The 72,089-nt window shown below is 33.6% G+C and overlaps 5 protein-coding genes across 5 annotated transcripts in view; 1 reads left to right on the top strand and 4 right to left on the bottom strand.

Annotated features, from left to right (window-relative positions):
• Nucleotides 1-4,322, top strand: part of LOC123655080 (tenascin-X-like) — an 11,979-nt gene extending 7,657 nt beyond the window's left edge. The window contains exons 6-9 of the mRNA XM_045590917.1: nucleotides 1,062-1,368; nucleotides 1,676-1,856; nucleotides 2,237-3,070; nucleotides 4,051-4,322. Of these exons, the coding sequence (XP_045446873.1) occupies nucleotides 1,062-1,368; nucleotides 1,676-1,856; nucleotides 2,237-3,070; nucleotides 4,051-4,249 (1,521 nt within the window). The 3' untranslated portion in view covers nucleotides 4,250-4,322. The remainder of the gene's footprint in view (nucleotides 1-1,061; nucleotides 1,369-1,675; nucleotides 1,857-2,236; nucleotides 3,071-4,050) is intronic.
• Nucleotides 4,323-4,762: 440 nt separating this feature from the next.
• LOC123655193 (cell death abnormality protein 1-like) lies at nucleotides 4,763-10,436 on the bottom strand. The gene is made up of 6 exons (XM_045591030.1): nucleotides 10,286-10,436; nucleotides 8,990-9,110; nucleotides 8,139-8,203; nucleotides 6,918-8,051; nucleotides 6,428-6,552; nucleotides 4,763-5,304 (listed from the first exon to the last, which is right to left on the bottom strand). Exons 1-6 carry the CDS (start codon nucleotides 10,375-10,377, stop codon nucleotides 5,225-5,227), a joined length of 1,617 nt encoding a protein of 538 aa, XP_045446986.1. The 5' UTR covers nucleotides 10,378-10,436; the 3' UTR covers nucleotides 4,763-5,224.
• Nucleotides 10,437-27,341: 16,905 nt separating this feature from the next.
• LOC123655194 (YLP motif-containing protein 1-like) lies at nucleotides 27,342-33,105 on the bottom strand. The gene is made up of 4 exons (XM_045591031.1): nucleotides 33,023-33,105; nucleotides 31,224-32,467; nucleotides 28,536-28,669; nucleotides 27,342-28,174 (listed from the first exon to the last, which is right to left on the bottom strand). Exons 1-4 carry the CDS (start codon nucleotides 33,062-33,064, stop codon nucleotides 28,134-28,136), a joined length of 1,461 nt encoding a protein of 486 aa, XP_045446987.1. The 5' UTR covers nucleotides 33,065-33,105; the 3' UTR covers nucleotides 27,342-28,133.
• Nucleotides 33,106-39,468: 6,363 nt separating this feature from the next.
• On the bottom strand, nucleotides 39,469-42,367 carry LOC123655195 (splicing factor 3A subunit 2-like). The gene is made up of 4 exons (XM_045591032.1): nucleotides 42,286-42,367; nucleotides 41,203-42,011; nucleotides 40,548-40,681; nucleotides 39,469-39,795 (listed from the first exon to the last, which is right to left on the bottom strand). Exons 1-4 carry the CDS (start codon nucleotides 42,325-42,327, stop codon nucleotides 39,755-39,757), a joined length of 1,026 nt encoding a protein of 341 aa, XP_045446988.1. The 5' UTR covers nucleotides 42,328-42,367; the 3' UTR covers nucleotides 39,469-39,754.
• Nucleotides 42,368-59,243: 16,876 nt separating this feature from the next.
• On the bottom strand, nucleotides 59,244-68,730 carry LOC123655078 (platelet endothelial aggregation receptor 1-like). The gene is made up of 6 exons (XM_045590916.1): nucleotides 68,485-68,730; nucleotides 63,895-63,907; nucleotides 62,120-63,675; nucleotides 61,735-61,845; nucleotides 60,028-60,158; nucleotides 59,244-59,609 (listed from the first exon to the last, which is right to left on the bottom strand). The coding sequence occupies exons 1-6, from the start codon at nucleotides 68,574-68,576 to the stop codon at nucleotides 59,419-59,421; spliced, it is 2,094 nt and encodes a 697-aa protein (XP_045446872.1). The 5' UTR covers nucleotides 68,577-68,730; the 3' UTR covers nucleotides 59,244-59,418.
• Nucleotides 68,731-72,089: the final 3,359 nt, after the last annotated feature.

Here is a 72,089-nt window from a genome sequence, read left to right as displayed (position 1 = left end):
TCTTATCATTCCTCATTGCATATCCGTAACATGTTCCTACTTGTTTCTATAGAATTATTTATGTATATAAAATAACAATACTGTACCATTATATTCTTTTATACCATTCCCTGTTATAGCAGTGTTAAGGACACACAAAGAAACTAGCGCCATCTAGCGGCAACCATTGAAACCACGCAAAGACAGAGACCTAGTGCTTTGTGTTGGAACTAGTACTAGTGAATAAAGTCTTGAAAAGAGTCAGCAGGTCTTTCTCTCCAAATCCTTCGAACCCTAACACGTAACAGCAGTAAAGCTGACATTTGCTCCGATCATCTTTCCTATTCTTCCTATAATTTCTTTTTCTTAATGTAGAAACAAGTGTTATATTGTCAAACTTTCTCTACACAAAATACATTTTATAATAAATATCTACACAATACACACAGAGGTCTGTTCCTAAAGTAAGCAACTTAATGCTTGTGTTATAGGTAACAGCCAACTGGTATAGCTACATATTTTTTTTATAAACATACATATAAATAATACACATATCAATAAATATATAAATTACACCCAGACTCGGGGTGGGAATCGAACCCACAACCCTCGGAGCAGAAAGCAGGATCACTACAAACTGCGCCATCGGGCTAGTCACATTTTATTTGTTTGTTATATAACTTGCAAAGCGCTTAAGCTATTTTCATAAATTTTTCAAGGGGCAGCATCCTCAAAATCCGGCCTAAACTACTAAAAATACGTCATATAAATAAGTTAGGTCTAAATTAATACATCTGTCATGTAAACAGTAGGCGATACGGTAGAAAGTTAAATTTCAAGCGATATTTTGATAATAAATTTGGCTAGATTACACAGGAGATCGCAGCTAAATAATACTGTTCTCAATTGGTGATCATGCGGTGAGTAAGGTGACCAGAACTCCTGGGGTATTGGGGTTAGGTTCGGCGACGCACTTATTTCTGATGTTGTAGGCTTTTATAGCTACGGTAACCACTTAACATCAGGTGAGCCGTGCGGTTGTTAGCCAACCAAGTTGTATAATAAAAAAATCTCCTTTTCAGTCGAGACCTGATCTCAGTCGCATCAGAACATGCTGTAAAGGATACATAAGGAACATATACAATTTCAAAATCTGTGATCCAGTTTGCACTAAAGAGTGCGTGAACGCCCTCTGCTCCGCCCCAGATACTTGTACTTGTTTCCCTGATCACGTCAAAAATTTGGCCGGTTATTGTGTACCAACCTGCCCTATTGGATGTCAGAATGGACATTGTAGTGGTGGCGAATGTCTGTGTAAAGAGGGCTTTAAACTAGATTCGGAGAGCAAGTTCTGCATACCTATCTGCAAGGAGAATTGTGGTGGATTAGGTATATAATTTTATATCGATGTCTTGTCTAATCTCGCCTTTAATTACTTATCGGCTTAGTTGCAATTTGTAGAATGGCCTTTTAACTAAGTTCCATAAAGTATGTTTAAAATAAAAGAAAATTGAAGATTAGTTTGTTATTTTGATTCCGATAACTTTTTTTTTAACATTAGCTTTAAAAATATTGTTGTCAACCAACTATTTAATGTCTCAAACTAATCAGTAATCCCATACTAACTGTAATATGAGGGGGATATTTTTTACAGTCTGTAACCATGTTACAACGTTCTTTTTTACTTTTTTTTCAGGAAATTGTACAGATTCTAATATTTGTACGTGTAAGGAAGGATATCAATCGACTGCTGATGGAAATTGTAAGCCAGTGTGTAATCAGTGCATCAACGGAGACTGTATCGCACCTAATGTCTGTAACTGTCGACCAGGATATAGCAAAAATCAGCAAGGCCAATGCATACCTCAATGCCCTAGGTATGAATGATTTCCATTTTTGATTTTTTTATGTGCTACTGATAATATTATGCGAAAAGGCTATTAATTTATTATCACAATATTTATTATATATACAATAATTGTATACTAAATATACCCTATTACATTGTTGAGACATTCATTTAAAAATATATTTAAGCGATTTTAAGTAAAGTATAAAACATTGTTACGAGTAAAATAAGCCTCAGCATAACTAAGTCAACGACCTCAAGCAGAATTACTTCAAGCCAGAAACACACATAATACAAATGCATAGGATCGGACAATAAGCGAATACCACAGGGTTAATGCCATAACAGCTGCCGCAACAGCCATAACATGTGGGCGTCAACTTTATTAAATATAAAATATTTTTTCAGGGGATGCGAACCAAATGGAAGATGCGTCTCTCCAAATATTTGTGAATATCCAAGCACAATAAGACCAACAACTCAACGTCACACTTACCCTGCTAGTCCACCTAATCGGGCTATATACTCTGGTGGTGTAACACCTAGAGGAGATATTAGTCAAGAAGAAAAGCAACCTGGTAACCTTAATATAACTAATGGTACCTTTACTCAAGATGTGCCCAGAAAACCAATTTATCCTGGAAACCAAATATATCCAGGATATCAAGGCTATCCAGGTAATCCAGTGTATCCAGGAAATCAGGTGAATCCTGGTAACACTCAACGTTACCCTGGGAACCAAATATACCCTGATCTTCAATCACTGCCTGGACAACAAATATACCCTGGACAACAACTATATCCTGGCCAACAAACAAATCCTGGACATCAAGTGTACCCTGGTCAGCAAGGGTATCCTGGAAACCAAGTTTATCCTGGAAACCAAGTTAAGCCTGGGGACCAAATTAATCCCGGAAATCAAGGATATCCTGGAAACCAGGTATACCCAGGAAATCAAATGTACCCTGGATACCCGGGATATCAAGTGAATCCTGGCTATCAAATTTACCTCGGCAGCCATGGTTATGGCAATAGAGGCCAATATGGCTATCACAGTCAATTTGACGAACAAAATGGACATGAAATATCAGAAGCCCAAGGGCAAACTGGTAGCTTCGACGTTCAATTTGCTCAACAACAGTCGACGCAGTGCTCGCAACAATGTCTTAACGGTGCTTGCATTGGAGCTGATACTTGCCAATGTAACCCTGGATATGTGGCTGATGCTACCAATCCATTCAGGTACTTTTATATTTTCTCAAATACATTTAAAATTACGAACATTTTCAAAAATCCATTTTTATTAAAAAAAATTGAAAATACGAGAGCAAATTAATCTAACTGGATTGAGTTGAAATTAAATGTTGATAGTTATTATTATTACCGTTTTCCTTTCGATTTTTTGTATTTCATTAAAATATTTATCAAGTGACAGTAAGTTATGAAATTAAACGCTAGACCACTTGATTTTTTCTTTAATTAAAATTATGTGGTGTCATGGGACACCAGATAAAAAAGAAGTTCCTTCGGATAGAAGCAACACAATTTGAAAAAAAAATGAATTTTATATATATTTTCTAGTTCTTGATTTTTTTTTTAAATTATGTTGATTGGTTTTTAATTAAGTACATAAAAGTATTTAGGAAATTTAGTATTTTAGAAAATAGCAAATACCGTAAAATAAAATAAATCAAACAAAATAATAATAATTCAAACTAATTAAGTGAAATAAAAAAACATATGTCTTTATTTATTTTTGTCGACAGTATAAAATTACATAAGTAATTTTAAAAAAAAGTTTACTAGTAATATTTTAGTTTTACAAACGTCATATTATACAGTCATATGACTAATATTACGTCACTTCCGTTATATATTTTTCTTACGGTTTTAGTATCACATTTTTTTCAATTCGGTCGCCCAGCCAAATGTCAAGTCTGCCGTAAGGAACTTCGTTCATAAAATCTGGCTAATTTCAAAAAAGCGTTCAATTAAGTAAACTGACGTGAAATATTTAATACTTTTAATTGATACAATATTTCTACAATTTTCTGAGTCTAGTCAATTATAAAGTTGAAAAATATAATCAGATTAGCTCCAGTAATCAGCCAAAATTTTGTCCCGCACAAAGCAAAAGCCACTATTAATTAAAGTATATTCCAAGAAATCAGATTTAGAGAAGTTTATCCTAAATATAATATCATCGTCTTTTCAATTTCTAGGTGTTTACCTAATTGTCCTGGGGGCTGTCCTAACGGAGTTTGCTCTGCACCCAACTTCTGCATCTGCAACGTTGGTTATTACAAGGACACCAGCGTGAAAGGTCGACCAGCTTGTGTGAAACGTATTCGAAGATCTGTTGATAGCAAGGAAGAGCTGGATGTATCTAAACTTCTCATCATCGACATACCTGATTACTAAGCAAAGATTTCAGTCATAGATGATAGATATTTATGATGTTGTACACTTGAACCAATAAAATTATATATGATTATTCTTTTTTTTTTTAATTTAATATCGATTCCATGAAACATTTTGAACAAAGTATATACCAATGTTCTAAATTAATTTAGATATAATCCGTTTATGTTACTTGTTCTAAGTAACACATAGATCAATGCTGTTAGTAAATCTATTAAAAAAATTTACATTAAGGAGTTGTGTGGAGTTCCTAATGTTCTAATCCAAATATATAATAATAATAATAATTTATCAATAGTAACGTAATATTTCTCTAAAATTAATTAATCTACTAAAACTGCATTCATTGAGCTTTTTATATAGTGCTGAAGTTATAGTAGAGTGACAAAATGGTTATATAAAAAGTAATCTTTCTAAGTAATGAATCCTTTTTGATGAAACACCTGTAATATATTCAAATAAATTAATAAGTAGTTAAAAGCACACAACAGTTGAATAAAAAATTACACATAATTACAGGAATAACTATTTATACAGTATGTAGAGTAAAATAGTAAAACTGTAAAAGTAAATTTTTTTAATAAAAAACTTCATTAATATAAATATAAAGTAATTTAATATCACTAATAACACAAAATCATAAAAATAACTAAATAAAATCCATTAGAGATATTTTATAAATACTTCTCACTTTACATTGTATGTTCACAATTACTTGTTTTTTAGATTTCAGTGACAAAAAATCCATGTGAAAAATTGATTATTTTGTGTTTACATTTATGTAACGGATTTACATCAAATACACATTTTATTGTAACGTGTGATATGCAGAAAATACGAATAACAGTCGTAAAAAATATAATAATATAAAAATTAATTTATTAACTTAATAACTTCTAATAACGATTATAATATGTGTATAACTTATAATTACGATTATAATGAGAATCAGAATAATGGTGAGATCTTTCCTATTTAATTACGATCCTTTTGCAACATTTTCGAATAGCTCATGTCAGTTTGTACGGACTGGCAGTCGTCGAATGCTTTTTCATCTGAAAAAAAAAATTAAATACTTTATTTTTATCAACTTTTTTTATACTTATAATGTACGGATCTTATTGACAATGAAATAAAACGATGTGTTGCTCTGTAAAAAAAGAAACGACATTTAACGTTTATTATTCACAGTGTCAATTTCTTTATTAATCTTTTTTTAAATAATCTAAACAAATTAAATAAGGTTTAGTCTTAACCGCCATATCATCTTTTTTCCAATCCTTTTATAATATCTTAATTTGCATTGACATCACTGCTTTACGGCCAGTACGTAACATTCAAACCAAAGAAAAGTTTTATCTGTTTCTTTACATACTTAAGAAACATTTTCACAAACTTAATACATTTTACCTAGTTTATGGTTAGGTATATAACCTGTTAAGGTTAAGTTTTAAGGTTAACCATTTATCAAAAATCACCAAGTCAAACAATATTTTATGATTATTATTGTTTTTTAATAGAAGAAACTGACAGTCAAGTAAATTTCAAATTCATGACGATAAATCATTATCAATAAAAATTAAAATGTACCTTTTGTTTCGTCTGTAGACATAAAAATATTAATATCAGAAACACTGCATATAGAACAAAAGAAAACTGTCAACTATTACGTAAGATATCAATGAAAAAACGATAAGATGATTTTTACTTTTCAGTTTTGTCATAGTCGGCTTAAATTTGTCAACTTAAATTTTTTACATAACTACTATATTTCTAGGTTTTGCTACACCCTCTCCTGTTAGTTGAGTAGTAGCTACTTTTCAAAAATTGACTCTGACATTATGGCTACTGTCATTGCAATAGGGCACAGCAGGAAATATCCTACTCAAAATCTAGAGGAGCCCTCCCAATCTAAAGTACCTCAATCTTACAGATTATTACCGTTAAATAATATTTCTCGGAAATAGTGATGTGGTCCAGTGGCGAGTAAAGTGATCAGAGCTCCTGGGGAAAATTTGAGTTAGAATTGGTAACGCGCATGCGATACTTTTGCTATTGCAGGCGTCCAGAATTTACGGAAACCGCTTACTATCTGGAGAGTCGTGCAATCGTTGTACACACTAGTCGTATAAAGGAAGAAATAAGTTTTTACTTTGTAATCTTCGAAAATGAATATACCTTCAACAATGTAACTACCTCCACCAAAAACACGTGCGACTGCTTTTCTTTTCACTATAAGAAAACTGAGTAATATCAGTGTGAGTGCTATGATTGTTAGAGAGACATAAATCCAGTAGGAAGACCTGAAAAAAAATTACAAATTATTACTAAAAGCTTGTATTTAATATAATAAGTGTTATATTTTCATTGTAGGTCTTTTAGAATGGGTATTCACTCAGATTCCTGTACCATAAATTACAAACATCAGCCATTCTAAGTTTAAAATGTCTATTAGATATTGATTCCCACGTAAGTTCCACTCAGGATACGGAAAATTATACATAATAAATTGTGTAATAACACGTCACTAATTTAATAAAAGTATTATAAGAGTTGAAGACCTGATTCGCTTGACTATTTCATTCCTATGTTACATTTTATCATCAATATAATTTTTTTTACTAAATTGTATTGTTTTGTTCATTAATATTCGAGAGCAGTAACTTACCAAATATTTTGTACAGATAATTTGTCACTATTAACTTTGTCGTCATAATTTAAATCAGTGGTTTCACTGGTGACTTTTGTGTAGAAGTTTTTTGTCTCCGTTTCAGCTATATTGCTATCTGTAAGCATGTCTACAGTTGTTGATTGGGCTTCAAATAAATAAATGCATTTTCCCGGAGCTAAACAGGTTCCGTTACAGTCTTCACATTCAGGTATGCATATTGGACTATAGACATTGTCCCAATTCATGTTATATCCAGCGGCACAATGACAAACATCGGGCTCTATGCATGTACCATTACCACAACCGCTGCTACAATAGGGTTCACAAAGACCTGAAGTAGTTTTATTAAAACCTTCATCACACTGACATACATCAGGACTTATGCATGTACCATTTGGACAGCCACTAGAACAATGAGGAATACATGTTCCGTTTTCGTTCTTTTCATAACCGGAAAGACATTCACAAACATTAGGTTCAATGCATCTGCCTCCTTCACCACAATCAATGTCACAAATCGGGACACATTCGCCAGTTTTATTTTTATGCCATCTGTCATTGCACGTACAATTTTCGGGAGCTACACAAGTTCCATGAAGACATCCATTAGAGCATATAGGTACGCAGGTGCCATTGCTATTTTTTTCATATCCGGTTGTACATTCGCATACATTAGGTGACACGCAAGATCCTCCGCCGCAGTCCTTATCACATTGTGCAACACATTTATCAAGACCATCCTTGTACCAACCATCATTACAAGTGCAATTTTCTGGACTGGTACAAGTACCATACGGACATCCATTCGAGCAATATGGCAGGCAAAGATTACTTTCAGTTTTTCGGTATCCAGCAAAACACTCGCACGTATCTGGACCTACGCAAGTTCCATTTACACAGGGTTCTGTGCATATTGGTTGACAGGTATGGTTATCAAATCTGTAACCAAAATTGCACTCACACACGTTAGGTGCTACGCAATTGCCATGTCCGCAAGTGTTATTACAAATAGGCAAACATTTGTGCGCATTAGTTTTGTCAAGTTCATATCCAACGTTGCAACCACATTCACCTGGTCTCTTGCAATAGCCACTGATACAATCAGGACTGCAAATTGGTAAACATTGTAAGCTGAAAATAAAAATAAAACCATCATTACTTTTCTAAACTTATCTGAAATTTTTTAATTTTATTTAACATCGAAATGCAAATACTTACTTTGGTGATGTTTCATCCTTCATGTAACCAGAACAACAGAATTGTTTGATTTCTACGATGTTTTTCTGTAATCAAATAATAAATTATGTCATATGTTGCCGACCACGAGAAGCCAGGCGATTTTTATAAATTGTGTTTATTTATGGTGTATATCTAATACTATTAAAAGAGCAATTCTTGTATGTATGTATGTATGTATATATATAATCTGAATCTCGGAAACGGCTCCAAGAGTTTTCATGAAATTTAGTATGCAGAGGATTTCGGGGCTCGGGGGATTTATCAATGTTTTTAGGCAATGAAAAAATTGCTACAATATCGTTAGAATACGAGGACAAATTTCGCGATTATCAATAAAGTTTTAAGCTCGGGTGGAAAATCGGGCGGTCGATATCGAATGAAAAGGCCATGGTTCAAATCCCCATGTCTCCAGATCTATCATTTTTATTCTTTTTTTGCTAATTGCTCTCATTTTGTTTAAATAACCAGTTATATTTTTTAATATTATGTCGGTAACATCAGAAAATATTATTCATATTTTATCAATATTTAATTCGTATTTAAATATATTTCCAAAAAACACGACTTACTAAAAATACCGAGCTTTGCTCGGTCACTCAGGTACTTTATATAATGTGCATAAATCTATATAACTTTCAAAGCTCCAAAAAATTGTAAGTACTAGTCTAGTCTACGTCACTAGAGCAATGCTTTAGAAAAATAAAATAATATATCTTCTTTCCCATCTCCGGTACCGGTACATAGGCACCGCTTGTATGCACCGCACCACTATACAAGACCAATCGTCATTAAGTTAGTCATAGATTATTCCAGCAAGAATATCAACATACCTGTACGAGCCTATAGTCCATATATGTGCGATATCTAGTCTTGATACATTTATACCAGCAGTTGCCTCTGTATGTCTCTCTGTACGAGCGAATATAAGTTTCAGGAACCCAACGCAGGTAACTGTAATATAATGTGTTGATACATTACGCATCGATTCTTCTCTGCATTAATCTACATTCTGAATCGGTAGTAGCTTCATTGTTATAATTTAATTTGTAAAATGACGATTCGAATGTACTTATGAAGCCACCTCTTTTGATTTTGATTTTTGATTTTGTTAACTAAAATAATCACTATTTTTTTTATATTTAAAATTGTTCTAATTTCAAAATAATAAAAATATTTTTTATTTTGAAAATAAAGTCAAGAAGGAACGCATTTTGAAAATGTATTTCGTAAGCAGATAAATTAAATTATGAGAAACTAAGAATTTTATATTTTACTAATAAATAATAATAATAATAAATAACTGACTACTGATAACAAAAATTTGAAAATCTGAATATATAGGTATTCAGATTTTCAAATCACACATATATATAATGAAGCTCAGTATTGAAGAATCTAATGTACATTTTTAAATATCTTCAACGAGGCACATCAAATTAAAAGCCGCATGTATCTATTCTCTTACTAGTTTTTTAATGAACTTAAAGCTTGACCAAACTAAACATTAGATTAGTTAAACCAATCATTAGTTGTTACAATAACGGACTTTTTAGATTGATTATGTACTACAGTACATGTATTTATAAATAATCTTTTATGAGGTCACTTATGACTAATTTCTTTGTTTGATTTTTAATTGTATGTACAATACAACATGAATGTTTTTACTGTTGCAAATCCGATATAATATTTTTGCTTATGCGTTTTATATTCTACTATCTAATTAACTGCTTTTTTATAACTCACTAAGAAGGCAGTTTTAATAGTATTTTTTTCTTATAGAAGTAATTGGATGAAATCTTTCTCGCACGTTCTATTAACGTACTAATTGAACTAAAACATGGAAACCCATTTTTTATAGTTTTATATAATCAGATTGTCTTATCAACGAATTTTCAACCGACTTCAAAAAACGAAAGATTCGGCTGTTTTTTTTTCGGTGGAGGTTCTTATTCGACTATTTTTTTTTGTGTGTGTTAGAACTCACAACTTACTATTGCGTTTGCCGATTATAATTATCCTTTTTTTATTTGAAAGCTGATACTTGTATTGTGGTATCATTTACACCGTTATATGATTTACAGTACACATAACAAAAATTAAAAAATATATAATTATGTACTCACGTTTGTTTGTCGGTGCAAATTTGTGTGTCAACACAAAACACAAATGCAAATAATAACAATACACCAAAACACATTTTATCTGGCTGAAACATTTTTCTCCGAGAAATGTTGTTTTTGTACGAATACGTTTAGCGGAATGATTATATTTAAAGGGAATTATTCATCGTTCTGTAATCAGAACACAATGCCTACTGCCCATCATTGATAGGGCGTCCATGAAATAATTGTGCAAGAATCCAACGGACAACAAGTTAGAATTTGTCTATTTTACCTATTTAGGTAAAATGTATATTCAAATATTTTAATGTTTTTTTTTACCCGTTTGCACAGTTTGTGGTGGCCCCGCTTTCTGTTCCGCGGGTTCGGGTTCGATTCCCGCCTAGATCTGGCTGTAATATTTGTATATATAAACATATTTTGTATTTTATAAATATATTTTGTATTTATTAGTAACTAAGGTGGCCAGACCTCCTGGGTAAGGTCATGCCTAGCTATCATATAAGCTTACTATCAGGTATACCGAGCTTTTTTTTCGAAAGACCTGTTTGTATTTATAGAGGATATTGATTGGTCGTTAAGTAATCAGAACATTAGCTCTTTGTAAAGACATATAAGCAACTTCCTAGATTTGATAAGTAAAACTTTCAATTACTTATATCAATTATTTTGTTATAACTAAAATTCTTGACTTGACTCTCTTACCATAACTGGATTCCATAAGTATGCGATTCCTCACAAAGTTAATATAAAATTATTTCAGGTATCGTAATTGCATAGTTAATATAACTATAAAAAAAATTGCAATCATTTTTTAAATGAAAACTTTCAATATGTAAGTTAAAATTTAGTGAACGCACTTATAAGAGCAGATATAAATAAATGTCTGTATTAATCAAAGGCATTTGGCAAGTTTGACTAACCCGTTGGCGAAGTTTGTAGTGGCCCTGCTTTCTGTTCCGCGAGATGCGTGTTCGACTGCCACCTGAGATATATGTATTATTTCTATGTATATATATTTAAAAATAGTAATAACAGTCGGCTGTGACCTGTAACACAAGCATTAAGTAGCTTACCATAGGAACAGACGACCGATAAGACATTTATTATTTATTTATTTATTTGATTGCATGGACCTAGAAATTCTATTAAGTAAAATGATGTATTACGGTATTAATAAAACAGCTCTTAATCGCTTTTTATAATATTTCATCATTACAGCCTATACAGTCCACTGCTGGACATAGGCCTCCACAAGTTTACGCCAAAATAAAACGTGAACTCATGTGTTTTGCCCATAGTCACCACGCTGGGCAGGCGGGTTGGTGACCGCAGTACTGGCTTTGTCGCACCGAAGACGCTGCTGCCCGTCTTCGGCCTGAGTATTTCAAAGCCAACAGTTGGATGGTTATCCCGCCATCGGTCGGCTTCTTGAGTTCCAAGGTGGTTGTGGAACCTTGTTATCCCTTAGTCGCCTCTTACGACACCCACGGGAAGAGAGGGGGTGGCTAAATTCTTTAGTGCCGTAGCCACACAGCACTTTATAATATTTAACCATAGTTATTACATGCAACATGTAACAGTAAACTAAATAAACCCTTCTGGATCTGTGCTGAAAATTGACATTCCACAGAGATCAATTCTAGGTCCTTTTCTTTTCCTAACATAGGTACATAAAAAATTTGTTAATTATGCTATATTGCGTAATATTCTAATGATACTTGTTTTTTTTAGGCTTGATCAAAAAAATTATGACGACGTGATTTTTGCTTTATAGTGAAAACAAGATTGGTTTAAGACGAATAGGTAACTCAGTTTTGAGCCAAGAAAACGTTCCGAAGAAAAATCCGTTGATTTTGATTTTGATCACAGATGCTTGATAGCGATCATTGCTTATGGTAGAGCAATTTTCAGTCAAACTTTATTTTATATAAACAGTAATAGTCAAACTATAAAGTGTTGTAAGGAGGTAATAAAAACTTTATTAATTTAAGAAATAATCGATTTGATATTACAATAAACACATAAATCTAAAAATGCTAACATATATTAAAAATAAATTATTTATTTATACTTTATTGTACACCACAACTACATTTTAAACAATAAACACATTAAAAAAAACATTTACAGACTGTGAAGTACAATGGGCGGACTTATGGCTATTTAGCCATTTCTTCCAGACAACCCAAATTATAAATATTTCTACGAAATTAAAATTTTCTTATATCACTACTTTACTAGTTTTGTGTTTACATCCAATTGTTTCATCTATCTATGGAACCAATGAGTAATATAAATAAGGAAAAGCTATTTCCAACTAATTATAGTGCCGCCCAATTCAAGTTCAAAGTTTTATTATAAATAAACAAATAAGCAAGCAATATAATGCTTATATATAAGCAATATAATGCTGTATTTTGATTTATATAATATATATAATATATATGTGTATTTTGTTTGGTAAATATGGCATAATGGCATGTCATAACTTGTCAACGTTCCTGAAAAAGATAATTTTTAAGCATCATACTTTATTAATAGCTATTAACAATTTATTAAAAAATTACATTTATTATTAATTATTAAAATCATTATTGGTCTGCTTTAATACTAAATCTATTCCTCTTTAATTTTTTCTACGATAGTATGTCTGTCTGTATCGATTGACTGTCGACGAATGCTTGATCTTCTGTAACAAAATAAATGAATAAAATTACGTAATTTAAATAGAGTAAAAAATTTACGACCAAATACAATAGTTTATGAAAATATTATATAATTTTGATTCCTTTATCTGCACGGTTAACTAAAATAAGTTCGTAAACCCTATCAAAAATCACCTAGTCTGATTCTGAATCAACTTCAAGTACTTCTGGGATTCTATTAAGACATTTATTGTAATCTGTTTTAATATCGATACATCGCCAATATTTATTGTTTTATAATGGAAAAAACTGAAGTTAATGTTGATTTCAATGTCATTACAATAAATCTTTATCAGTAAAATGTAACTGTTGTTTAAAAACCACCAACTGATGACAGCGTAGCTCATGTAAGTTATTAGTTTACAGTTCTCAAAAATAAATATACCTTCAATGACATAACTACGTCTAGTAAAAACGCCCGCCACTGCTTTTCTTTTCATTATAAGAAAACTGACAGATACCAATGTGAGGGCTATAATCACTAGAGTGACGTAAATCCAGTAAGAAGACCTGAAACAAAATAACAATTAGTTTTTAACTATTTATTTCTTGTATATTAAGTAATTGCTATTATTTATAGCTTTTATTTTAGTTACTATAATATCTCATATATCTAAATCTATACAAATAAATAAAATTGGAGTGTCTGTCTGTAATATTAAAATAACCGCATATGGATGTCATATGGATGTATACGCAGTACATACACCGTAATGACATTTTTTACCATTTTTTCTGTCTGTCTGTCTGTCTATTTGTTCCAGCTAATCTCTGAAATGGCTGGACCGATTTTGATTGGACTTTCACTGGCAGATAGATGATGTACTAAGGAGTAACTTAGTTTTATTTTAGAAATACTTATTTATGTTTTGTACATTACAGCTGAATACATTTTGTGAAGTCGCGGGCAAAGCTAGTGTTTCAATAAATTTATTCATATTCCTGTTCCGCATATACTCATACGTCAGCACCTAAAAGGTCTAGGGCAAACTGGTAGGCAATGTATTTAACATAACTCCCGCGTCTTGCAAAGTACAATCATTTAGTGTGTAACAAAAAAAAACATTTTTATTTTCTTGTTTTAAAAAAATCATTTAAATACCTTGTATAAATAAGTCTACCATACACGGAGAGAGTAACTTACCAATTATTTTGTATATAAATTTTATCACTATTTACTTTGTCGTCATTATTTAAATTGGTGGCTTCACTGGTGACTTTAATAGTAGTAGTAATGTACTTTTTTGTATCAGTTTTAGATGTTGTGCTTTTTACTTTGATAGCACATGAAACGTAATCACAATCTGTATGCATATCTACAGTTGTTGATTGGGGTTCTAAGAAATTAATACATTTTCCCGGAGCGAAACAGGTTCCGTTACAGTTTTTACATTCAGGAATGCATATTGGACTATACACATTATCCACATTCATTTTATATCCGGTGGCACACTGACATATATCGGGCCTTATGCATGTACCGTTACCGCAACCGCTGCTACAGAAGGGTTCACAAGGACCTGATTTACTTTTATTAAAACCTTCATCACACTGACATACATCAGGACTTATACATGTACCATTTGGACAGCCGCTAGAACAATGAGGAATACATGTTCCGTTTTCGTTCTTTTCATAACCGGAAAGACATTCACAAACATTAGGTTCAACGCATCTGCCTCCTTCACCACAATCAATGTCACAAATCGGGGCACATTCGCCAGTTTTATTTTTATGCCATCTGTCATTGCACGTGCAATTTTCGGGAGCCACACAAGTTCCATGCAGACATCCATTAGAACATAGGTACACACGTCCCATTGCTGGATATTTTATACCCAGTTTTACATTCGTTAATATTAGATGGTACACTGGAGCTTCCACCGCAGTCCGTATTGGTGCAAATTGGTTGACAGGTATGGTTATCAAATGTGTAACCAGTATCGCACTCACAAACGTTAGGTGCTACGCAAGTGCCATGTCCGCAAGTGTTGTTACAAATAGGTGAACATTTGTACGCATCAGTTTTGTCAAATTCATAACCAGCGTTGCAAGTACATTCATCTGGTCTCTTGCAATAGCCATTGACACAATCTGGACTGCAAATTGGTAAACATTGTAAGCTGAAAATAAAAACAGTGAGTATCAGTCGTTGTGAAATAATTTTTTTATTGTTCTTCATTCAATTTCCATTAAAATTTATTTAATATCCTGAATTTTTTTTAACAGCTTCGATTTTTTATTTTATATTTTGAAATTTAAATATTAAAAAACTAAACCTCAATTATTTCTTTAATAAAACCTTCAAATTAGAATTTTTTTAAGATATGTTTCAACGTAGCTTCTTTGCGTCTTTTCAGTCAGTTTATAAACTATGCATTTGGTATGAAAAAGACACAATATATGGGCAGAGGATCACGAATTTAAGTATAAGCGAGAACTATTGAGTTTACAAATGCAATCAAATGCATCAGAAATCAAAAATCTTAATAGTTTAAGAGATTAGAGAGATAGATTTGTTTGCCCGCAGTGAAGCAGTATAATGACCAATTTCCCTCCTTTTCCTCCAAACCTTTGTCCTGATAAGATGAAGCACTACAAATTTGCACCACTGTTAGTCAACTTAAAATATGTAGTTACTATAAGCATCCAGGGTAAATACTCACTATGATAATGTCTCATCCCTCTTGTAACCATAACAGCAAACCCTTTTGTTTTCCACGGTATATTTCTGTAACCAAACAAGTGAAATATATAGCCGATTGACGGAGCTAGTGCCAAAGGCGACTCTTGCACGACAAATAATGTGCAAAAATTCTAATCAAAGCTTTAAAATTTTATGAACAAACATTCCTTTTCATTTTTTCATTCATCTAAATTTTTTCAATTATTCTGTTAATCTACACATAACATATCACAATCATTTTAATAGTTTATATCAACTAAAACTTACAGGCACTATTCTCGTGTCCGGATGCTGAACTATACGATATCTAGTCTTGGTACATCTGTAAAAACAGTTGCCAATATATGTCTCCCTGTACGCGCGAAGGTAAGTTTCGGGAACCCAAGTTCGGGAACTGTAATAAAATGTGTATATATTCATAAATACATTTTAATATACAAGGGAAATACTAAACTGATCTTCATGCACTTTAATAAAAATTATTGTTATTGAATATTATGAAATTATTAAACAGCATATTCTGTTATTTGCTAGCTTGAAAAAATTAAAATAATTATTTTTTCAAAACATCAAAGTAAGCTTTTGGGACGCTTACGAAATTTACCTTAAACTAGTGAAATACTAATAAAAAACTAAGACCATATTTCGGCAATAATAACTCTTAAGTTTAATTGTCTAGGGTAAAACCGGGATAGATGCCGCACTTTTTAAAATAGCCACCTAATTTTAAAAGTATGATTTTTATACGAATAATTTTTATTAATGTAGCTAGCTCAATCCTTTATGTTGAATTATGACTATTTTTTTTCAACCTAGCCAATGCAGATTAAGCAGAAATTAGCTTTTCGTGAACCCTTTTTTTGAGGATAGATGCCTACCTATATAGATAGTTGCCCCACCATGAAAATAGTGAGTAGGATAGATGCCCTTTAAACCGTGTAAACGAAAAACCCAAACCAAATGTTAGGTTAGGTTAGTTCTACTCCTAAAACATCGATTGTCTCCAAGAAACATGGGCCATAGCAATGAAAAAATTTTTGTGTTTTTTTATATCTTTTAATGGTTATAATTAGAATATAATTTTTATATCACACAGATTACTATACCTAATTAAATTTTTAGAGCTTTTGTTTAACTAAAATATAAATTCTTAAGTTTCAACATGATATATATATATATATATAATATACCTATCTATAATATATATAAAAGCGAAAGGTCATCACGAAATTTCCAAAACTATAACACTTACAAACTTGAAATTTGGCAGGTAGGCTCCTTATGGGACTTAGACATCCGCTAAGAACGGATTTTATAAAACTCGACCCCTAAGGGGGTTAAACGGGGGTTGCAAGTTTGTATGAAAGTCCTATGTTTTAAAGTAAGAGACTTGAAATTTAAAATGTATGCTCTAGAGATGATGATGAGAAGGTGTCCAAATAATGTATATTTAGAAATGAACTCCCTTTTGGGGTTAAAACGGAGTTAGGTAGGTTGAATCATTCATCACGAAAACTTCGAAACTATAACAGCTATAAACTTGAAATTTGGCAGGTAGGCGTCTAATAAGACGTAAACATCCGCTAAGAACGGATTTTATGAAACTCGACCCCTAAAGGGATAAAATGGGGGTTAGAAGTTTGTATGAAAGAACTATGTTTTTGAAGTAAGAGACTTGAAATTTAAAATGTTTGCTCTATTAAACATCTTAATAGTAATGCATATCTTCATAACCACGCGGACGTAGTCGCGGGCAAAAGTTAGTGTATTAAAAAACAAAGTCCCAAAAGCGTATGTAATCGATTCCCTCAAAATCTACTGAACGGATTTTCATGCGGTTTCACCAATGGAAAGAGGGCTTCAAGAGGAAGGTTTACGGAACGGCTAAGCCGATTTAGATGAGAGTTTCACTGGAAGTTTGCCGGGAAAACTTTATGACAAACTGATATCAACGCGGGCGAAGCCGCGGGCACAGCTAGTATATATATAAATATAATTAAATTTTACAAGCATTTATTCAACAAAAGTATAAATTCTTAATTGTTGGTCTAAAATATTCATATCAAGTGTCAACATGCACATTGCACAATCATACTTTCTCATCGAAAGCTGACTGTAGGTTTCCTATAGTCCAAGAACATACTCGAGCTCGCATTTCTTCCTTTCTTTTATATTTTCGTGGCATAGTTCTGCTAGAATCAGTAAAACATCCAAACATAAATATACGTAAATACATAAAAAATATAACAGACACAAAAAAAAATTATACATATAAACTTACTCTGTATATGGTGAATGAAGGGATAGATGCCCCTAAGATGCACCTATACCTCAAAAAATCAGGGCAACTATGCTTTGCAAATTATAAACAAAATAGCATCTATTTACAACTATATGCAGACTCAATGACCCAGTATATAGACGTGATAAAAATATAACGAAATTTATTACTATTTATAAAATTATACAACCTTAAATACTTACCTTTAAAACTTTGACGTCTTTGTAAATTTCGCCACGGAGAAAATTACACACACGATCCAAACGCGTCCTTGCCACACTAATATCTGTGGTTATCTGAGGTACGGGGTGACTTCGACTCCTACTTATGCGATTAATTTTTATTTGTGAGTTCGGGATGTTAGGTTTTTAGAACATGAGGCATCTATCCCACTGCGGTATCTCTCCCGGTTTTACCATATCCTTGCTTTGCTATTAATCAACAAATATCTCGATACTTGTGGTAAATGTAAAAATACACTGGAAAATTACGTGACGATCCTAATAAATGAGAAGTAATCTTTACCTTTATAGATTATATTCAGAGATTTCACAGAGTTTCGACGTAGTAACCAATTCAAAAATGAATTACAATCTTCTATGGCTTAGAATCATTAATTAATTATTGGGCTTAATGACTTTCGGCTGTAACAAGGAGACACTGTCGATTTCACTTATGTCACGTGGGAAGAAAAGAACGGACAGGAAGGAGAATGATCGATGTGGTTGAGGTTGTAAGCTACATTTCAGTACAGACAAAAAAATAATAATCTGGCTTTCGTTGTAAAACCAAAACCTGAATCAACAAACAATAACATGAAAAGAAAATCTAATAGCTTAATTATTATTACAAGCTTTTATTTAACTTGCAATGTATGTCTGTTTTTAATATTAAATATACCGCTTATATATATTATATATATATTAAAATAACCGCTTTTTACAAAATGCATATGGATATATACAGGATACATTTACCAAAATAACTGCTAAAAGTCGAGAATGGATGGACCGATTTCGCTTATTTTGATCTTAAAATATTTGTGAAAGCTCAGGGATGGTTAAACGGTGATAAACATAAGAAATAAGTAAATAAAAAAACTAAAAAAGACATTTTAATTTTCCAGTACAAAGTGCTCCTAGCCGTGAAACATTTGATGTCTTTTGTATTTTTAGAAATAAAAAATTGTAACTTAATTGTCAGATATTTAGAGGGGCGTTCAAAATATCTTTTCACAAATATATAATATAAGTAAATATATAGTATAAGCGGTGCGAAGTTCATCGGGTCATCCCGTTTCATATAATTTTACAGACTTACGTTATTCTCTCGACGCATATTTGAGTGTCCGTACAAAACACAAATCCAAGTATTAATATTACACCAAAACACACTTTCCTTGACTGAAACATTTTTCTAAAAAAAAATGTTGTATTTGTTCCAAAATGTACAGCGGAATGATTATTTTTATAGGAAGTCATTAATCGTTCTGTAATCAGACACAATGCCTGCTGCCTATCACTGACTGGGCATCCACGAAATTATTGTGCAAGCATACAAACGTACAATAACTTCTATACTTTATACATACATGCATACATGTATACATATGTTAGTTGTGAACTTCTGACTTAAAACAATATACAGACACACACACACACACACACACACACACACACACACACATACAATTCTCGTGTCGCAGTGTTTGTAGTTAAACTTCTCCGAAACGGCTTGACCAATTTTCATGAAATTTTGTGTTCCAATATCGAACAACATCTATTTTTGATCCCCATAAATGTTAAGGGTAGTAGTAGTAGTAGAAGGTCAGTAATTTGTTTTTTATATATTTTGATCATTTATTTTATTTTTATTTTATTATGATTTAGCATCAAAAAATAGATACAATCCTAAATTTTCATAATATATATGGCAAAACAACGTTTCTTGGGTCAGCTAGTATATATATATATATAAATCGAAATATAACATTTTTGAATGATTCAAAGTAAATTGTACAAAGCGCATTCGACACATTTATTATAAATTATTTATTATTATAATAGTAATATTATATGATAAGTATACTTATCGTTCCTCGAAGCATTGTTAATGTTAGAATTGATTATATTTACAACTAGCTTTGTCTCGTACATTCACAAGCGTGAATTTGAATAAAAAAAGCCTTCCTTCTTGGCAACTTATAAGATACAGAAATTATAAGAAAGTAACCTGAAAAGTTTACGACGCGTTGGCGTAGCGGTCACAGCACTGGCTGTTACGCTTGCGGTTGCGGGTTCGATCCCCACACTTAATAATAATTAATTAATTATAATCTTAATTTATAATCGTTTTTCTCTTTCGTATTTAATATGTATTGACTCAGTCTTGTACGTCCTAAGGTTTGCTGGTAGAAAATATTGTAGGCCTTTTTTTCCTTTTTTTTAACGTCGGGAAAATCCATCATGGATACCCTCCGGCGGGGGGCGCCAGGTATGTCAGACTCCTACTGACTAAAAAACCACCACGTGTGAGCAATCCGCCTGGGTGAGGCGAGATGGGGTCGCGCTAGCATTCGCCACCTCGCCCTCGGCGGTAGGCCCGAACGAAACCTCCGGGCCCCGGCACAATGTTGGGGATGGCCTCGCTCACAACAAGGCCACCCCTCAGAGATGTGGGGTCATGTCATCAGAAAATATTGTAGGCCTTAAGTCAGCCTCTTGCACAGTTTAATAATGTATTGTGCAACAAATAACACTTAATCATAAATAAATTAATGATAATCCAATGACCGGAAATCACAAATTACGAAAACGGAAATTTGGTTTTTAGATATAAAAAGTTGTTGATTTTATGGTAAATTATTTATAAACGGGATAACACATGATATACCATGCTTTTAACCGATTAAAAAAAAGGAGGAGGTTACTCAATTCGACCGTGTATATATGAATTGTTTTTTTTTATGTATGTTCGGGGATAACTTCGTCGTTTCTGGACCGATTTTGATAATTCTTTTTTTGTTGGAAAGAAGATATCTCAGGTGTGGTACCGTGATAAAGAAACCAGGATCTAATGATGGGATCCCAGAAAAATTGATTGAAACCCTTGAAAATCCACATAACTTTTTACTGGGTGTACTGATTTTGATGATTTTTAATTTACTCGAAATTATCGACTCGATGTTTATCACGTGGTCACATTTAAATTTCATCGAGATCTGATTACAACTTGTGGAGTCATCTTTGATAAAACGTATTTACTTGACTATTTTTTTATCTACCTACGTTGTATCACTTGTCGATGTAATTGAAGTCGGTTTTTTTTGTTTGCGAGCAAACACAATTATTTATTTTCATTTTGCGGAGCTCGTTATTTCGACATAATCTGCGGATGTCTTGAATGACTGAACTGTAGTCTCGTGACCTCAGCTACGAAAAATAAAAATTAAAAACATGGTATATATCCCGTTTTAAAATAATTATTAGTAAAAATATTAATACTAATTAATACTAAAAATAACCGTGTTAATTAAAAAAAAATCATAACATAGTTTTTGACACTGCTTACTACTACACACAGCTTTATCATCATCAATCAATACATATAATATAAATGTAACGGATCGCTGTCTGTACATGGAAGATATATGAGAAAAAATATTATTGGGACCTTTATCAACGCAAATAGTACCCAAAACAATGATTGATAGAATTTTTGTCTGTTTGTCTGTCTGTATGTTTGTGCACTCTAATCTCAGAAATTGCTTATCTGATTTAGATGTAGTTTTCACTCATGTATTCTGGTAAGCTTCACTTAACATTTAGTGTTTGTTTCATGTCAATCGATTCATAAATAAAAATAAACTGTGTGGTGTCGTGGGACTAGATAGGAACGAAGTCCCTTATTATAAAATATTAATTTCAAGGTCTATTCGAAATATAAAGAAAATAATTATTCGGGTATATATTTTTTATTATGGTTTTTTTATCGGTAAAAAAAACTACTTTAAAATTATCTTAACACCTTTATTTTATTTACAATGATTTATAAAAATATATAATAATTATCGAGTGATATAATAATAATAGCAAACTTCAATAGTAATACGAGTCATCAGGAAGAGTATACATTAGACACTATATAGCAATACATACAGTATACATAAAAATCTTACGCTTTTACCAGCATTTGATTTTAGAATTTGATGCGATTTCATACGTTTAGTGAAACGTTTTAAATTTTAAACATCACGGGAATTGTTCTTAAGGACACACACGCACAAACACAAACACACACACACAAAACACACACATACACACGAACACACGTTACTATATAATAACTTTTCAAATATAAATAACTAATTATAAAAATTCAAATCAGTAATCTTCTTTGTTGCGATGTATATTTTAAGATGAAATGTTTTGTGGGCTTAAAACAATTTTCGTAGATATGAAAAATCATGAAAAAAAAACACTCGAACCCATTTTTCGTCTTTATAATTTCCAAATATATATACACGCCACGAATAATTCGTACTTTATTTCTATACAGATATTAAAACATAACTATATTCTACATTAAATAATAATTACATTATAAAAAACTAAAATTAACATCATACAATTAAATATATGAATAATCGAAAATGATACAAATATTGATTTATTTCAAACTTTTATACAATATTATCTAAAAAATATAAATATAAATATTTATTTACGGCCAAAAGATAGTAGTGCGAAAAACAAAAACAATTTTTTTTAAAAAGTAGGTATTATTGACTCAGTTTTATTTAAAGATTAATATTCTATGAAATATTAATCCCTCTCCTACATGGAGAAAGAGGCCCTATGCCCAACAATGTTACTGGCTGATTTGAAAAATCGAAATATTAATCCATCGAACAGATAAGTTAAAAAATAATTCTAATCTTTATTTTTAAAATAATTGGTAAAAAGTGTTTAAATTTATTTTAATTGGTTAGTCAAAAACGCACAATTATCACCTGTATCGGCCGTACACGCATAAAAATCTGTAAATATTAAGATCTACTTTCGAAATAAACTCTTTTCTGTCTTTTTATACAAACGAAGAAAAAATACGAGCAGCACATTCGAATAGCTTACAAACTTATACAAGTCTTATTAAATTTCAATAATTATACTATAATGTTGTGTGTTGACAGCTTTAAAGAAATCTATATATAATATATATAAAAGCGAAAGGTCACTCATTCATCACGAAATCTCCGAAACTATAACACCTACAAACTTGAAATTTGGCAGGTAGACTCCTTATAGGAAGTAGACATCCGCTAAGAACGGATTTTACGAAACTTAACCCCTAAGGGGGTAAAATGGGGGTTGGAAGTTTGTATGAGAGTCCCATGTTTTTGACGTAAGAGACTTGAAATTTAAAATGTATGCTCTATAGATGGTAACAAGGTGTTCGAATAATGTATCTTTAGAAATCAACTCCCTTTTGGGGTTAAAACGGGGGATGTTACGTTGACTCACTAATCACGAAATCTCCGAAACTATAATGCTTACAAACTTGAAATTTAGCAGGTAAGCTCCTTATAAGGCGTAATCTATTGCTAAGAATGGATTTGACGAAACTCGACCCCTAAGGGGGTAAAACGTGGGTTGGAAGTTTGTATGAAAGTCCCATGTTTTTGAAGTAAGAGACTTGAAATTTAAAATGTATGCTCTATAGATGGTAACAAGGTGCCCAAATAATTTTTCTTAGAAATCAACTCCCTTTTGGGGTTAAAACGGGGGATGTTACGTTGACCCACTCATCATGAAATCTCCGAAACTATAACAGCTACAAATTTGACATTTGGCAGGTAGGTTCCATATAAAGCGTAGTCATATGCTAGGAACTGATTTAACGTAACTCGACCCTTAAAGGGGTAAAACGGGGGTTGGAACTTTGTATGAAAGTCTTATGTTTTTGAAGTAAGAGATTTGAAATTTAAAATGTATGTATAGATAGTAAAAAGGTATCCAAATAAAGTATCTTTAGAAATCAACTCCTTTTTGGGGTTAAAACGGGGGATCGTAGGTTGACTCACTGATCACGAAATCTCCGAAACTATAACACCTACAAACTTTAAATTTAGCAGGTAGGCTCCTTATAGGGCGTAAATTACTGTTAAGAATGAATTTACGAAACTCGACCCCTAAGAGGGTAAATTGGGGGTTGGAAGTTTGTATAAAAGTCCTATGTCTATGAAGTTATGAAGTAAGAGACTTGAAATTTAAAATGTATGCTCTATATATGGTGAGAAGGTGTCAAAATAACGCATCTTTAGAAATCAACTCCTTTTTGGGGTTAAAACGGGGGATGGTAGGTTGACTCACTCATCACGAAATCTCCGAAACTATAACAGCTACAAACTTGAAATTTGGTAAGTAGGTTCTGTATAGGGTGTAAACATCCGCTAAGAACGAATTTTACGAAATTCGACCCTTAAGGGAATAAAACGGGGGTTGGAAGTTTGTATAAAAGTCCTGTGTTTTTGAAGTAAGAGACTTGAAATTTAGATGTATGCTCTATAGATGGTGAGAAGGTGTCCAAATAATGAAACTTTAGAAATCAACTCCCTTTTGGGGTTAAAACGGGGGATGGTAGGTTGAGTCACTCATCATGAAATCTCCGAAACTATAACAGCTACAAATTTGACATTTGGCAGGTAGGTTCCATATAAAGCGTAGTCATATGCTAGGAACTGATTTAACGTAACTCGACCCTTAAAGGGGTAAAACGGGGGTTGGAACTTTGTATGAAAGTCTTATGTTTTTGAAGTAAGAGATTTGAAATTTAAAATGTATGTATAGATAGTAAAAAGGTATCCAAATAAAGTATCTTTAGAAATCAACTCCTTTTTGGGGTTAAAACGGGGGATCGTAGGTTGACTCACTGATCACGAAATCTCCGAAACTATAACACCTACAAACTTTAAATTTAGCAGGTAGGCTCCTTATAGGGCGTAAATTACTGTTAAGAATGAATTTACGAAACTCGACCCCTAAGAGGGTAAATTGGGGGTTGGAAGTTTGTATAAAAGTCCTATGTCTATGAAGTTATGAAGTAAGAGACTTGAAATTTAAAATGTATGCTCTATATATGGTGAGAAGGTGTCAAAATAACGCATCTTTAGAAATCAACTCCTTTTTGGGGTTAAAACGGGGGATGGTAGGTTGACTCACTCATCACGAAATCTCCGAAACTATAACAGCTACAAACTTGAAATTTGGTAAGTAGGTTCTGTATAGGGTGTAAACATCCGCTAAGAACGAATTTTACGAAATTCGACCCTTAAGGGAATAAAACGGGGGTTGGAAGTTTGTATAAAAGTCCTGTGTTTTTGAAGTAAGAGACTTGAAATTTAGATGTATGCTCTATAGATGGTGAGAAGGTGTCCAAATAATGAAACTTTAGAAATCAACTCCCTTTTGGGGTTAAAACGGGGGATGGTAGGTTGAGTCACTCATCATGAAATCTTCGAAACTATAACAGCTATTAACTTGAAATTTGGCAGGTAGGTTCCTTATAGGTCGTAGACATCCGCTAAGAACGAATTTTACGAAACTCGACCCCTAAGGGGTTGAACAGCGGTTGGAAGTTTGTATGAAAGTCCTATGTTTTTGAAGTAAGAGACTTGAAATTTAAAATGTGTGCTCTATAAATGGTGAGGAGGTGTCTAAATAATGCATTGTAATCTATATATATAAAAGAGAAAGGTCACTGACTCACTCATCACGAGAACTCAAAAACCGCTGGACGGTCCATCCATCCAGGATGTATAAAGATGAAATTTGGCAGGGAGGTAGATTATAGTTAGTCGACGTCCGCTAAGAACGGACTGCGATATTCCACCGCTAAGGTGGTTTAATTGGGATTGATAGTTTGTATGAAACATATACAGCAGCTATAAGTTCGCCTGATAGGCTATTTATACTGCAGCCTGAAAATAAAACTAAAAATGTGGTGTATAGAGAGGTATTATAAAATAACTATTAAATTATACTAAATTGTGTCTTTTAAAAAGTTACTCAGTCTGATAAGCATTTCAAGTGACAGAAATAAAAAAATAATTTTCGTTAAGCATCTTAATAGTATACATATCTTCATAACCACGCGGACGTAGTCGCGGGCAACAGTTAGTGTATTATAAAACAAAGTTCCCAAAAGCATTTGTGATCTTTCACCAATGGAGAGAGGGCTTCAAGAGAAAGGTTTACGGAACGGCTAAGCCGATTTTGATGAGAGTTTACTGGAAGTTTTCCGGGAAAACTTTGTGACACACTAAAATTCAACGCGGGCGAAGCCGCGGGCACAGCTATATATAAAAGCTAAATATATATAAAAGCGATGGTCACTCATCACGAAATCTCCAAAACTATAACACCTACAAACTTAAAATTTGGCAGGTAGGCTCCTTATAGGACGTAGACATCCGCTAAGAACGGATTTTACGAAACTCGACCCCTAAGGGGGTGAAACGGGGTTTGGAAGTTAGTATGAAAATCCTATGTTTTTGAAGTAAGAGACTTGAAATTTAAAATGTATGCTCTATAGATGGTGAAAAGGAGTCCAAATAATGCATCGTAATCTATATATATAAAAGAGAAAGGTCACCGACTAACTCATCACGAGAACTCAAAAACCGCTGGATGGTCCATCCATCCAGGATGGACAAAGATGAAATCTAGCAGGGAGGTAGATTATAGTTAGTAAACGTCCGCTAAGAACGGATTTTTTGATATTCCACTGCTAAGGGCGTTTGATTGGGGTTGATAGTTTGTATGAAACATATACAGCAGCTATAAGTTCGCCTGCAAGGTTATTAATATTGCAGCCTGAAAATAAAACTAAAAATGTGGTGTATAGAGAGGTTTTATAAAAATAACTAATAAATTATACTAAATTGAGCCTTTTAAAAAATTACTCAGCGTGATAAGCATTTCAAGTGACTGAAATAAAAAAATAATTTTGTTAAACATCTTGATAGTAATGCATATCTTCATAACCACGCGAACGTAGTCGCGGGCAACAGTTAGTGTATTATAACAATAAGTCCCCAAAAGTGTATGTGATCGATTTCTTCAAAATTTACTAAACGGCTTTTCATGCGGTTATACCAATGGAGAGAGGGCTTCAAGAGGAAGGTTTACGGAACGACTAAAATTTTGAGTTTCACTTGAAGTTTGCCGGGAAAACTTTGTAACTCACTGATTTAAACGCGGGCGAAGCCGCGGGCACAGCTAGTAATTTATAAAGTACAAAAATAAATGCAACACAATACAATACACTACAATCCAATAAACATCAGTTCAACATGATTCAACATGTCCAACAATATTTTATTAAAACACTATACAGTCATTTTTGTTGTGGATCTTTCTCCAAAATTAATAAAATCAATACTAATTTATAGCGCTGAATAGTGTTTGTTTGTTTGTTTAAACGCGTTAACCTCAAGAACTGCCGCTCCGGAATCAAAAATTATTTTTGTTTTGGATAGTCCATTTACCAAGAAAGGCTATATAACATAGAATGAGCTATATAACACCACGCTACGACCAATAAAAGCTGAGTATTCATAAGACATGTTAAAAAGCGGGAAAAATATACCCTTATTTTGAGAACTTCTTTTGCGTGCGCTGCGTAAACGATTAAACCTATCCAAAAACTTTGTATCACGGAATATTATACAATACGTTACCGGATATTATACATCACGTTATTCGTCACAAGTATTTCTTTTTGAACAAACATGACATGACATGACATAAACATGATTTCAATGTATATCTTAGAATTTTTCTAAGATTATCATAGTTTTAAAAATAACTTGGCAACGAATTAATGACCACAAAAAGTTATTTGATTGCATTATTACTAACCAATCATATGAATCCTAACGAATGAAAAATACTTCATTTACAAAACAATTATATGAAAAAAAAACTTTGTCTTTTACAAATTTTGATTTGGACGCTTACTTAATAAATGGAACTTAGGAAATATTACAAAAAATTATCTCCCGATTTGCACAATATTGATTTAAAGATATTTTAGCACGATTTTCTTCGAATTAACGCGGGTAAAAAGTTTTGACATTCGTAAGACTTAATTCAACAACCCATAATAATATACGTTTTACTTAGCGTCTCCAAGTTCGATGTTTTGCCCTCTGACATCTGTAATAAAAAGTATTTCATTAACACAAAATATTAATATTACACAATATAATAAGGATTAGATAAAACGGTTTTATTACTACGACAATCTTTTAAGCTCAAAAATAATCAATATTACACTAAAGGGCTTGTTTCAACGGATGCAATTAAAGCTGTTTGAATTCCTATTCGCTTCAGCCTGTAATATCCCACTGCTGGGAATTTGCCTCTTTCCCCATGTAGGAGAAGGATCGGAGCTTAATCCGCCATGCTGCTCCAATGCGGGTTAGCGAATATATTTCCTACAATGAGTAACAATCGCTATCAGGTGTACATGATTACAAACGGGACGGCTAGGCGTTAATTAATTAAATATAATTACCGTATGTTTTGGTCTTGTATCGCTGATAAATGATTTTGACGCCCCATATTAACGCCGCAGCGATGATTATTGTCGCAATTAATATGGCTACATTTCTTCCAGTCGATGATGTATTCGTGTCCATTGCTGCAGCACTATATGAAACAAAAAAAATATATATTTACTAGCTGACCCCGCAAACGTTGTTTTGCCATATATGTTATTAACCCCTTAATCTCCCCCCTCCCCCTTTATAACTTAGAGGTATGAAAATTAGATGTTATTCGATTCTCAGACCTACCCAATATGCACAAAAAATTTCATGAGAATCGGTCTAGCCGTTTCAGAGGAGTTTAACAACAAACACCGCGACACGAGAATTTTATATATTAGATTAGATATATAAATACTGTTTGCTTTTCTAAACAAATCACGCCTCAGTCTGAGTGTAATATAAATATGTATATTTAGGAGCAGATGACTGTGTATGTTTTAGATTTACAGGCTTTTTAGTTGAGTTCATATTGTATAAAATTTATTTTTGTGAAATCGTATGTACCTATGTGGATCTACTAGCACTCTTATCAAATAAAGCTACTTCATTTTACTGACTACTGACTATGAAATTAGTAAAAAAGGCATTCAAGTGGTCGATATGATAACGGCGTTCTAATTTACTACGATTTAATTGGTCAAGGGTTGTCGGTGATTACGTGTAGTTTTTCTGAAGTTTAATCTTTGCACCTTACAGTATAGACCGACTAAGGACAACTGTTAATTACTGAGCTTAATGCAAATTTAAAAAAATATGTAATATGAATTATAATATTTAAAAGTTAAATAATGATTTCTAGAAACGGACATAACTTTTGTAACGAGATACTGAATTCATTAATACTTAATAACTTAATAAGACCATATGATTATCTAGCGTATCGTATCGTAAAGCGATTTACAATGTCATAAATTTCAACAACAAAAAAAACTCATTTATATCGTTTTTTAAGTATAGTGTATAATTATAAACTCCAGCAAGAATATGAAGAGATATTTAAAGAAATAATTAATATTATTAATAGACAAACTTTTACAGATAAGTTTATTTATTTTACAGGAAAACTTAAAGCGAAATAACATGGATTTAAATATACAAATACATAAAGGCCAAAGATACATAAAGGCCAATTAAAAGTTTCCACATATAGGTACAAGTAAACTTAAATATAGGACAGACACGAGCACTAATGCGCTAACACAAGACTAGAGGACTATAGTTAACACAAAAAAAAATTGATTCCTTAAACCAACAACCTGCCTATGGTTAAAAAACTGACCGGCCATAAGAAGTTATAAATGGTGTATTGTAGTGTTAAATAGGTCTACATCTAATTTATCTGCGGTGTCATTGAAAAACCTTCTCGATCTCAACAAGTAACGATTCTGGCTATTAGTTTTAGGACTGGGTATAAAGATTGAACAGGGTCTCCTAAGTGATGAAGGAACATTCAGATTGATACGTTTTAACAGCTCAGGACAGTCGACCGAGCCATTTACAATGTTCAATAAATAAGCTAGATCGGAAATGCGTCTTCTATTCTGTAGCGGTAGAATATGAAATTTACGACAGCGTCTCAAATAACCAGTTATACATTTTTTGTTCTAAATTGTAGATACGATAAAAAAGCGTTTTTGTAGACATTCAAGTCGTGTGATATAAGTGAGATAGGGCTCCAGATCTGGGATGCATACTCTAAATGACTTTTCACGTATGAGCAGTATAATATTTTAATTGTTTTAATTGAGGTTAAATTAGAGAACATACGTAGTACAAAGCCAAGTGATTTAGATGCTTTGTTCAGTATAGTCAATATGAATATCAAAAGTTAAATTTGAGTCAAAAAAGACCCCCAAGTCGCGAACGGAAGTAACCCTAGAAACGTCGGAGTTTTTAAGGTTATAATTGAACACAAGGCAGTTGGGCTTACGAGCGTATGAACAAACGCAACACTAGGAAACGTTAAGATCTAATTTATTGTCTAAGCAATATAACTCGAATCTGTGAAGGCCATACACATGACATGTTTCGCAGAGTCAATGATTTTAATTGGACATTTGATTTTCATATCATCGGCTATTAAGAATATTTTGGAATTGATGAAACATGAAGAGATGTCGATAGTAAATATATTGAAAACAATGGACCCGACAAGGATCCCTGATGATTGCCCGAAGGGATATAAATGGCAGAAGAAATAAATCCTTTTATAGTCACGGTTTGTGACCCGTTGTGTATGTAGGAGGTCAACCATCTATATAGGTTACCTCTAATGCCTACTAATTGTAGCTTCCGTAAAAGTAACATGTGATCAATCCTATCGAAATATTTGCTATAATCGGTGTACACCACGTCTACCTGTGAAGGCTCTGACATATGCTGAGATAGAAGTTGAAGAAATAATCAAGTAAATTTGTATTATTGGAGATAACTCAAAAATGTACTTATCAGATTTCGATAAAATTAAAATTGTAGTAAGTGATAAACACCAACTTTCGAATAAAAAAGAAGTTATGAGGTAACAAGACATATTAACAAAATCAGTTGTCTAGATAACCTCCTCTTTTTTCGAACTCAGCAAAAAAATCGTGCTCTTAAAAATCAGTCAATGCACGATAAAAAATGTTTATAAAATGTAATAGCTTAAATCGTACCTTTTGTCATGTTTTTTGGCTGAAGTATCATTATTTTCTTCTTCAAGTGCACGTGCTTCACTTTTCCTTTTTTTGCTTTTTTTCACTTCACTTTTCCCTTCCGTGACCGCATCTGGTTGTTCATCCTCGCCAGCGGGTGTTACGCCATCATCATATGCTGGGGGAATACTTCCCATTCCTCCTGGTGGAACTTCTTCCTTACTTGCAGATGGTACACCGTCTTTGGCCGCGGGTGGTATGTCACTCACTGATGGAACACCGTCCTTATTTGCAGGCGGTACAGCGTCTTTGCCCGCGGATGATACGCCACTCACCAGTAGAACATCGCCCTTACTTGCAGGCAGTACACCGTCTTTGACCGTGGGTGGTACGCCGCTCACCGATGAAACATCGTCCTTACTTGCAGGCGGTCCACCGTCTTTGACCGTAGGTGGTACGCCGCTCACCGATGAAACATCGTCCTTACTTGCAGGCGGTGCACTGTCTTTGACCGCGGGTGGTACGGCGCTCACCGATGAAACATCGTCTTTACTTGCAGGCAATACACCGTCTTTGACAGCGGGTGGTACATCGCTCACCGACGAAACATCGTCCTTACTTGCAGGCGGTACACCACCTTTGACCGTGGGCGGTACGCTGCTCACCGGTGAAACATCGTCCTTACTTGCAGGCGGTACACCGTCTTTGACCGCGAGTGGTCCGCCGCTCACCGATGAAACATCGTCCTTACTTGCAGGCGGTACACCATCTTTGATCGTGGGTGGTACGCCGCTTACCGATGAAACATCGTCCTTACTTGTAGGCGGTACACCATCTTTGACCGCGAGTGGTCCGCCGCTCACCGATGAAACATCGTCCTTACTTGCAGGCGGTACACCATCTTTGACCGTGGGTGGTACGCCGCTTACCGATGAAACATCGTCCTTACTTGCAGGCGGTACACCATCTTTGACCGTGGGTGGTACGCCGCTTACCGATGAAACATCGTCCTTACTTGTAGGCGGTACACCGTCTTTGAACGTGGGTGGTACGCCGCTCACCGAGGAAACATCGTCCTTACTTGCAGGCGGTACACCGTCTTTGACCGCGGGTGGTACGCCGCTCACCGGTAGACCATCGTCCTTACTTGCAAGCGGTACACCGTCTTTACCCGCGGTTGCTACGCCATCCATGGTTACCGTTGGAACACCTCTTGAAGGCTCTAAAGGTGTTTCTGCTACTTGCGCTTTAATACTCCCATGAATCTAGATTAAAATAAAAAATATATATTTATTAAATTTTTTTTGAAAAATTGGATACTTATTTAATATTTAATTTATAAGTGTGATCGAAATGATTGCAACAATTTTATTCCGTTTAATATAAAGGTTTACTTTTTTATTTGTACTAAAGTAAAAAAACAACGGCGGTCACAGCCATGGATTGTGCCTGTTGCGCTGGCGGTTGCGGGTTCGATCCCCGCACATGACAAATACTTCTATTGGCCATACAGGTGTTTGTCGTGGTCTGGGTATTTGTGCAGTCCTTCTGGGTCTCTCCACCGTGTCTCGGAGACCATGTTAAGCCGTCGGTCCCGGTTGTTATCATGTACACCTGATAGCGATCATCACTCATAGTAGGGAATATATCCGCAAACCCGCATTGGAGCAGCGTGGTGGATTAAGCTCTGATCCTTCTCCTACATGGGGAAAGAGGCCTATGCCCAGTAGTGGGATATTACAGGCTGAAGCGTAAACTAAAAAAAAAAGTTTAATAAAATTTCTTAAAAAAATAAAGTTAGGAGACGTTAACAAACTTACCGTAATAAAAATTAAATAAATAAAACAGACGTCAATTTGCATTTTGATTTTGGCCGTTCACCCCAAAGGTTAGTATTGTAATGAGCACTCATTTGTAGGACTAAATAATATTAATTAGTTCATGCTTATTGTTACTCACATTTATATATCGTTGTAATTAAAATCGTGTTCGATTGTTGAGTGTGAAAAACAAAGCATAGCATGCAGCTTCACTTATATGTATGAACTAATAAATATAAATAGTTATACTTTTTTTCTCCTTATTTGTGTTTTTTTTTTTATAATAATAATAATCGGGAAATATTTGACACTTTTGCTGCAAGCTGCATTATAGCAAATTATTTTTATTAATCAATATTTGAGGAATCTCAGGAAAGGTTCGAACGGTGCAAAACATAAGTAATTTACAACAATTTAATTTTCCTATACAAAATGTTCCTAGCGATGAAACATGTGATGTCTTTTGTCTTTTTAGAAATAATAATTGTAACTTAATTAATAAATATTTATAGATGCGTTCAAAATGACTTTTCACAAATATGTATAGGTAATGCGAAGTTCACCGGGTCATCTCGTTTCATATAATTTTAGAGACTTACGTTATTCTCTCGACGTATATTTGAGTTTCCGTACAAAACACAAATGTAAGTATTTAATATTACACCAATTCATACTTTATTTGATTTAAACAATTTTTTACAAAAAATATTGTGTGTGTTCGAATACCTACAGCGGAATGATATTTTTAGGAAGTCGTAAAGTTTCCTGTAAGCAGACACAATGCCTGCTACCTATCACTGCTTGGGCATCCGCGAAATTATTGTGCAACACAATAATTTCGCGGATAATTCGCGGAAATACTAACGCACAATCACCTCTATATTTTATTTATGCGCATACATACCTACATAGGTTAATTGTCAACTTCTGACGAGTGCTTATAGTTATTACTCGACAACCGAACGAAATTATTTAAACAAATCACTACATTTTTGAATGTTTAAACTTCGTTGTATTGTAAAGCGCATTTGATAAATTTATAGGTACTAAGTGGTCGCCCAGTGGTCGAATTTCGACCATAATTATAATAATATTGCATGTCGCAAATTAATTTATTAAGGTTATGATTGACATCCAGTAAAGATAAACAATATTAATCTATAATCTATTTTAAATTTGACCACAGACTTTAATAACAAAACAAGAGATGCGACGTCGTATATATAGACGACGCATTGGAACAACGGTCACAGCACTGGTTTGTGGCTGTTGCGCTGGCGGTTGCGGGTTCGATCCCCGCACATGACAAACATGTGTATTGGCCATATAGATTTTTTGCCGTGGTCGGGTGCATGTACAGTTTTATGGGCCTCCCCACCGTGCCTCGGAGAGCACGTTAAGCCGTCGGTCCCGGTTGTTGTCATGGACAGCTGATAGCGATCATCACTCATAATAGGGAATATATCCGTCATCCCGCATTGGAGCAACGTGGTGGATAAAGCTCCGATCCTTCTCTTAGATGGTAAAAGCGGCCTATCCCAACAGTGGGATATAAAGCGTAAGCGTATAAGATTTTCAAGAGCTCTGGTTCTTGTTGTTTGTCGTAATCATGATTAAGAGCCTTGTATTTTATATACTGACTAATGTAATACTGAACATTTTCAATATCATATCAAAAATCGACCTTTCCAGCGGGCATCGAACCTGCATCTCCGACTGACCGTCTCGGTGCTATAGCCAATTAAGCTATGCAGCTGGATGTAACCGCTAGATCGAAATTTTTGATACGATGATGTTATATTCGGTTCTAAGCGCTGGAACGGTAGATTTTTGATATGATATTTAAAATGTTTAGAATTCCATAATGTGTGGGAAACACAAAAATAAATAATACGAATGTAATACTGGCTGCATAGTGGGTGTCGTAAGAGGACTAAGGGATAACACAGTTCCACTACCACCTTGGAACTTGAAAAGCCGACCGATGGCGGGATAACCGTCAAACTGCTGGTTTTGAAATACACAAGCCGAAGACGGGGAGCAGCATCTTCGGTGCGACAAAGCCAGCCCTGTGGTCACCAACCCGTCAGCGTGGTGACTATGGGCAAAACACATGAGTTTACGCCATTTTTGGCACGAACTTGTGGAGACCTATATCCAGTAGTGAACTGTGATAGGCTGAAATGATGATGACTGGCTGCATATTTTATTTCAAGACTATAACATTGACGCTAATGAGGAATTCCCACAATGACAAGTTTGAAACGCACTCCGTTATTAAAATTTCCCTAAACAAGGTGCACCGTCCTCTGATCGAGTGTTGCATCAATTCCTTTGATCCCAATGACTAATTTTAAGCATAAATTTCAAATGGTGGAATCTTTTATTATGTTATTGACAATTAATTTATAAAGAAAAAACTAATGATGAACTAATCTAACAGGGAAAATTTTCAAAAACAAAGGACAACCATTCCTTGATGTTGGTCACGTGGTTCAGCTTACTTTTCAGAATAATCAATATTGAAATTATTGTGAAACATACACCACCCACTAAAGTAAGACGTTCCATAAACTTGATGAGGACTAAGTAAATAACTAACTGAGGTAATACACATGAGGTAATATCCCGCTCAAAATCTGGAGCAACCCGACCGTGGAAGTACCTTGACCTTACATAAGATCACAGTTCGATAATACTTTTTTTTCAAGCAGTGTTGTGTATGACCAGATCTCTTGAGAAGGATTTAGGAGTAGGGTCAGAAACGTGGTTGCAATGTTTCTAGTGTTGCAGACGTCTATAGGCGACGGTAATCACCTACCATCAGGTGATCCGTAAGCTTTTTTGCCGATCTAGTTGTATAAAAAAAAGGAACTCATTCATTACATCTCCAACCATTTCATAGGTTTAATCATTGCGATACAACTTAAGCGGAACATGACGTGCCAAAATCAGTAATTAAGTCGCTGGCGCTCAGAGCTCTTTAAAAGTAGGAGATGTTGTTCTTGCCTATTAAGACGAATAATAGCTTCTTTGGTATCGAAAACTGTAAGATTTTATATTAGACTTAAACATATTATAAATGAAATGAAATTTATTAAACAGAAATGTAATTTATTAAACAGAAACAGAAAATATTTTTACAATTTCAGACATATATATGTTGTAGTTACGTTATAAAATACAGACAAAACAGTATATATAAGGAAGCTCTATTTCTAATCTATCCATACGTATTTCCTTAATCTTTAATCATATTAATTTCTTTTTAAGTGCTCACTTATGCTATAAAGAACCTTATTGGTGTCTTTTAAGACTCTTGGCTTATTTATTTTGTATATGTTTATTTTAATTATTTAATAATATATCTGAATAATAATATATAAATTAATGTATAAAGAAAAATTTTAAATGTAATAAATTCCAGTGTTGCTGCAAGAAATCTCCTCTAAAAACAAGCACGTCCTTTATACTTTTATTTTAAAGACTATGATGAGCCTTACGGCATTAAGTTGCTTACCTTAGGACGGCTGTGTATGTCATGTTATGAAAAAAAGGCAGCGTAGCGCTGAAGGCATAAAAATACGTAACTTCTGCGTATTTATACGGACTTGAAAATTTAAATTAAAGGAAAAAGTGATTAAAATCGCTACTTTTAAATAAAAACCAAACTAAGAAGGAAACTAAGCATATTTCAGAAAACATTGCATTCTGTTTTCGAATGTCATATTGCATTTTACATTATTCTATTTATATCGTTTTGTATATATTCGTAACATACGTCGCCAGATATCCCCTAACTAATTATATTTTATTTTCATATAATTTTGGATTTGAGTCAATTTTCAATACATTTCTTTGTGGAAATTAATCTTTATGAATGATACAATGTCTTCGGTGTGAAATGTATATTGTATATGGGGATTGAAGTTGTGTCGAACAACGTTGAGCAGTGACGCTAAAAAGGTGTTTTACAGCGCATATAGCTGTTTCTGTAAGATATATTTTTTGTAAGATTATATTATTACCTATCAAATAAAAAATACTAATTTAAAAAATTCAAATTAATAATCTTCTTCACTGCTAGTATATTTTAAGATAAAATGTTTTGTGCGCTTAAAAACTGTTTGTGTACGGATCGATCTTTAAAAAGAAAAACACCGGAAGTCACTTTTAGTCTTTATGATTTCCAATTAGGTATTACAAGTCACGTATCTTTCGAGATACATTTTTATATAATAAAACAGAACTATGTTCTACATTAAATAACAATTATATTTTAAAAAATAAAAACTTACAATTAATAACAAGCATATACACGTATAAAAAAATCTGTAAATATTAGATCTACTTCCGAGAGAAACTTTTTTGTGTCCTTTTATATGACCGGAGAAAAAAATACGAGTATATTATATCGACACCTGATATGAAGAACATTGTAACTAATGAAACAATGTTTTCTAACTATACCATCAAAATATTGAGGGGAAAGAGGTATCTTTCAATCCGGGAACCGTATTTATACGACAAATAGAACGATTTTTAGATGAAAAAAAAATTCATTGTAATTCAAGCTAATCCAGATTTCTGAATAAGAAAATTGTGATTTCGGTTACGAAAATAAAAGTATATAAAATATTGGTATTCTTTGAACATAGTAACATTGGAATAACAAATACCAGTTTTTTATTTAAATTTCAACATCACAGCAGCTTATGATATACATTAAGTTGATATACTACATTATTTGAACTGTTAATATAATGTTTTTAAACTAAAACAATCCTATCATTTTTATATTTGTAAAGAACAACATTCCTTTTATATTTCGTTACTCTTTTTTTAGTTTACCTTTAGATCGTACCTTTAGAAAGTAGAACCTTTTTGTTTATTTTATTGTAAGGACAGAAAAATAAAACTTTGTTGTGATGACAGAAATATTTTTACATTAAGATTGTAAGAAAATTAGTTTAAATAAAGGTTTTAAATGTTGTTTTATAATAGTATATATTCTTTTTGTTATACTATACATTAAGTTGATATACTACATTATTTGAACTATTATATATTATGACAAAAACTTGAACAAAAACAGCTCTCCGTTTGATGTATCACAGCGTGGTCAAGTTCATACTAGAGAACGCAAAAATTAATAGTAGAACTTCGTTACGGATGCGGCTTTATTTAATATCAATTGGTCTCTTTTAAAATGCAACAAAATTGTAACCTGAAAACTTAATAAATTCAGATATAATGTTCTTCATATCAAGTGTCGATATTCGAATAACTTACAACTCCTATCTACTCAATAATTATACTCTAATGACAAAAGATAGTTAACAGCTTTAAGGAAATAATTAATTAGGTGATACAATACAATACAATACAATACAATACAATACAATACAATACAATAAACATCAGGTCAATATGATACGCCAAATAAAAACTATGTTCAATATTATCTTGAGATTGTTTTCCGATTGTTTTTCCATTGTCCACAAATTAGTTCTAGACGTAAAGAGATGTTCTGCGTTCCTGCAACCAGAACTAATTTCGCACGAAATTTATTTATTAATAGAAGTTGTTATAAGTACAAGTTGTTTCTAGACTGTGATATATTTGATCTTTCATATTTAAAATATATTAGGTAATGGTAGTTGAAATTGAAAATATATAATTACTACTATCATTTTATGAACATTTTTAATTTAAATTTTAGTTAATAATCTAAAATTATTATTGATCGATATACTTGTTATTTTAATAGGTAAACTCCAGTCGTGCGTCGTATCTTACATATGTTTTTATATATAACAGCCATTTTGCCTAAACGACACTATAATTAAATAGTAACTACATTACAATTATTAAATTACTATACAGTCATTAATGTTGTTGATCTTCCTCTTCCTTTACTAATTAATACCGATGAAGAGTGTTTGTTTGTTTGTTTAAACGCGTTAATCTCAGACAGTGCTGGTTCAAATTAAATAATTATTATTGTTTTGGATAGTCCGTTTACCGAGTAAGATTGAAGGCTATATAATATCACGCTACGACCAATAAGAGCTGAGCATTCTTAAGAAATATTTTAAAAAAACAGAAAAAAATATACTGCGTAAACGATTAAATCTACTCACAAACTATGTATGATGGAATTAATCGCAATTAAAAGTTCTAAAAAAAAGTCCGCCACAGCATATATATGTCTATCTCTTAAGGCTAACTCATTATAACTTTTTTATGATAATCAAGTTTCTTCTAAAATAACGCACTGTTAGTGGAGGTTGTTTTATACACATGATATTATTCTTATAAATATTTTGTTCATTAGAAGTATTTTTTTAAACAAAATTGTTCTTAACCTCATTTGATTTCAATGAATATCTTAAAAGATGTCATAATTTTAAAATAACTCTGCAACGAGTTAATGATCACAAACAGTGAAAAGATGATTTAATTGCATTATTATTAACCAAGTACGTGAATCCTAACGAATGAAAAATACTTCATCTACAAAGCAATTATATGAAGAAAAACTTTTGTCTTTTATAGCTTTGTAATTTGGACGCATAAATTAGGAACGCGTCGCGCTGTGCGTTTAAGTCCCCGAATTGCACAGTAAATTAACGCATGTAAAACCACGAGGCACAGCTAGTTAATAATATTTGGCTCAAAGTTTTTACATTTGTAAGACTTATTTTAATTCAACCATCCATAATATACGTTTTATGTAGCGTTTCCAAGTTCGACGTTTTGCCTTCTGACATCTGAAACAAAAAATATTTCATAAGCACTAAATATTAATAACACAATATAATGAGGATCGGATGGAACGTTATTATTACTACGAAAACTCTTTACGCTCAGAAATAATCACAATTACACCAAGGGCTCTTGCCTGGTGCAATTTAAGCTGCGTGAATTCCTATATATTTACTAGCTGACCCCGCTAACGTTGTTTTGCCATATATTTTATTCTTCTCAATCCCCCCCCCCCCCTAACTTAGGGGAATGAAAAATAGATGTTGGCCGATTCTCAGACCTACCCGATATGCACACAAAATTTCATAATATTTTATTAACCCTCTTAACCCCCCCTCCTCTATAACTTAGGGGTATAAAAATAGATGTTATTCGATTCGCAGGCCTACCCGATATGCACACCCAATTTCATGAGAATCGGTCAAGCCGTTTCGGAGGAGTGAAACTAAAAACACTGCGACACGAGAATTTTATATATTAGATGGGAACGCCATTTTAATAATATACGTGGAAGATAAAGTAAAATAAATGTACGTGAAACGAATAAAGTTATATATTGAGGTTTATATATTTCACTGTCAGTGGGTATTCGAACTTTGTTACCAAAACTTTTCTTCTCATTAATTCACTAATCATTAGTGTTTTCCATTTCACGTATTAGTAATTTTCAAAATCAGTGTTGGTGTCATTTGAGAAATTGGCAGTGGGCCACTTGGCGTCGTTGAGCGTTAGGCGTTAATTAATTAAATATAATTACCGTATGTTTTGGCCTTGTATCGTTGATAAATGATTTTGATACCCCATATAAACGCCGCAGCGATGATTATTGTGGCAATTAATATGCCTACAATTCTTCCAGTCGATGATGTATTCGTGTCCGTTATTGCAGCGCTATATGAAACAAAAAAAAAATTATATATAAATACTGTTTGCTATTCTAAACAGCTATTAATACCGAGCTTAAAGCCAATTAAAAAAAATATCAATTATGATATTTAAAAGTTGAATAATGATTTTTAGAAACGGACATAACTTTCTTAGTGAGATACGTAATTAATAAATACGTTAAAAACTTATTAGAGAATATTCATAACGTTATAAATCTTGCAGTCATAAATTAAAAAATAAGTGCTTTTGCGTGCGTACAAAATACACATTACAGAAGTGAAACTTCTTTGGCAAACTAATTTTCAAGTCTCGTTAATATTTATACAAATGTAAAGCTTTAGATTTCCGTTCAAGCACCATCGACAAAAACGTTGCCCTAATAATACCCAAAAGAAGTTTCACTTCAAATACTCATTACTACTATAAAATAGTTTGTTAAGTAATTTTACTATCACTTTTAACTTTATAAACTCCATTATGAATTTGAAGAAATATTTGAAGAAAAAAAAAAGCTTAAGCCGTACCTTTTGTCATGTTTTATGGCTGAAGTTTCATTATTTTTTTCTCCACTGTCTTTGCCCGCGGGTGATACGCCACTCACCGGTGGAACATCGCCCTTACTTGCAGGCGGTACACCGTCTTTGACCGAGGGTGGTACGCTGCCTACCGGTGGAACATCGTCCTTACTTGCGGGTGTTACACCGTCTTTGACCGAGGGTGGTACGCTGCCTACCGGTGGAATATCGTCTTTACTTCCAGGTGTTACACCGTCTTTGCCCGCAGGTGATACGCCACTCACCGGTGGAACATCGCCCTTACTTGCAGGCGGTACACCGTCTTTGACCGAGGGTGGTACGCTGCCTACCGGTGGAACATCGTCTTTACTTGCAGGTGTTACAGCGTCTTTGCCCGCGGGTGATACGCCACTCACCGGTGGAACATCGCCCTTACTTGCAGGTGGTACAGCGTCTTTGCCCGCGGGTGATACTCCACTCACCGGTGGAACATCGCCCTTACTTGCAGGCGGTACACCGTCTTTGACTGAGGGTGGTATGCTGCCTACCGGTGGAACGTCGTCCTTACTTGCGGGTGTTACACCGTCTTTGCCCGCGGGTGGTACGCCACTCACCGGTGGAACATCGTCCTTTCTTGCAGGCGGTACACCGTCTTTGACCGAGGGTGGTACGCTGCGTACCGGTGGGACATCGTCCTTACTTGCAGGCGGTACACCGTCTTTGCCCACGGTTGGTACGCCATCCTTGTTCACCGTTGGAACACCTCCTGAAGGCTCTAAAGGTCGTTCTACTACTTGCGCTTTAGTACTGCCATGAAACTAGATAAAAAATAAAATATATTATATACATATATATGTATTAAATTTATTTAAAAATTTGATAAGATTTTAATATTTAATTTACAAGTGTGATTGAACTTTAATACTACTTTCTTTCAATTTCATGCAACATCACAGGAAATTAAAAATGGATTTTGATTGACAATTTTATTCCGTTTTATATAAAGATTTTCTTTTTTTTTTGTACGAAACTGTAAAAAGAGTTAATAAAATTTCTTAAAAAAATAAAACTAGGACTTGTTATAAAACTTACCGTAATAAAAACTAAACAAATAAAACAAACGTCTAATCGCATCTTGATTTTGGCCGTTCACCCCAAAGGTTAGTATTGTAATGAGCACTCCTTTGTAGGACTAAATAATATTTATTAACTCATCCTTATTATTACTCACATTTATATATCGTTGCAATTAAAATCGTGTTCGGTTATTAAGCGTGAAAAACTAAGCATAGCATGCAGCTTTACATATATGTATGAACTAATAAAAATAAATACATTTTGTCCACGGTATTTGTGTTTTTTACAAGCTTTTATTTAACTTTCAGCGTATGTATGTAAGTATGTAAGTTTGTTCAGGTAAAATCTTGCAACTCAATTTTGAAGCAGATATCTTCAACCAATTAAGCTGAAATTTTGTATACAAGTTCAATTTGGATGACAATGCATGGTTAACTTTATGACGTCAGTCTAAATCCAACATGGCAGCATATGCAAGATGGAGAAATAGGTATTTTTAATGCACTTCTACAATCAATATCAAATGAAAGGGCTTGGTAAGTATAATTCGAATAAGTGACGTCTGTCTAAATCCAATATGGCGGACTAGTTATTTTATGCCTAACTATTTTAGTTCAGCCAAAATAACAGTTTTTGTTTCAATAATTAAGTTCAAATACGGGTGAAATCAATATTGGTATCATGATATTAAAAAGTTTTAAAGTAAAAATTTATTTTTTTCACTAAAGCGCATACAAATAAAAGCTTTTTTTAAAAGGTTTTTTACTTTAAATTTATTTTATATAATAAATGAAAAAAATATTTACTGTAGGTAATGCTAATATTTCAACTTTTTTTGGTCAAACTTTAAAGTACATAAAAGCCATAAAAGTACATAAAGAATTCCTAAAATAATATATACAAAGACAAGCATTATTTAGAGATAAAGTTTGTTACTTTGTAGGTATAGAACTAACCTATAGAACTATGGAACCAATTTTGAAAATTCCTTTATTAATAGACAGCTAAATTATTTACAGTCTACAGCCAAGACGAGCCAAAAAAAAAATCTAATTTTCTACAGAACTATTAAGCCATAAACGTTACATAATAATAATTTTATCATGCACTTGAAAACAAATGTTCAAAATAAAGTCATTGCCTATAGTAAAGAAAATAATATTATAAAATTGGTATATATTAGAAAATAATGAATAATCATCACATGTCATGTCATCACAAAAGACAAATTCCGGTAAAAATTAAAGAAAAAATATATATTTTTATCGTCACAATCGTCTGATATGATAGGCTGGCGTCGTTTCTTTGGTTTTATTTCTACGGAAGAATCGGAAGTCTCTGAAACGAAGCGACGTACTCTATTTAGGGGTCTTTGGCTTGGTAAATTTAAGTTTTGAATTAAGTTATCAGGTGTTAATCTTTCAAAGTAACCGGGTGTTATTGACTCAGTAGTAGCTTCACTAGTTCCTGGGCTACCAGAATACTGAATAGAGTGAGCTCCAGCAGGACTATCGTGATGATTAGAAGGTCCTGCTTGAGAAGAAACAGGCGAAAAATTGGCCAAATGAGGCTCAGATAACACAGAATTAGTAAGGGAATTTGGGACTTTAAACTGTAATTGAATTTATCCTAGTTTGTAATGCGAACATTCTTCATGGGCTGTGCAGTTTAAACAGCTTAGTCATCTAGCACGGATAATATTTGAGTTCTGCTGCACAAAGCTTGATGTATTTCGAGCGTTCCTTTAAAAGGACGTGCAGCAATCTCATACAAAACCTAATCGATTTCAGGAAACTTCGACTCGTCGATCTTATAAGTTTCTATACTTCTACAATTTAAGCTTAAACATGCCATCAAATCATCTAAATTCAATACGTCATTTCTCTTTGCAACATGACTGTCACAAATGCGCTTTATACACCCACCAACACCATCAGATGCACCTTTTCCATGACCTCGCTTAGTAAAATGCCAATTAATAGTTGTAACGGAAAACTCTTTACTTAATAATGTAGCAAGTTAAAAAAAACATAGACTTGTTGTGGAGTTAAGGGACCATCGCTTAAAATGTGCAAAATTTATCTACAGGAAATATGTCTACAGGAAAGACAATTGTAAATATATTAAAGATGGCGTGTTACATATTGAAGTTAGAATAAAAACAATTTAGATTTTGTAATCAGTTACTTAATATGCATAGAAGCTTAGGTCTCATTTATTTTTAAAGAGTCTACTTATTAACATACACGCAGTGCAGGAAAGACTCACCAAACATGACCAAAATCCTGTGTAACTCCTTAAATAAATATTCTTCATCGACACCAAAACCGTTTATCAGAGTTACAAAGAAATGACTACTGGAGAAGACAGTAATGCCAATACGATAATAAAATAAATATCGGATGGTTTCCAAATTTTTCAAACATTGTCTATTTTACGTGTCTACAGAAGAAGACTATAAATATCAGAACAACATGTTTATATGTTTTTATTCGTAATTCTATTTTTCACGATAAATTGTTTTGGAGTCAGAAAAATTTATATTTGTAAAACGAGTTGGGATCTTTGGGGATTTCCCCACCGTGCCTCGGAGAGCACGTTAAGCTATCAGTCCTTGTTTTTATCATTATAACCTGATAGCGATCTTCACTCATAATAGGGATCGGAAAACACAAACATGTTAAACCAGATCTAAAACAAAAAATTGTATAAGTAAAAATCTCTATTTCCTGTGGGAATCTAACCACCAATCTCTAACTTATAGTGAAATATAATATCTATTTTTTAAGGAATATTATTGAGTTTGCTCGCAAACACAAAAAAGCGACTTCAAATACATAGATAAGTAATACAACGTTGGTAGACGAAAAAATAGTTAAGTAAATACGCGTTATTAGAGATTACTCCAAAATTACTCAAATTTACACAGACCACATTACAAGCACCAGCTTTCAATTAAATAAGAATAATCAAAATTGCTACACCCGGTCAAAAGTTATGATGTAACGCACGTAAATAATACAGTCGAATCGAGAACATACTCCTTTTTTGAAGTCTATTAAAAATAAAGTTTCAATTACAAATTACTACATTTATTTCTTAAAACGAATTTGTAACACACAAACATAAATTGTAGCGTTATTTTATGTAATTTGTTCGAAACAGGAAAATCCCAGCCAAATAACACAGGTCTCTAGTAGCTTACTGAGGTAGTAGTACAATAGGAAACATCCTGCTCAAAATCTGCAGCAGCCCGACTTGGGAAGTAACTCAACCTTACAGAAGATCACCGCTAAATAATACTGCTTTGAAGCTGTGTTGTGTTCTTGTGTTGAGTAAGGTGACCAGAACTCCTAGGGGTGTTCGCCGATCTAGTTGAGTGAAAAAGTTTTGTACTCCTGTATGTTAAAGATCGCGAGCTCGATAGCAGGTTTGTCATAATCGCGTCGTGAGTATTTCCAAACCTTCGAAAATTTAGAAAGGGGGCGTTCATAAAATACATGAGATGTTTAAGGGGGGGAGAATCTCATCTAATCTTACGTTGGAGAGAGGGCCTCGGCAAATATCACGCAATTTTTTTCTGATTGAAACAAAAAAAAATTATACTATTTTGGTCCATTTAATCCAGATTGTACATGCTTAAGATTTAATCTTACGCGTAATCGTAATACGATTAAGATCATTCACTAATGCGTTCGGAAGAAAATAATTTCAATAACAATCCAGCGCGTTTACGTAAGAAACCCACATTTTGAAAAATCTCACGTGAGATTGGGGGATGGGGGAGGGGTTGAATAAAATCTCACGACATCTCACCAGGGGGGAGCGACAGAAAATTTAAAAAAACACCTCACGTAATTTATGGACGCCCCCTAATAGGCAAATCAGTAATTTTGATAAACGATAGATAGTGAATATGAAAAATAATTCAGAAATATTCGACGCTGTCCTATAAGCACACAAACTATCTTAACCTTTCCAAAAAGCTAAACTGAGGTAGGGCACAGCAGGAATTTCCTGCTCAAAATATGGAGCAGCCCGACTGGGGTAGTACCTCGACCTTACAGAAGATCACAGCAAAATAATACTGTTTTCAAGCAGTATTGTGTTCCTGTTGGTGAGTAAGGTGACCAGAGCTCCTGGGGGGATTGGGGATTGGGTCGGTAACGCACTTGCGATGCTTCTGGTGTTGCAGGCGTCTATAAGCTACTTACATAATCGCTTACCATCAGGTGAGCCGTACGCTTGTTTGCCGACCTAGTGACATAAAAAAAAAAGTTATGGCCACCTTACTCGTCACAAAAAACAACACTACTTCAAAGCAATATTTATTATTTTGCTCTAATCTTCGATCTAATTTACATATTCCAAAATTTCTCCCAAGATATCCGGCCGCCCTCACGATTTTTTTCTTCTCAGACGATCGTGACATGAATCTTTGGGTACGTTTACATTCCTTCAATATCTCATTTGAATGAAATGTGTGCTTTTCATATAAGTTAATATCTTTGATGAATATTTATTTTCGAACATGATTATTACTTGTAAAATTATTATATAACCAAAGACAGACGATCGCTACATATAACAACCGGGATCGACAGCTTAACGTGCTTTCCGAGGCACGGTGGTGAGACCCACAAGGACTAACAACCAGACCGGAAATAAATATTTGTATAACCAAAAATATCTACTTCCAGGGGAAATCAAACACACGACCTTCGGTGTTTAGGCGCTGGCGACAAGGCACACGCATCATTACACCAGAGCAGTTTTCGTCGCTTCGGTTGCAAAACACAATTGTAGTTAATTATAAATATTAAATAATATCTACGTTGCAAAAATAGTAAAATGTATGCGCCGACCAAATGTTTTTTTGGAAGCTTAAGTGATTCAAGATATAATAGAATGACTCGCTTTCGAATCATTTGATACTTTCTTACTTTTAACACTTGTCAAAAATTGTCAATCATAATAAAAGTAGCGCTCCGGTTCGAGCTGCATAGCACGTACAATTTATGATTTATTTTCAACCGACTTCCAAAAAATGGAGGAGTTTCTCAATTCGATTGTATCTTTTTTTCAAGTAAACTTCAGAACTTTTAACTTTTGACCGATTTTGGTATTTTTTTTAATCGAAAGGTGGTGTGTGTGTCATTTGGTCTCATTAAAATTTATTTGAGATCTAACAACTACTTTTTGAGTTATATCTAATAATGCGCTTTTTTTTACTTGACTATTTTTTCATCAACCTACGTTGTATTATACCGCATAACTTTTTAATGGGTGTACCGATTTTGATGATTTTTAATGTAATCGAAAGCGATATTTATCATGTGGTCACATTTAAATTTCATCAAGATCCAATTACAACTTTTTGAGTAATCTTTGATAACGCGTATTTACTTGACTATTTTTTCGTCTACTTACGTTGTATTATTTGTCGATGTAATTGAAGTCTGTTTTTTTTTCGTTTGCCAGCAAACACAATTATAAAGAACTGAATTTCATGACCTGTTTTACAAGTTTTTTTTATAAAAGATAAATTTATTATGATTGCTTTGTTAATAAAAAATGGCTGTTGCTGCGGCAGCGGAATATATATACGAAATATAGCCACCCCTTCTTTTCCCGTAAGTGTCGTAAGAAGCGACTAAGGGATAACACGATCCCACTACCACCTTGGAACTTATGGGGCTGACTGATCCCGATAAATCAATATGTCATCGAATTCCTTTAAATATACATTAACTCATCAAAAATAACGCGTAGCATTTCGTTTAAATAAATGGACCAATATTTGCATGTCACTGTTGCGGGTATTATTACGAAATATCCATAAATATTATAATAATTGCTCGAATTATTTACCATCATCAATTCACAACAGTATCTAAACGTTAAAAAGGTTTTTTTTTTCAATTTATTGGCCAATACATAACAAATACATTATACTTTGTAATTTAAACACCACAAAAACCTCGCGGGTTTATCTGGGTACAGAGAGTCACGCAGTTAAATCCGTTTGTATTTAAAATTATTTATACTTTAGTATTTAAATTTATTTATACTTTTTTTTAAAAAGTATTTTTTAAAACGTGATTTGTTTTTCGTGGTACTCTTATACATTTCTTGCAGTTCTCCGGGCAGTTCGTTAACATATTCGGGTATTAAGTAGTCGTCAGTTCTCTTTCCATACTTATTGTTAGTTTGTGGTAAGTGATATTCAAGGTTTGAATCAAGTTGACGTAAGCCTATTATAGGTTTTAGTTTTTCATTTAATAAGGTTGTGTTATTAATTTGTTTTTTTTTTTTGGTTTTAATAAATAATTATATATATACTAATGTGAATAATTCTTAGACAGAAACTCAGTATTTTTTTATTTTGTTATTATTTATATTTCTATATATCAAAAAGAGATAAATAATTAATTAAAAATATCTTATAACATACACACACGGTCGTCTGTTCCTATGATAAGCAACTTAATGCTTGTGTTACAGGTAACATCCGACTGTTATAACTATTTTTTTTAAATATACATAGAAATAATACATATATAAATATATATATTACACCCAAACTTAGGCGGGAATCGAATCCACAACCCGCGGAACAGAAAGCACTATAAAACTGCGCCAACGGGCTAGTCCAAAAGAGATCACGTCTTAGTAATTTAATTATGTGTTTTTATCGACTGCGAAATCTTGAAATAAGTTAAATTTGAAAGGTCACATTACAAATACTGAACCAAATTAGAACATTCCGCATATTTTTATATGAGAGCAACAAATAATATTTAGCAATGTCTATAATCAACATTATTATCACATATATTTACACCGTCGACGCCGCGTTCGCGCAATGGTTTGTGGCTGTTGCGCTGGCGGTTGCGAGTTCGAGCGGGGCACATGACAAACATTTTTTGGCCGTAAAGATGTTTGTCGTGTTCTGGGTATTTGTGCAGTTCTTGTGGGTCTCACCACCGTGCCTCGGAGAGCACGTTAAGCCGTCGTCGGTCCCGGTTATTATCATGTACACCTGATAGCGATCGTTATTCATAATAGAGAATATATTCGACAATTCACATTGGATCAGCGTGGTGGATTAAGCTCTGATCTTTCTCCTACATGGGGAAAGAGGCCTATGCCCAGCAGTGGGATTTTATAGGCTGAAGCGTTACATCGTCAACTTTAATGTATAATATAGTTGCAAATTATACCGCTGGTTGAAGCTAAAATGACGAATTTGGAACATTAAATTTAAGTTATGTATCTGTGACGCAACATTTTTTTTTTATTGAAATGTCATGTTGAGTTGTCAACCGATGACGATCCCCAGTTTATGCGTGTTTACGTCTAGTCCGCCAAGGGTAGACATAAACAAACTTTGTGGCGCCATCCTTATTAGAACCTGGATAATATTCTGGTTACTAATGGTGCAGTATGAGATTCATATTTCTTATAAAAAAACATATGAATTTTATGCCCAAAAGTGTAAATAAGTTCCTTTATGAAATTAAAAATTTCTGTTGAATGAGAACTTCATTGAATTTATTTTTAATTTTACTAACGTTTAAAATAATTAAATTAACGAAAAACGAAAAAATTTAAATTTAACGTTTAAAATAAATAATCTTGTTTTAATATAGCACATTTCAAAGTTACTTTTTTTTAAATAATTAATTCTAAATAAGCCATGAATTTAATCACGAAGTTATTTTAGTAAGAGGTTAAAAGGTCAAAACGTCTAAAGCCCGTCTTAAATTGTATTATTTATAGTCATTAGCAACGAGTTTCCTGCTATTTGATAATGAAATTCTTCTTATTCGTATTTAAATAGAGGAAATAAGTTATCACATAAAAGTGCAACAAGGATTTACCCGTGATCAGTTTGTCTGCCCATGCGGTTTTTATTATTATCGTGAATTATAAATTTAAAAATTATTTCATTAAATTTTGTTACATTAATATGCATATTTTCCTTATTCATTATATACTTTTCTTACTTACGTATAAATTTTACATCAAAATGTAAAATGTATGAAAAGTTTATTTCGAAATTTCACAATGTTATACATGTTAACATTACATCACTTAAAAACAAAATATTTAGAGATGGTTGCGGTCACTCACTTCAGCCTATCGCAGTCCACTGCTGGACATAGGCCTCCCTAAATTCCTGCCATACATCCCGGTTTTCCGCAATCCTCATCCAGCCTACACCGGCAATCTTACGTAGATTATCGGTCCAGCCCACTGCCACTTCAACTTGCTAATTCTGTGGACTATATCGAATAAAATGTATTGTATGCTATAAATGTATTATTATCCAAAATTAAGTGGATTAACGTTATAGCCGAAATATATCTCGTCAATTGTCCAAAATTCAACAACCTATACCAGTTTTACCATATAATAATAAATACCATTTACCTCAAAGCTTAAAAATTCTGGTGTGACTTTGGATCTCTCAGCTGGACAAGTCAAGTTAGTAATTATCTCGTAAGTTCTATGCCTCTTTTCATTTTATAATGCGCTTTAACAAGTTCCTCCCAAAGAAAGCCACGATTAAGCTGACAAACTGTTTTCTTTTACCTATTATTGTTTACAGCGATTCTTGGTAACCAGACTTAAGCGAAGAGCAACTGATCAATTTGCAAATATTGCAAAATACTTGTATAATTACGCTTCATTTACAAGCTGCGCACAAATGTGACCATATTTCGTTTTAACGATGCCAACTACAATGGTTGCCCCACAGAACAGAGAAATTTGAGAGTTATCGGTACTCTTTATTATTTAATTTTCAAACCTTTTTCATCTTCTTAACTAAAATCTAAATTTAACTTTCTTTCCAGCAATCATTCTAGGGATCTACGTTCCTTTCGAAGCCTAATTATTTCACAGTCGATGCCAATAAACTGTGCAATGAATTACCGATAAATCATCATCAGAAATGCTCCTTCTAACTAACCTAACTTCTAACTTTCTTTTAGAAGCCAGATTAAGAATTTGTAGCGAAGTAAACTTAATTAATGGCCCTTCTTAATCCCCCTTTCTTTTCTTCCTTCTTCTTATTTTGCGATTAAAAAGTCTCAGACGTATCTTGTCTGTGATCATATTATCCTGACGTTGCAGACGACTATGAGCTGTAGTAATCGCTTACCATCAGGAGAACCGTACGCTTGTTTGCCGTCCTATCTGTTTAAAAAACATTGGCAGCTATAGAGACTATAGCTAGAAGTGAAAAGTTATAACTTTTATCAAAATTTGCATGTCGATAACGCGTTCGCGTTATTTCACCACAAGATTTCACCCATCCAAACAGCATCTAAAGCACATAGCACACGGCCGCTGCACGTGAGTCATGAGTATGTCTGTGACGTGAACCCATAAAATTTTCCCCAAGCAAAAGACACCCAATGCGGCTAAAAAGTTGTCACTTAAAAAACAACATTTACAATGTACTCGAGTATAAAAGAAACGTCGAGAATTGTTTGACCTAAAAATATATCCATTCACTTTAAAATATTCTCTTCAAATCTTACAAAATGCCTTCCTGAAAAAAAAAGAAACACTTAAGCTGAAGAAGTGCTGTTCAGATTCCTTGTGTCTATTTTATGTGGAGCGGGAAAACGGGAAGAAGTCACTTGATATTGAAATGTGACATTAAGTAGAATAATATGTAAGTAAAAAGCGGTGAGTTTGAAGTATCCTAACGCCATTAAAACGATTGATATAAATATGTAGATACATATATACACAGAATGCTCCTGCTTAATAGATAACTGCGTTCCTTCGAAACGGGTTTTATATGTGTTATAGATCGCGTTCCACGGGAGGAAAAAAATCCTAGCCTATTTTTTTACTATATGTACATTTTTATCTACACATGTGTGTGAGTTTTATTATATGTTCGCGCCAAAAATCCTGCTTCTGGGCAATCCTCATCATACTCATTATATCATACATCACTCATTTATACACTTTTTAAGCAAAGCTTAATCTGAACTAAATTAAAACAAATCTACTAAACAAAGTGTCGTCTAAATAAGGCGTCATAAAATGTAATCGCACTGCAGGCATATAAATAACATAATTATTACATTTTGCTTGTTAGCAGCTAAAAACAGTTAACTTATTTCATTATTAATTAAACGTTATCACAAACATGTTATTGAAACACGTGTTAATAATTTTAATTGTATGAATAATGGAATTAAATTTTTCATTTTGTTTTCCTTAAAATAACGTATATTTTTAAATAATATTCGTTAAAATGTTCATTAGGTGATTACCTACACTTTGTCAATACAAAGTTTTATCTCATAAACCGCAGTAATAGAACAAGATCCCATGCCCTCAGCCCTTGTTTACTTTCTCATTCACAAACCAGATGACCGATTCTCAGATGTCAGGTGCTGAAAGTACGCCAAAATTGTATTCATCTTACTTATATTCTAATTGCTGATTCTTTATTACAAGGAATGTTGTTAAATAATATAAAATTGATACTGCCAGACACCTTCAATCGGCAGTATTTAATGCTAAATACTATTTCGATTCGATTATAAGTACCTTACAAATCATTTTAACAATTCTTTGTACGCTTAAACTGTATACGTTTATTCAGACAAGTGCTGGAATTAATGTGAAAATAAATTAGTAATTAAGCTTAAATTTAAAGTTTTAAAATCTGTACGTAGGTACTTGTGAAACCTGATATCTGAGCATTGGCCGTTGGCCTAAGCTGGTCTGTATATGTTTTATCAGAATTTATTTTATCTATACATATAATAAAATGGTAGGAAAAAACAAAACTGTACATTGAATTTTTTTTTTATAAATACTACTATGTTAGTATACTTGGGGTGTGATCTACAATCGATACCGAAGCCAAAAATATAGTTTTAAGAATTTTTGTCTGTTTGTCTGTTTGACTGTATGTATGTCCGGGATAAACTCAAAAAGTACTGCATGGATCTACTTCAAATTTGGCACGAATATTATTAAAAAGTCGAGTCAACATATAGGCTACATATTATCACGCTTTCACCTACGGGGAACGAGCAGTGAACCTTTATTTCTTCAACGCATTCTGTAACAACGTGTGATCTAACGACGCATATTTGAATGTTGTTATTATTACGTTAATAACCATGCTATAAGCTAGCTTCACACTATAAATAAAGACATTCTGTAGTATATTTAGTATTAGCATTGCACCCGTGCGAACCCGGGGCGGGTCGCTAGTCAGAAAATAAAGTAAGGTCCGAGGAGATCTCTCTCTTATGTAAGCACCCAAATGTCTGTTTTAGGTAACAGATAAAAATGCATATTATTAATTTTAATAAATTAACATACAAATAAATATATAATATACGCAAACATACACGCAATATTGAACACACAAAGCCAGACCAGTATTTCAGGCTCAGTCGTAACGACGCCAACAGCTACGTGTAAAGCCAAACAAGACATGATTGTCAAATATTTTTCCGTGGTGATTTGTTTATTACCAGGAAAAATTTGTAACTTTACTTAATATTTATTTTTAGCGGAGTATTATTTCGCCATTGATAACTGAGGTGGGACACAGCAGGAAATATCATGTTCAATCTAGAGCAAATTAAATTAGTAGTAAGTATTTGTACGGGCTAACGCACATTGAGCAATATGATTGTTTTGCTAATTAGTAACCTCTTTAATTTAGCTGATTTATTACGAAATTGTTATTTTTCTTATGCAGATTTCAAATGAAATTGATACTTGTTTGCTACGAATGACGTCAAATGACGTCTGTACTTCTGCCTATATATACTCAAAATAATCTTAATAAATTTAGTGTTAGATCGACTTTCATTGGGTTTGGTTTCCCTCATAACCTTCCCTCACATGTCATCTCTCACTCAACCATAGACTGTCCCATACAGTATTATTTGAATTAAAATATTTAAAAACTGTAAATATTTTAATTCAAATAATACTTACTTTTTTAATATACTTATTACCCGACTGCCAAGGCAGGGTTATGTTTTTCGCGCGTATCTTGTATGTATGTATATTTGTATGTAATATTCTTTACTACCTCGTATTTCCAGAACCACTGAACGGATTTACATAATTGAGGTATCGTTAGGTTCGTCTTAGCTGCCCAAGTGTTCTTAGATAGGTTACATTAAAAAAAAATCAAACATGGCGGCTGCGCGAAGCCATTGTAGTTAATGAAAAAAATTTTAAGAATGAAATTGAAGGATAAGTCAAATCATCTCTCTTTGTGCATGTCTCCGACTGCATGTTATGTACGACGTTGCATAAAGTTTCGAAGGACTACCGTATTAATATATTTTAAATGTACAGCACAAAATGTTTGATATTGTTTCTATTTATTTCGCTGACTTTGTGTGCATATTGAATTTTTATCTTGTTCCAGCTTTTTCAGTTCATTTTCTATTAGTTGTTCTTCACGCAGGCGGGTTTTTTGTTTTTTTTTTTTAATTATTAGTTTACTTTATTATTTACTGGATGACGATTGCGGAAAACCGGGATGTCTGGTGCGAACCAACTGCTGGCTTTGAAATACACAGGCCAAAGACGGGCAGCAGCGTCTTTAGTGCAACAAAGCCAGCTCTGCAGTCACCAACCCGCCTGCCCAGCGTGGTGACTACGGACAACACACATGACTTCATGCCATTTTTGGCGCGAATTTGTGGAGGCCTATCCAGCAGTGGACTGCAATAGGCTGAACTGAACTGAATACTTACTTTAATAAATACTTAAATCACACCTATACTCAAAGTTATAATAGAACCCACAACCCCCAGAGCGGTAGCAGTATCAGCAAACTCCGCCAATGTATTATTCAATTATTTAAAAATAACTATAACCACTTTATTTATTCCCTTTCTCTTTTTCATTTTATTTTATTTATTTTTTGGTGCAATATGATAATATTTTTTTTCCTTTGTCACAAATAACTATCCTTTGAAACTGAAAACCTTATTTCAGTCATGGCGTTCAGAAGTAAGTGTAAAAAAAACCATTTCATTTTAAATAAATATAATTCAATATTTACAAAATGCCAATTCATATTATAAAAATATATTATTATTTTATTGAGATTAATAGATTATTTTCAAATAAAACCATTCATTTTACGATCGTTTCTTTAACAGATTGACAGACTCGCTTATAAATAACTTATAGTCTATTCACGTTAAGAAAACACTGACTCATTGCTGTCACTTAGCTTAATCACGCCCTTTGAATAATTAAATCGTAGTAAATATGAAAATCGTATTCAAATTCAAATTAACCAGTTGAAGCTTACTTCATGACTGTCCTTCAGACAGGGGACAGCTATGAGTCACTATTTCTTTAACGCGAATAGACTTTAACGCTATGCAAAGCGGCACAATAATTTTTACTTTTCATTCAAAATCACTAAATCAGCTACCTGTTAAAAATCCTATAAACTTGACATAGTTTATTTTAGGCATAAAGTTTTATTATTTAAAAAAACAGCCTTTTTTGTCTCCTTCAAGACTAATCTTATTAATAATCGTATATTAGAACAGAAAACAATCAATATTTATTAACCATTTGAATATTTCCTTTTTTCCAGATTAAATCCGTCATTATCAAGCCTTTCGGCCTATTTAAACTTTCGCAGCCAAATATTCGCAGTGTGGGACGTGCTCTGGCCCGGTCGCGTTGGACCGACGACGTTGGACTACGTAAGATTGCCGATTTAGCCAGGATGAAGATTGCGGAAAACCGGGATGTCTGGCGCGAACTTGCGGAGGCCTATGTCCAGCAATAAGCTGAACTGACTGACTGAGCCAAATATATTTAAAAAATCTAAACAAGTAATACTAAATATATAGAAGATTCGGTTTTTTATTATATGTACAATAATTCTTTTGAAAATTCTTTTAGCAAGAGAATGTCACGTTACCAATATGTGACATAGACTTACTGAGAGAAAACCATAGTTACCTATAGTTACATATAATCGAACATTATTATTCTTACTTAAAATTACTCTACATAATATGCAAGTCTTAAAAAGTACAATTGCCTTTAGAAATGTCAGCCAGTATAGTTTGTTTCGTATTATTCTTGAATTCATTATTATTATTATTTGTATCTTTGACGCCATTTAAATATATAATGACAATAATTATAACTGACAATAGACATCGCGATTCAAAATTTCCCAACCCCTTGTATTACCATCAGTTTATCTTGTCACCAGCCGGCCTAGCATGCATACAACGAGATATATCTTGACGAGAGAGAGAAATAATGTCTACATCGAGTATTTTCTCGATTACCCTAACATGCGCACTACGAGAGACAAAATTCTCTTCCGAAGACTTCGCCTTGTCGAGTAGAGAAACATTATCAACCATAATCACAACTGAATATCATTCTTATTTCTTATGTCGTAAAGTTGAATTTACAAGGTTATTGACCAATCGTGCCAAACCGGGATGAGCCAACGTTTGTATAATTTCAAACGAGTGTTTTATTTAACAATGTTCTCGGCCTTTTGGTTAAGATAAAAAGTGTATATCTAATTTATAAAATCTAATATGGATAATAAAACGGCGTAAGTAAATGAATTTAATTATATATGTAAAACAATATGCTCGTGTTGTGCTTTATATCTTGTCGCACATTAGATAATTGTAATTCTATCACGCATTGTTTTATTTATTTTTTTTTTTTTTTTAATTTTTAAAATTTTTTGAATTTTTTTTTTTTTTTTTTTTTTTTAATATTGATTTTTTCTATTTAATTTTATTTTTACTTATTGATTTTTTTAATATAATTTTGTTTTGTTTTTTATTCTGAATGTTGTCTTGTCTTGTTGTACTAACCCAATATGGACTTATACTTTGGTCTGAAATAAAGTATTATTATTATTATTATTTAGAATAAGAAGCAACAGGGCGCAAATACGTTTTTTGTGTCATTATATGGCACACTTCACTCGACTTTTCGCATTTCCCGCTCTTCGTATACCGAAATTATATAATTATAATAAGGAAACGCCATGGTATAAAAAAAATAGGCGCCCGGTTTTATTTATTTGTTATTTATCGTCTTTCTCGTCGATAATATTGAAAACGAGAAGTTTCTCTTCCTAAAACGACAAAATTCGACAAAATTACGATGTCATGTTAGCTTCCGTAGAGATCAATATCACAGATCACTAAAATTTAATGATTATCTCTTCTATTGACGTAACGAGAAGAGTATCGCGTGCACGCATGTTAGCTACTGTAGACATAGAGAGATAATACGAGAAAAGGGGTAGACAAAATTTTGTCGTGGCGCGCATGCTAGGCCTGCAGGTTTTTGTTGTCACCCATTAATTTAGGACAGTAATACTAACACTTGAAACAAGTACAAAGTAGTCAACGTAACAATTACGTTCAGATTACAATACGAGACATTTATATTGGATTTTATCTTGATATTTGAGGTCTAAGATTTAAACTAGACACGACATTCATCTATGTATTTAATTATTAAAAAATATTTTTTGTTTGCACTAATTTATTTAAAAAAATTAATTAGTAATAGGCCAGGATTTTTTCAGCCAGTTCGCGATTTATTTTTTAAAATAATGAAAAAAAGATAAAAAAAAAATTATGTATCCAACAGATGGGTGAAGATCATTTCTACTTTGGATCTCCAACTACTAGAAAAATAGTGTTAAGGGTAGGAATGTCTAAAAACCGCTCTATTTCGTTTTTCTATCTTCATTTCATTTTCGTTAGTTTCAAACGTTTCAGGAAAATACGAAGCCTTTCGAGCTTCGCTTGCATTTGCATTGATTGTAGTTTCATAAATTAAGATTATTTAAAATTCTAAATTTAACTCGTATACAAGACAACATTACAGGAGACATCCTTACATTTCTCAGTAAGTAAAAAGTTCTCAAAACTTATTATATTTTTTTTATTGTAAAAATTATTTTCATAACTTATTTACAATACATTTTTGTGATTTATAACAAAACTTAGATATTATATTAAGTAAACGTCGTGTAACAATTTCGAATAAAATTAACAATTTAAATTTGAACCACATGATAAATAAGTACGTTGCTTTAAAAATCATATCAAAATATGTCTTAAAAACTAAAAAATAGAAAAGTCATTCACGATTGCATAAATTACACGTAACTGAGACCGTTAAAGCTGATATGATAGCACGCGAATAGCGCATTAAGTTGTCGGTCCCGGAGACCCATAGACACCTGATGGCAATCGTTATATGACTAGTAGGGAGTATATCTGCTAACCCGCATTGGAGCAGCTTGGTAGATTAAGATCCAATCCTTCTGCTACATGGAGAAAGAGGCCTATGCAAAGCAATGGGATGTTACAAGCTGAATTGTTTATCGTTTTACGTATGTTATACGTACAACATACACATGCTGGCCGTATCAAATTACACAATTTGGTCTCCTAGATGTATGACAAGAGGTCTGAAAATCAAAATGGAGGTAGTTGATAAGATTACGATTACTTAGATATTAAGATTATAAAATTTATAAACGCTTAAAAAACTATTCGACATAGGTACGAGTATTATACGAAAACTCACGACCTAAGTAATTTTCGATTAAAACGATTACGCTAAAACCGGTAAACTGGCAAATTTAGTTTATCAATGTTTTTTTTTACAATTTTGTTCTCTCGCAACTCGAAATTCCTGGCTCAACGCGTATAGGCTCCATTCTCTGTGCTTTACTGTACTGTATTACTATTTCTGTAGCAACGGGTATAAGCTGTTACGCTAACTTTTGACTGACCCACACATGACATACATTTGTATTGGTCATACAAATGTTTGCCGTGATATGGATATTTCTGTTTTTGGTTATGTGTTGTGTGTGTTTCTGAATCTATGACATAGGAGTAAATACTAGTTGAAGTCGTTGAGTAAAGACGTTATTTATATAGTTATTTAATAAATAAACAGTTTCGTTGGGTTGTCGTCTTGGCTACAATACTTGATATAATTTTCAAAGCAACACTACCACTTTCTATAAATATACAATAATACTAGACAATAACTACAAATCACACAATTTTGCTGTATAATGTCCTAAGTTTTGATATTAAGCTAAGATTTGTCTTGTTCGAATACTATTCTGCTCGCTAGGAGCTGTTCGGCCGCTTGTGTCGCTTCGCCACGTTCGTCGCCATTTTCATCACCTTCTTCATCATCGATTTGATCATTGAACTCGTCAGTGGGATAGCTTCGATTCGTTAGAGTATTGGGCACTGTGTAAACTACACTTCCAAAAGCATTGCCTGTAATAATTAATTTTAAAAAATTAATAAAAAAAAACTATCATTAATTTAAAGTCGATTGGGAAATCGAAAATTATTTTTGATTGTATTTACGAGAGCAACATTAATCGTTTGTACCAAAAACCATGCATAACTGAACTGTGTCGAATACTTTATATAATTTTAACTTTTTCGCCTTCTTTAATACTTCATTAAATCACAAGATTTTACTATAGCGCTCTTTGATTTTGACACAGAAATACACACACACACACACACACACACACACACACGCGCGACCACACACACACGCACACACCCACACATACACACACACACGCACAGACAGACACATACACACACACACACACACAAGAAACTCGGACACAGTAAGTGCAAAAGCAACATAGGTAATTATTTGACAAAGATAGGTTTATACCAGTTTCAGTTGTTTTGCTGGTGTATTGCTGCTGTTTCCGCCACATTTTTCCAATCACAACAATGACCAACGCCAAGAGCAGCAAACCGATGCATCCTCCCAACAACCACGTTAACTGCAGACCAGCTAATCTGTAAACGATTAATACGTTTTAAGTCACTATGTTGAATAGTAATAAAAATAAAATTGAAATTTGTGATGACACACTAAAGTCATTTATAATTTTTATGATTTTTACTCTATAATGCCCATCACACAATTTTAACATTTTAGAATAATCATCATCATTACAGCCGATACAGTCCACTGCTGGACATAGGCCTCCACAAGTTTACGCCAAAAATAACGTGAACTCATGTGTTTTGCCCATAGTCACCACGCTGGGCAGGCGGGTTTAGAATAATAATTAATTTTATTATTTACATAATTTGTAAAGCTTACTCGTAATAATGTAAGACTGTTACTGATATAATATTTTTTTTTTTTATCTCCATAGCTTCCTGTTGTTATGACTAAATTAGTATTTTCGAGAAATTAAAATGGTTGGATGACAAATTCACATAAATTTTATCGTGAAAAACGCCCAACAATCAACGGCCGCCAGTAGTATGAGAATCATGTCCCAAAGTACACATAGCACAAACTCAAACGACCAGAACACAACAAACGTTCATAGTACGGCATATAAACACTTATACAGTCTATGTTTTGAATTTTTCTCAAAGATAGGATCAGAAATAAGACTACCCGCGAGAGAACGAAAGTAACCGACATATCCCATAAACAATCAGCAAGTTGAAGTTACAGTGAGCTAGTCACGTCAGCTGGAACAGGAGTGTCCAGGAGTAGCGACCACTTGTTGGCAAACGCTGTTTGGACGTCCTCCGGCCCGCTAGACCGGCGATAGATGTAAAACCTCACCGGCCGGTGGAGGCTGGAGGAGGATTGCGGTGAACCGGAATGTTTAGCGCAAATATTGGAGGTATGGACGGCGCTGCGTCGCGATCTGACGACAGTCCTCGGAGGGGACTTGTCACTGCCAAGCATCATCATCGCGATGCTCGGCGACGACGAGTCCTGGAAAGCGATGGTCTCCTTCTGCGAGACAGTAATGTCCCAGAAGGAGAATAACGAGCGGATGAGAGAGAGGGGCGCCGACGAGGCCTCCGTCCGCAGGCGACGAACGGGGGTGCTTAGGAGGCGCAACTTAATGCGCCTCCAGTAACGCCCCTGTGCCCGTGTCGGCCCGAGATGGGAACCCGGTCCTGCTAGACACGGCGTCGTCGGGATTGTTCAGAGGTGAGCCGGACAGTCCCCATGGAGGAGAAGTCTGGTCTTTTCGCCGAGGCCAGCCTGTCGCTGGAGGGATCCGGTTGCCTGCAGATCCGGGACCCTCCAATTAAAGCGGCTGAAGGCTCCCGCAGGGGTTTTGGTCGGTATTGCATCTCCCCCCCCAAGTGCTGAAGCCGATATACGGTCTAGGAATGCCTACCCAGGCTTCCTGGATATCACCCGTAAATGGGTTCCCCTGCGATAACAAAAAAAAAACATTGGAGGTATATCCAGCAGTGCAGTTCGATAGGATGTAGTGAACGAGCGAGAGAACATGTGCAATACATAGTTACTGTTACAATAGCACCTAGTCGTAATAAAAAACTAAAGTATGTTGTCATAAAAAAAATACTAAAATGTTGAAGTGATACAAACCCTGTTGGTGATGCGACTTTAGCTGTTTCACTATCATAGAAGCAGGCACGGCCATCAGCACACTGACAATCGCCGTTACTGCAATTACTTTCACAGTCATTGCAGTTTACACTGTAATGAAATAATTGATATATATTTATATACGTTGGTAAAATACAAGTATACCTATTAACTTCTACCATTTATTAAATTGTTCTTTTTGTGTTTAATTCTTTCAAAAAATAATTCAATTGTAAAATAGTAAACGTAAATCTAAACTCTATTTAGAGAATTAAATTTTTATATTACACATAACTTTTACTTATATTAATTTTTTAACTTCTTAAAAATGGAAGTAATAAAACTAAGCCAGAATAAATCGTAAAAAAAAAATAAGATTACTTACACAGTAATTGGTACGCATTGACCATCTACAAGTTCAAAATTAGGATTGCAAATACAATTGTCTGCACTGTCGCAAGTTCCATTGTCACATGAACTAGCACAGGTCTTAATACAGGCTGACGAATCATTAGCGCTTTTGACGTAACCATCTAAACAGGCACATTGATTTGGTGACTTGCAATATCCATTTTTACATGTTTTAGAACAAATCGGCTTACATCTACCGTCTTCCATCTTGTACCGTTCATTACAAAAACATACTCCAGATTCTACACATTTACCATTTTCACAGTCTAAGCATTTAGGTTTGCAAGTGAAATTATTATTTGCTTTTTCGTACCCGTCTAGACACTCGCAAACGTTCGCGCTTTTACATGTTGCATTGATACACTTAGGAGAGCAAACTGGTTGACATTTATATTTATCTGTTTCGCTTAGTTCAAAGTCGTAGTTACACGTACATGTGTCTGGCTCCGAGCAAAATCCGTTAATACATTCCTTTTTACACACAGGCTTACATTTACCTCCAATCAGACTATAACCTTCATGGCAAATACATTTGTTAGGTTCTACGCAATCACCGTTTGAGCATTGAATACACTTTGGCTTGCAAACTGATGTATTGACTGGTTCATATCCTGGCTTGCATCTGCACAAATTTGGTCCAGTACAAGAAGCGTTAACACATGTTTGCTTACATACTGGAAGACAAGTAAATTTGTCCACTGGATTATTTTTGTAACCAGGAAGACATGAACATGTTTCTGGCGCTGTGCATATTCCATTAATACATATATTTGAACAAATAGGCTTACATACACCGCTTTTCATGGCATAGCCTTTATGGCATCGGCATTCGTTAGGTCCAACACAGTCACCATTGAAACAACCATTACATTTTGGTTTACAGACCGTATCATTGAGTGCCTCATACCCTGTCATACAGGAACACGTATTCGGAGCTACACAAGAAGCATTAACACACGGTGGATCGCAAGTCGGTCGACAAACAAATCTATCCAATGGGTCGATTTTATAATTCGAATTACATGTACACGTATTTGGTCCGGAACAATGTCCATTAACACAGTCACTATCGCACCGAGGGACACATTTACCATCTTTCTTTGTATACCCCTCATTGCAATAACAATCATTTGGAGCAACGCATTCACCATTTTCGCATTCATCGCATATTGGTTCGCATTCAAACTCATTAATTAGCCTATATCCTTGCAAGCAACTGCAAACACCGGGTTCCACACAGGTTCCATTTATGCAGGGTTGCGGGCAATCCACTGCACAAGTTGATTCGTTGACTTTGGAGTAACCCTTTTTGCACGTGCATGTATTATGAGATGTACATTCTCCGTTGATGCATGCAAAGTCACATTGTGGTATCTCACAAGTACCTTTGTCGGTTAATACCCTGGGCGGTTTGCACACACATTTATAAGGTTCGACACATTCACCACCAGCGCAATTGTTCATACATTTTGGCTTACAAGTTTTTGTGTTTTTGTCATACAACCAGTCATCGCAACATATTAATTTAATCTGTAATTGAAAAAAATATATACTTATTAGTACTTTTCATATTGTATAAGTGAAATTAAATATAAAAACATATTTTTGCTCATACATCGTGTGAAGATTAAATTAATTAATTTATTTTTATTTTAATCATGAAATAGCTACTGTAAACTTGAAACATCGGTATATCAATGATCAATTAATTAAAAATAACTATAATAGATTTTACCGCACGATACTTACTCGACCTTGGCGTCTGAAACAAATAAAAAACACTATTGTATTATTGAATATACGAACATATAAATTTACACTATTAACACGCATCCCTTCGTTTTAAGCTGTCTGTGCAAACATGTTTAGAGTTATAATATATATGACATTTCTGTATATACGCTTCAGCCTCTAATATCCCACTACTGGGCATAGGCCTCTTTCCCCATGTAGGAGAAGGATCAGAGCTTAATCCACCACGCTGCTCCAATGCGGGTTGGCAATATTCCCTACTATGAGTAACGATCGCTATCAGGTTTATATGATAACAACCGGGACCGACGGCTTAACGTGCTCTCCGAGGCACGGTGGGGAGACCCACAAGGACTGCACAAACGCCCAGACCACGGCAAACACCTGTATGGCCGATACAAATGTTTGTCATGTGTGGGGATCGAACCCGCAACTGCCAGCGCAACAGGTACAATCCATGGCTGTGACCGTTGCGCAAACGCGGCGTCATTTCTGTATGTATGATTAACTTACTATGACATTAAAATATAAATAATTAAAATTAAAAATATTATTTAATACTATAAATAAAATAAAAAATATCAGATGTTATATATATCATTAAATTGCCGAATAAAAATTTCAGATTACTCACAAATATACTCGTATATTGTACGTAATATTTATGGTTTTTAATCACTTTGATTATGCAAAAGAATCAATAAGGGAGAAAGTTTTTTATGCAATAACAAATATAATGTAGTAAGGTAAAACTATGATAAGCCGAACACATTGAATGTATAAACTATTCGAAAGAATCAAAACCGTTGATATCGAGTTGAAAGCTAAAGTCTAAGCTAATGTAATTAGATGGCTTTGGGCTCGTTTGGGATATCCCAAAAGTCCGCGAGGGCCAGAACTTCGTCATTTTATAAAAACTGAAATTTGGTCAGTGCATGCGCCCAAAACAGGTAGAACAGGCCAAATACGAAATCAAACTCATAGTGGCTTTGACAGAATGACAATGAAACGACGAAAGTCTTGCCGTCCCGGGCTCTTGATCTGTGAGCTGAGATGTCAACAGTAGCAAATGCTTGTATAAACAATGATATATATATATATATACATTCTAATTTCAGTTAACTACGTTAATTATATAAAACTGGTTTCCGACAAATGTACGTATGATTACGAGTAGTTAATGTGTTCGATTAAGTTTAAGTTCTTTTATACATTTAAGTCATAAATTTTGTACCGATAGTTATGTTACGCTGAGTTGCACGAAACAAAATTAAAATTTAAGTAGAGATTAAACTAATTTAATCACAAGAATTTCATACAATTCTTGCGATTAAAATTAGTTTAATCACTACTTAAATTTTAATTTCTTTTCGTGCAACTCGGCGTTAATGTGTTAACTAAACACTATTACCATTTACGAGTATGGTTATAGATTAAAAATGTGTGTGTGTGTGTGTGTGTGTGTGTGTATGTGTGTGTGTGTGTGTGTGTTGGAATCTACACACTGCACAAGTAAAACTTCTGAAAAGTAGCCTACAAGAGATTTTTTCACCGAGAATATAAAATACCGTTTAATTTATTCTATCTCATTCTCTCGCTGACTTAATAATATACATTTATGTGTTTGTTTCTTCATTAACCGACTTCAAAAAAGGAGGAGGTTACTTAATTCAACCGTATCGTCATTTATGAATCGGTTTTGATAATTCTTTTTTTGGTTGTAAAGGAGATATCCCAAGTGTGGTACCATGATAAGGAAACCAGGATCTGATGATGGAATCCCAGAGAAATCGTGGGAAACCCTCGAAAATCATAGTGACTAGTGTGTTTGTTAATTTTTTTTCGTCTGCTTACGTTTTTTACTTGTCTATGTAAATGAAGTCGGTTTTTTTTTTCTTTTGCAAGCAAACACAATTATTGTAAATTATTAGCATTTTCGTTTCATCGAGTTTCAAATCACGACGATTCTAAAGAGATTTCACTTAGAAAAATATTTTGTGTTATATATAACGAGTTGAGCGAGTAGTATACGTTGAGTGTGTTAACTTGTCTGTTTCTTCTATTGGTATACACATATAATGAAGAAAACGAAAAGAGTAACTGCAGATCTTATTGCCAATTATTCCTTGCAAAATGTACATTCCGAACCAGTGGTATCTCACTTTTAATAATAATTCAAATTTGTAAGATGAAGATTCGAAAGTAGGGCGCAGCAGGACATATCCTGCTAAAATTCGCCAGAGAGTAGCCAGACTGGGGAAATATCTCGACCTTATAGAAGATCGCAGCTAAATAATACTGGTTTCAAGTAATGTTGTATTCCTATGGTGAGTAAGGTGACCAGAGCTCCTGGGCGGATTGGCGCTAGGATCAGCAACGCCCTTGATGCTTGTTTGCCGACTTTGTTATATAAAAAAAGTAATTTTGATTTTGAATAGTTGCACTGTGTAATACTGTGCTGATCTGGTTAAAATAATTTTGCATTATTTTCTTAACCTTTCAGTGATGGGGGAACCGTTTGTCTAAATATATATTTTGCAACGGACCACTAATTGTTGTTGGAGTAACATCTGACGTAATTAGTCATAGCCTAGTAAGATTCACTCACTATGCTCCTCGCTTTCGTGGACCACTTCGGATGCCTCTAGGGACCACAAGTGGTCCGCGGACCACTTTTTAAGAACCACTGCATTATAGGAAAGGTTTGTTATGGCGATTTGTAGTGTTAATTATAATAATCAATTAGTAACACATTTTTATTTACTTCCTTGTTATTGTAAAGCTTTAAGCCCACCAACCCAAATAATAAGTTCACTCACACTCAAACTATCAAAAAACCACATTAAATTCGTGAAGTGATTAATGAAATAGATCCACCGTTTTGTCAAAAACTGATTAAAAACTTTGGTAAATGGATCGACATCGGTATTCGTCGTGGACATTTATCAGATATTATAAGAATCAAGTTCCTTATGGGGCGTTGCAAAAGGGGTACCCTAGCCAACAGAAAACGTCCGTAACGTTAAAAAAAGCGTAAGATTTTTATCTATAGTCTAAGTATGATGGCTATATGGCAGTGTCTTATGTATAGTCTACGTGATGACTGTTATTATTATTGCAGTTTGCTATTATTATTACGTCATTCGACATGTATTTTTATAAATCATTGTAAATAAAATAAAAGTGTTAAGATAACTTTGTAACGTAGTTTTTTTTATTTATATCGATTAAAAAATTAATAATAAAAAATTATACCCGAATAATTATTTTCTTTATACCTCAAATAGAACTTAAAAGTAATATTTTATAACGAGGAACTTCGTTCCTATCTGGTGTCCCACAACACCACACGTTGTTTTTCTTTTCATTAATAATTGCCAAAACTTGGTCTTTTTAATAGAATAAAAATTTGAATCACTGTCATCCAAATTTATTGTTTCATTTCGATTTATAAAAAAAATTCTTTTTGTAAAACCCTATCCATACGTTAAGATTATAAATTGTACACGTCTTTATCATTATAATACAAAACTCTTCGTTTTACGATCACTTATAATCAACGAAACTAGTGTTTCGCCGAAATTGAATTTACTACTTTTCCTACCATTACACGTACGTGTGTATTACTCAACAGACCATGTGACTTCCGGCTAATGTAGCTTTCTAATGGTAAAAGAATTATTAAAATTGATCCGTGCATCAAATATTATGTTGTCATCCTCTAAGAATGTTTTTACTTGATTACCTATTAAAATATGTGTCTTTTTTAAATTAATAAATTACATTTATTTATTTAACACTTTATTACATATATTAAAATTTCTTCGATCGATCGATCGAATTGATTCAATCTCATCACCGATAGTGATGTCGTACAGATAACCCCTGTTTACAGAGGAAACATCGACAACATAACACAACTAGGCACATGAAGCAAATAGCTAAACCTTATAAATACAATAAAACATGAAATTTAATAGCGCGTTACTTGTATAATATCGTCATAATATCGCCGCTTGAAGCTCCCATCGCTACATTTATATCTATGTTTTGTTTAGAAGAGACAGGAAAATCTACATTAAATTATTTTATCTCCGGATTTAAATGTGTTGTTAGCGTGCCTTGTTAGCAACCGAAATTATCATATTTACGCCGAGTTGCACGAAAAGAAATTTAAATTTAAGTAGACATTAAACTAATTTAATCACAAGTATTTCATACAATTCTTGCGATTAAATTAGTTTAATCACTACTTTTTAATTTCTTTTCGTGGAACTCGGCGTATGTGACTTACTACATTTTAAATTAGTAATTAATTCGTGTAAAGTAATGCGGTATCAGATGCAATCCCATTAAAACAGATAATTTATGATAAATAAAACACATTCTAAATCAAAAATTCAATACAAAAATACAATGAAATTTATAATACCCATTAATTGATTCCTTTTGTAACTTAAAAAGAATCAGATTAATTATTATATAAAAAAAACAAACGTGAACCATTATTAATAATAATAATAAAGTATACCCCTACTACCTCAATACTATCTTACCTAATATCTTTGATAAAAATAATTCACGTACCTCCGTTTACAAACACCTAAATCATCCTCACTCAAAGACACACAAAGCACAGGTAGCACAGACAACAACAAAACAATTCTATACCCGTTCATCGTTGCAACTACATGTATTGTCGACTATTAATGCAAACAGTGAATAAAGCACAGAGCTAACGACACACGATAGCTTATCACATCCGTTTATGAAACGAAATATTCCATATGTGTGGAAGACAAACGATCGATTCCCATCGATGCAAGTTTGAAACTAAGCGCCGAGTACCGTAAGACCTACCCCAAAATAAAAAATTAACAGCTCTAGCACAGGATGTTGTGCGCTGTGAATAATCATAAGGGTAATAAAAAAACCGTTTAGAATTCTCCTTTGATTTATCCGCCTCTATATTAAGCTTATGCTTGTGGATATGGAAAGTAAAGTTTTCGCATAGTGCTTCTTAGTTTTAGATGGTATAGAGTAGCGTAAATTTGTTAGAGAAATCTTTTTCCTTTTTCCTATCATATCGATTATTCTATTTTTTTTAATTTATACAAATATAATAGTCAACAAATATAAGTCGAATATCTTTTTTTATTTTTAAAAGTATAACAAAGAAAAAATATTATTTAAAAGCTCTAATCATAACTTTAGTTCACACTAGCTGTGCCCACGACTTTGTCCGAGTGACTTTGGACAGCATATTTTGGAAATATCTTTTGGTTTATTTTGGATTATAAACGCCGTTTAAGTATTTACATGTTCAACGTGATTCTTTAAATTTGCATAACTTTTTTGTTTATGAACTGATTGACATGAAACAAACAATAAATTTTAAGGAAAGTTTAACACTTAGTGTCTGTTTCATGTCAATTTTTTCTCCCTACCGTGCCTCTGAGAGCACGTTAAGCCGTCGGTCCCGGTTTTTATCATGTACACCTGATAGCGATCGTTACTCATAGTAGGGAATATATCCGCCAACCCGCATTGGAGCAGCGTGGTGGATTAAGCTCTGATCCTTCTCCTACACGGAGAAAGAGCCCTATGCCTAGTAGTGGGATGCCCAGTAGTTGGATTTATATAAATCAAATAAGCCGTTTCTGAGATTATCGTGCACAAACATATTACATTTACATTTTTATTATATGTATTGATTTCAGTAGTTAAATGGATGATGATTATGCAGTTTAATTTATATTATTTAACACAGATATCCTCAGGAAGCATGTCAGGGCTGCCAAATTATCTATATCTCATATATATGTCATTCTTGCCGCTGATTTTTTTATAACTAGGTCGGCTAACAAACGTATGGTTCACATGATGATAAGCAATTGCCGGAGCTTATAGACGTCTGCAAAACCACAAGCATTGCAAACAGGTTGCCGATCCTATCTCCAATTCCCTCCAGGAGCTCTAGTCACCTAACTCACCAACAGGAACGCAAAACTGCTTAAAATCAGTATTATGTAGCTCTGATCTTCTGTAAGGTCTAGATACTTCCCCAGTCGGGCTGCTCCATTTTTTGAGCAGGAAAATACATTCTGTGCTCTACCTCAGTTAAAAAATTTAGAATAGTTTTTATTAACATACAGTACAACAGGAAATATTTTGCTCAAAATCTGGATCAGAAAGACTGGAGAATTGCCTCAACCATACAGAAGCTCACAGCTACATAATACTGCTTTTAGTTAGTATTGTGTTCTTGTGCTGAGTAAGAGGATCAGAGCTCCTGATGACTCCGGGGTAAGGCCACCAACAAACTTGCGATGCTTTTGGTGTTGCTGATGTATGTATACTGCGCTAAACGCTTTTCATCTGGTGGACTGTAAAAATGGTTTCTTTATACCTATAGGGTACAAACAACAAAGTGGTAACTGGTTACTTTAGCTTATGGTTATCTGCAACATTAAGAGCATTATCATAAGCGCTACCGACTTTGAGCCCAAACATCTCCAGTAGGTTGTTTACCTTACTAAATATCTTACTTATTTTTCTCATCGTTTCAGATTCGGAGCAAGATATTTACAGCTTTGGTCCTACTCTTATCTGGTGTTTGCCCTTTTGCAAGTCTGTCACTTACACGTAAATCGATCACTGGATTATTTGAATATAGATCCTTCTGAGGAGTAGGCGTTAATAAAATGTAATGAAGTTCATTGCTATAAGCATGAAAGTTGTAATAGAGATAAGAAAGAAGAAATTTGTAATGGTTCAAAGGTCACTTTATCACTAAAGTTATCTTAAAGCCAACAAAATCTTAAAAAACTTTAAAACCCGGTTGATAAACGTTTAACATAAAAGTATTTTTAATGTAACTTTATATCATTTTTTTTTGTAATAAATTTAATAAGTAGATACTGTAACTGTGTACTGTTGTTTCTCCGCGATGAACTCCTAAACTACTAAACCGATTTTAATCAAATTTGTACTCCCTGTGTAGTTTGATCCAACTTGAAAGATAGGCTATATTTTATTTTGATGTATGTAATTATTATATTTAAGACAAAAAAAATAAGGTGATACGAAGTTCGCTAGGTCAGCTAGTAAACCTATATTTATTTTGTGAATTATTGTCTTAAACTGACTTATTGGACTTGTTGGTAACCATTTTTACCGTTCAAGAGTCCAGAATGACGATATCCATTACTATATTTGTATGTGTAATTATATAAAAATATATTACAATTTAAATTTATCAATGGACAGTTACCTAAAATAAAGGCGTTAATTTTCCATCTTAGGCAAATCGTCGGGTCAATAGTGTTTGTGTGTGTAATATATTTATACGCATTAACATGCCGTGGGTCCCCCCGTGCTTCGGAGAGCACGTTAACCTGCCGATCCCCTTTGTTATCATATATAGGTACCAGATAGCGATCGTTACTCATAGTAGAAATCTGCCAACCCACTGTAAAGCAATATCGTGAAATCAGCTCTGATCCTTTCCCTATATGGCAAAAAGGACCAATGGGTTGTTACAGATTGAATCAATCAAAACGTATATACATACATAATATCCATATATACAACTAGGCCCAAAATGATTTGAAAATATTACATAGTTACAATGAAGAAGCACGTATCTGTGTTAAAATACACTGCGTCAAGAACAATGACACTATGCACAGCGCCGGCGAATATATAGACATCCGGCGACTGAATAGATAAGGACGAGATGTGAATAAACACATACATACTTATTATTGTTATGCTCATGTAAATGTTCTCAAGTACCGAAAAAAAGTCCCGAAGCTGGAGAATTATCTGTCATTGTAGTAAAATACAGATTAACGGCGGTTTACTGTTTGTAAAGCTTTATTTTTAAAACGAGATGTAGATGGGCGATGGTAGATATTTGACATAAGATGGTACTGTCCGATAGTTGTTTGATTAAAAAAAAAACAAGATTATCCAAAGTTCTATTCAACGGAAAAAAACCTAGAATGATGCCTTCCCGTGATTTCCGTAACTCAAACTAATAATTTATGACTTGCCATGTTAAACACGAATGATACGTAAGTCAAAACAATTTAACGAACTAACGTCGCATCGAATCCAAATTAGCAAACTCATTTATATTCTGCTACGGTTCAACTAAAACGTATGACTCTAATTGTTCACCATTTAAA

Source organism: Melitaea cinxia, chromosome 7, assembly GCF_905220565.1.
Source record: "Melitaea cinxia chromosome 7, ilMelCinx1.1, whole genome shotgun sequence".
In the NCBI taxonomy this organism is placed as follows: Eukaryota; Metazoa; Arthropoda; class Insecta; order Lepidoptera; family Nymphalidae; genus Melitaea; species Melitaea cinxia.
This window is presented reverse-complemented; position numbering and strand designations above follow the sequence as displayed.

Coding starts and splice junctions, on each gene's coding strand:
- LOC123655194 (XM_045591031.1), bottom strand. CDS start 33,064: ATGCAAATTGACGTCTGTTTTATTTATTTAATTTTTATTACG. Junction 28,670..31,223: donor GCCAAAAAACATGACAAAAG/GTACGATTTAAG, acceptor TGTTTCATATAG/TGCTGCAGCAATGGACACGA. Junction 28,175..28,535: donor ATACAAGACCAAAACATACG/GTAATTATATTT, acceptor TTTTTATTACAG/ATGTCAGAGGGCAAAACATC.
- LOC123655195 (XM_045591032.1), bottom strand. CDS start 42,327: ATGCGATTAGACGTTTGTTTTATTTGTTTAGTTTTTATTACG. Junction 42,012..42,285: donor TTTGTTTAGTTTTTATTACG/GTAAGTTTTATA, acceptor TTTTTTATCTAG/TTTCATGGCAGTACTAAAGC. Junction 39,796..40,547: donor ATACAAGGCCAAAACATACG/GTAATTATATTT, acceptor TTTTTGTTTCAG/ATGTCAGAAGGCAAAACGTC.
- LOC123655078 (XM_045590916.1), bottom strand. CDS start 68,576: ATGAACGGGTATAGAATTGTTTTGTTGTTGTCTGTGCTACCTGTGCTT. Junction 61,846..62,119: donor CAATGCGTACCAATTACTGT/GTAAGTAATCTT, acceptor ATTTCATTACAG/TGTAAACTGCAATGACTGTG. Junction 60,159..61,734: donor AAAGTCGCATCACCAACAGG/GTTTGTATCACT, acceptor AATCGTTTACAG/ATTAGCTGGTCTGCAGTTAA.
- LOC123655193 (XM_045591030.1), bottom strand. CDS start 10,377: ATGTTTCAGCCAGATAAAATGTGTTTTGGTGTATTGTTATTATTTGCA. Junction 9,111..10,285: donor ATTTGCACCGACAAACAAAC/GTGAGTACATAA, acceptor ATTATATTACAG/TTACCTGCGTTGGGTTCCTG. Junction 8,204..8,989: donor TGGACTATAGGCTCGTACAG/GTATGTTGATAT, acceptor ATTTGATTACAG/AAAAACATCGTAGAAATCAA.